General features: G+C 44.9%; 2 protein-coding genes and 1 long non-coding RNA gene across 3 annotated transcripts; 2 read left to right on the top strand and 1 right to left on the bottom strand.

Moving 5' to 3' along the window:
• The first annotated feature begins 27631 nt into the window (after positions 1-27631).
• On the top strand, positions 27632-31737 carry LOC311239566 (uncharacterized protein). Its single transcript, XM_084327921.1, has 3 exons — positions 27632-27755; positions 28338-28437; positions 28549-31737. Exons 1-3 carry the CDS (start codon positions 27649-27651, stop codon positions 29431-29433), a joined length of 1092 nt encoding a protein of 363 aa, XP_084184047.1. The 5' UTR covers positions 27632-27648; the 3' UTR covers positions 29434-31737.
• A 12871-nt stretch (positions 31738-44608) lies between these two features.
• Positions 44609-45504, bottom strand: LOC311234295. Its single transcript, XR_014620086.1, has 3 exons — positions 45384-45504; positions 44781-44828; positions 44609-44690 (listed from the first exon to the last, which is right to left on the bottom strand). It is a non-coding gene; the product is annotated as an uncharacterized lncRNA (long non-coding RNA).
• Positions 45505-51573: 6069 nt separating this feature from the next.
• On the top strand, positions 51574-70835 carry LOC311229142 (arrestin domain-containing protein 3-like). The gene is made up of 6 exons (XM_084315174.1): positions 51574-51964; positions 53505-53574; positions 54307-54454; positions 58210-58312; positions 67815-68080; positions 69277-70835. Exons 1-6 carry the CDS (start codon positions 51679-51681, stop codon positions 69400-69402), a joined length of 999 nt encoding a protein of 332 aa, XP_084171300.1. The 5' UTR covers positions 51574-51678; the 3' UTR covers positions 69403-70835.
• The last annotated feature ends 1254 nt before the right edge of the window (positions 70836-72089 follow it).

Raw genomic sequence — 72089 nt, 5'->3', positions numbered from 1 at the left:
GCACACACGACAGCGACCAAACCATTTTTTCTTTTAGGAAAATAAAGTTTCTCCAGCAGATTTAGCACAACCTCAGCAATCAAGCTAAGAGTTACATCGCATCCCTACCACACAAAAGACACAAATAGTGCACAAACATGTCTGATAGGAGGATGAAAAAGTCCCCAGGGAACCGGGGGGAAACACAATCCTCTTATTTTACCCTCAATACGGCCAGTTAAAACAGGAAAACCTGTTAATATGTGAACACACTGTTCATTGTCATCACAGGCTGAGAAAAGAACATTCTTTTACTCACTTGTCACCAAGCATAGCTTCATAGGTTAGTTACCTTAGTTGTGAGTACACGGTACATATAAACACCATGATGTTTCTCACACAACAACCAGATCATTACATCCCGATTTGCACGGAGAAGCTAACTGCCAGTGACAAAAACAGCTCACACATAACCCGCGCCGTATCCCAAATGCATTGCAGCAACACTCGTTTTGGGAAAAACATCGTTATTCACAATACATTTAGAAAAGTAAAACCAGAAAACGTGTTATAAGGTCTGGTCAAACCTGTTCCTACCCGGAACGTAGATCAGCGAAGTGCAGTCACAGACACCGTAGGAACACAGCCGCTCCTGTGTTGTTCGAACTGGGCAGCGTCGCCGCTCCAACCCGCACTACAGTCCTTTGTTGATGCAACCTTGCCGTCCTGGCTCAGGGCAGGGTCGACGAAACATCCCCTGTCAAGGATGACGTCGTAGTCAAGAGTGTAAAACATGTTAAAATCAAAGCACGTTCAACAGAATAGCATCAAGCTAACGGCCGCTCCAACCGTTCGGGTGCTACTGCTTCTGCTCGCGAGACGGCGAGCTAACGACGCACGCGATCAGAAGCGAGCTCACGGCGGCGCGCGAGAAGCTAAGCTACCCCGCGCCAGGCCATGGCCTATAGCAGCAAGCTAACGTTACCTAGCGATCACGACATGCTAGCACCGCAGCTAACAGCTGACTGGCTAACAGTAGGCCCAACCTGAGCAGGCCATGCAGCGATCCCAGCAGGCTAACGCAGCAGTTAACGGCTGACTGGCTAACCGTAAGCTAAGCAGCTATCAACTGAACCTGTAAACAATGACATAACACTCACCCAGACAGGCCGCTGTTCTGAACCTCTCCTAATTTTTTAAGAGAAAAGAGAAAACAAGATGTCAACACCGCTTCACAACGGTGATTTTACCAACACCCGACGGAATCAGCACAATACCAACTGGCCTGTGTAGCTGACTTTGAACATGGATCTGCCGCTATCGCACATCCATGCACATATCCCCTCGTGAAGGAATACTCTCATTTGGATATGAAAGATGGGGCCTTAACACGGTGACAGAGAGAATCCACTCGTCCAAAACACACAGGGATCACCAGTGTTAATGGTCGCGGCCCACTAGTTAAAACTATAATGGTCTTCAGACCAAGGCCTTCTGTCGCCTAGGTGGCTGAACAAAGGACCCTAGCCTGGGGCCGGTTTCCATAAACATTGTCAAGTAGCCCCCATAGCACTAACAGACAAGTGGAGCCTGCCAGCAAAAACACTACTCACCCAACCTGGAACGCACCGCTTCTCACAACAGCGGCATGTCCGACAGTTCAGCTGTGGCCTGACAGGTTTCACCCCAACAAACACAGCAAGGAACTGCAGTTGAGAAGCATGCAGCGGCGTGCTCCCAATACGAAAACCGTTGGAGGATTTTTAGAATGATCAACATCTTCCAGACACTCCAGTACGAAGACAATATCGCCGTATTTTCTCGAAAATAGTGAGAGAGAAAATAAAGATATGATGTCAACGTATCTCCTTCCTTGTAAACAAATTTTTCTCCACATCAACTAACAACACGTCAAGTGGGGTACTACCGAGGCACTTCCTTGTGGTGAAAGCGAGAAGGAGGAGAGCAGGTGACCACACACCTGCTTATGAAGGTAAGCTGATGAGGGGTGTGGTCAGACTAATACTGGTATTAAAGGTACATTTGTGGAATTTATTCAGTGCGCGTGCGCGTACGCGAGGGAGTGCAGTAGTGATGCCAAGCAGAGCCCCTAATGAAACAGAACTGTAATTGTAGAACACATGACAGCAAATGTGATGAGGTTTATTATATACACCATTATCATCTTTTTCTCCCTTTCCTCCCTTTTTTCCCCCCTTTAGGTGCTTCTTTTGTTTTTCTTTTCAAAAGGTTTATTGCCTCCCTACTTATATCCATTTCACAGCTTGCCTCACCCGACAGTGAATCATCTGTTTCTGGGATTTCAGATGATGCCGCCAGCTCCATCACCAGTTTCTCTCCTTCAATCTCCAACTCTGTAGGTCAGGGCTATTCAACTAAATTGTTCAGGGGGCCACATTGTCAGAAACCCAAGGGGCCAGGGGCCGGACTGCCACGGCGCCTCCCTGTGCTATGAATATAATATACACTTGACACAACACGCAACCACATTTTCACAACTTTTATTTAAAGGGGAACTATTTTACTATTTCTTTCACTATTTGGGCACTTTTACACAATTCCTGTGGGTTTATGGAACACCTCTGTAATTTTTTTTTTTTAATTCATTGTTTTGTATTTCTAATCAAGTACTCAAAAACAGCATTTTTCTACCTCAAGATCTTAAGCCGTTTTGAGCCTCATGGGCTCCAACCACAGTGGGAACTGTGTGGAAACTCAGCTGATTATCATGCAGCGGTGTCTCTCTGACATCACAAATCAGCACATTTTCAGATGACTCAGTTCAGTGAGGGTGAATATTGTGAGAGGAGAATTGGAAGAATGCGCCAATATGAGAATTAGAGACATAGATCATATTAATATAAGTCCACATAGCTAGGAAACAATGCTAAACACTGAAAAAGGCAATTTATAAGATAGTTCCCCTTTAACTACATTGCAAAAGTAGTATACTTTTCAAAAAAAGTGCTTCATTTATGTGCCACATCTGCAACATCTCCTGCAAAAAGTGCTTCATTTATGACTGTGCAACAACTGCAACATCTCCTGTGCATCTGAACATTCTAACATCAACACTTGAACAAAAAAACACATTTATAGTGCAGCTGAGCTTATTAAAAAGTGCTTAATTTCTGTGCAACAACAGCAAATCACAGCATCTTATTAGCACTTATTGTCGACTCTTAACTCTCAAACATCAGGGGGGTGGGGGGCAGACAGGCCTAGCCTACATACACAAATCTAATGAGAGCGATTGCACTTCTTTGACTGGGCAATGGCAGAGAAAGAGGGTTCATAGGAAGTGAGGGCTACCCGCAAACAGTGATGCAAATGCTCATTTGTCAAGGAGGCATGGTTGCTTGTTTTAATGGCATTCATGTGAGAGAAACTGGATTCACAGGTGTATGTTTAGCCAAACATTGTTAGCACAGATATTGCCAGCGTTTTTATTTTGGGGAATGTCTTGACATGAATACACTTTATCCAAAATGTTGTGGTGGATTCATTCTCAAGTGCCTGCTTCAGAGCAGATGATGCTTGCATGTCAATTATTTCAAGTTGCAGGAGACTTTCATCAATGTGAAGTGATGCAAGGAACTCTTGTCCTTTTGTGGAAATAGCAGCTACATTGGCAAATGGGTTGCTCACAAAATGCATCAATTCTCTGGACATGTCAAATTCATCAAATCGACTTGCAAAGTTTTCCCTCAATTTATCAATGAAATATGTCATTAATTGAGTGATTTTTGGCTCAATTGTGCGTGTTAACGTTGACATGAAAAGAAAAAAGTTAAAAAAAAAGAAAAAAAAAATATTAAAAAAAATATATTTTTTTTATTTTTTTTATTATCATGTAATCTTTGGCGGGCCGGTCAGAATCATCCCGCGGGCCGGATCTGGCCCGCGGGCCGCCAGTTGAATAGCCCTGCTGTAGGTCTCTTCTCTTCACTGCCCCCATGTGCATCAGAGGTATTCCCCTGGTCCGCCCGTGGCTCAGCCCTTTTTTCTCTTTTTTCTTTTCCCTCGAGTCCCTGAGCCACTCCCGAACCAGGTTTCCCCTCCGTGCCCTTCTGCCCCCCCGATACATAGCCATCAAGGCTGTCATTGATCTTGCAGCCGACGCTCCTTCCGCGCATCTCTGCCGCCCGTCCGCCTCTCCCGCTTCTCTTCTGCCCCGCCGGTAAAACAGTCTGCCATTCTGCTGTTCCTCCACTCCCGTCTGAATTCCCCTCGTCACTCCGCCATTCTGCCCGCTGCACCTCCTCATCGCTCTCACCCTGCCCAGTTGTTGTCAGGGTGGAGATCTCAGCGATCGCTCTCTCCAGGATATCGAAGACGTCGAACGCGGTCTCCTCTCCACTCTCCCTCTCCCTCTGCTTCGCCGTCAGCTCCCGACTGTCCCCCGTCCCGTCCAACGACTCCGTCTCACCCTCCTCCTCTCGACCTCCCTCAGTGGTCTGCATTGGCTCCTCCGCATCGCTGTCCTCTTTTTCTCCGTTCTCCTTCTCCTTCTCTCCGTTCTCCTTCTCTCCATTCTCGCTCCGTGCTCCAACCTCATTTCCCCCGACCCGTGATGTCCCGAAGAAGCAACGCCGGCAGAGGACCGCGACCATTGCCTCCGCCGCTGCTGCTGGACTTTCGGCGAAGAAGGCCAGGAGTGGAGGGAGTGCCTCGTCCGCTGCAGCCAGCCGCACCACGCCCGGAGGTAATGGTAGGGATCGTCGTGACCAGGCTCCCCAGAACCCGACCGTTCCTCCGGGCCAGCTCCCCGTAGGGGCAAACTGCACTCTGCACACGCCGCTAGTGACTCCCCTGTTTACCCCTGCCCCCCCCCCCCCCCCCCCCAACATATGATTTTGTTATTAAATAAAAAAGTCCCTCCTGGTGAGGGACTGGTTTTTGTTACAGTTGCTTGGTCCATATTGTGTTGTACCTTGCCCTGCAGGGCTGGGAGGGGGCTGTCGAGGTGGTTCTATTGTACCCCTCTGGCATCCCTGCGTACGTCCCGGTCCGTCGGGCCCAGGTCCGGACTCGTTCTCGTCGACCTGTTGGCCTGGGTTAACCCCTTCTTGAAAACTAAAACACTTGTACTTGTACTGCCTGTATAGCCAGTGTATATGCGCAGTTGTGTTTTCTGAGTTTTTTTCTTGGGGGGGTTAAGGGAACAACCGCCTCCTGTTAAACTAAACATAGGGGGGTGGTTGATTCCCCGGTGTGTTGGTAGCAGAGTCGACTCTCGGGTTTAGGCCGGGCTTGACCCCGTCTGCCTGCGAGTGTGCCCCTGCACTTTTCATGACGTCTGCCAATCGTGTCAGCCTTCTCTACCTCGACCTCTCTAGGGGGTCGGGTTTTGTGGATGCTGCGACATGGTGCACAGCATACCGAACGCCCCTTCCGCCGGGGTGCTGTTCACAGTAGGCCCCTTAGGCGCCTGTCTAGTCCGCAGTGCTCCGGGCACAGGTCAAGTTACGCTCTTGACCTGTTGCCGGGATTGAGGGATCAACCTCTTTGGGGGTTGTCTCCCCGGTGCGCCGACTGGCCCCACAGTGTTGTGGGGGTGTAGCCTCTGTAGAGTGCTTCAGGGCAGCGTGCTATAGGGGGGAAGGGCCTGCTCTTGGATTGGGCCCTGTCCGATACGCTGGCGATGTGGGGGGTGGTGTCACTAGTGACAGTCTGGTGGGGTCTCGATGCTACGGCATCGTTGGCCTCACCAGGCCCCCTTTACGGGGGGTCCTGACCCTCAGGCTGTTCCTGGGGCTGGGTCCTCCTCCACGCTCCGCTGCTATGGCCTTGCCACGGGGTTGGGTTCTTGACCTTGACCCCGTGATGTTAGGGGCTGTAACAGGGTTTTTTTTCTTCCCGTTCGTTCCCTAGTGGCATGTGGGATGCGCGCCTGAGTAGTCGCGGGTCCTTCTGTGTGAAGGTAAGTCCCACGATCTGCTCACCCTGTGCGTTAAGTTGCTAAACCCTCTTCGCACAGTCGGATCCGATTCCCTCCCGTCCCCCTCTAGGGGGGTCCGGGGGCTCGGGTCCTCCCCGGTTATGATGGTTGTGGGGGGCCTCAGCGGGTACATTTGTCGAGCTTCCGCTCTGCTCAGCTCCTGTGTTCCACTAGAGTGCAGAGCGTAAGCTATACGATAATATAACATACGGTTATCCTATAACCATAGTTATATGAGTATAGCGAGCGCTCTGCACTGACTCACTGAGGACCCCGTGGTCTTCGCCTTCGGTGGTGAAAGACTTGGGAAGGAGCTGTTAGTATGGCCACGACCCCGCTTATGTAGAGGAGCGGATGTGGGTGTGGCCAGGCGGATGGGTGTGTACATGTGAAGAAAATTATTCAGTATTAGATTGATAAGGGATGTGGTTCCCCTATAGTGCAGAGCGCTCGCTATACTCATATAACTATGGTTATAGGATAACCGTATGTTTTACCTCTGTACCAGCCATTGTATAAAGAATGTACTGTGATACTGCCACAGTAATACCATAAATCATGATACCGATGATACTTCCATAATTTTTGGTGACAAAAACAAATGGAAATACCATGATACTTTTTGGGAAATATACTATTTAATAGACCTCTTTCTTGCCATCATCCTTCTCTTCATCTTGTTTTCCTTCACCTCCTCTCCCAATCACTCCATCCAGTACGTCTCTTCCTTTCCCATGATCTCCCCCCCCCCCCTATCTAAATTGCAAATGGAAGCAGTTGAGACTGCCAGTGGAGCTTTTCAATGTCATTAGAGCTGACCCTGTGGATTAACTGAGGGAGCTAGGCAGTGTGGAGGAACTACAGATCGATAAAACAGCTTATCCTCTGGGTTATTTTACTTCACTTCGGATTTAGAATTCGGCAAACAAAAACATCTGCTTTTGTGGCTGCATGACAGATGATAGGGTAACATAATAATCTCTTCGTCACTGACAAGAATTTTGATTCCCTTATTGATAAAGCAAATTCTGGACTCGTTCATTTTTCCTATTGGTTTCACTCAATGTCAAAAAATCTAACTTCATTATTTTTAGAAATAAGAACAAAAACATTTCAGACAGAACCAAGATTTGTATCAATAACAATGAACTTGCACAAGTTTCATCTGTGAAGTTCTTAGGTGTCAATATCGATGAGAAACTCTGCTTTAAGAATCATTGTGTTATGGTTTGTAACCGACCCCAATCGCACAACACAAGACAGGTATGAGAGTAAGCCAAGAACGGGCATTTATTGAAAACAAACAGAAAAAAGGCACTGTCCCTTTAAGGGAGAACACCCATACTGGATAACAAGAAAAGGGAAAGGCCCAGTGCCTTTAAGAGGCGAGCTGGCTAAGGGGAAGGCAAGGGAAGGCTAAAGGAAACAGGGCCGGGGCAAGGGACAAGGCAGGAACAGGGAGGAACTAGGAGGAACTGGACACGGAGGACTAGGAGGACTAGAGAGGGGAGAAAGGGACAGAGGCCCGCGGAGGCGGGCTGGGGACAGGGAGGACTGGGAGGACTAGATAGGGAGGACTAGGAGGACTAGAGAGGGGAGAAAGGGACAGAGGCCCGCGGAGGCGGGCTGGGGACAGGGAGGACTGGGAGGACTAGATAGGGAGGACTAGGAGGACTAGGGAAAAACAGGGTAAGGCCTTGGAACAGGGCGAGGGCAGGAGCTGCATACTGGGACAGAGTAAACAGGGTCAGGCCTTGGAAAAAGCAATAATGAGGTTGCTGCTCTGCAGCTTCTCCCGGGATGGTAGTCTGGGGAAGCAGGTGGGAACATCAGAGCCGCTCTGCAGACTTCTCTCGGCAGATCTCCGAGGTGGGTAAACGGGGCCGAGAGGGAGAGAGGAGTGGGTTAGCTCAGAGTACAATGGGGAAAACAGAGCAGGTGCAGGAGAGGTGACTAGTCCCAAAAACAGAGTATCAAGGTGACAGAATCTTCGGTGTATATACACACTGTGAGTAAACGTCCCAAACACAATCCAAGTGAATAAAATCTTCGGTGTGAAAACACACAGTGAGGCGATGTAAAGGCCAAAATATTATCCCAATGAAAAACAATCCAAAAACAGGCTAAAACGCTGGGTGAGTGACTGTCTGATAAAAAGCTGGAAATCTTCAGTGTTTTATAAACACACGAAAAACGGAATAGGATCAAGGACAGTCATAAAAAACTCACCCAGGCGTTGTGCGTAAAGAGCGTTGGAACAGAAACGGGGCGAGAGCGTCGCCACCGGGGAACCGGTTGTCCAAGCGGAGGTCAGAGTGGTGCGCGACTGCTTGGAGTACGCGCCGGTACGAAGGGCGCATCTGGCGCGGAGGTCTGAGTGGTGCGCGACTGCTTGGAGTGCGCGCCGGTACAGAGGACGCATCTGGAGTGCGTCTGCGCAGAAGAGCGTGCCAGGCTTGGAGGTCTGGATGGTCGTCTGGGCGTCTGCTGCGCGGAGGTCTGGATGTGCGTCAGGACGCCTGCTGCACGGAGGTCTGAAGTGGATCACTGGGATACCTCCCGTGGAAGACTAGGGAGCGCAGTCCAGTATCTCCCTCAGGCAACGGCGACAGGAGGCGAAGGCTGGAGCGCATGTCACGCCGGAGATGAAAACAGCATTAACAGACAGAGGACCTCCCGAAGGAGTCTTGATGATAGAGAATATGATACCGAATGTTACGGCATGTTACGGCACGACCCCACAAGGAACAGAGGGGAAGAGCCAGGTACTTAAAGCCCACAGGGGAACTAATTAGAATGCACCACAGGTGCGTGAAGGTAATTGATACTTGAAACTAAAGTGTGTGTTCGGCACAAGACCAATCAAACACACAATGACAGGTAGTCCAAGGTGTGGCCGCTGAGAGCAAACGAGAGTAACGAACGAGAGGGTGGGGGCTAGTGAGAGTGAGTGAGAAGGGAATTCCTTAACAGTAGGCTTAAAGGAACAGAGAGAGTAGGTGAGCAGCGGACAAAACCTCACAGTACCCCCCCCTCAACGGGAGCCACCCGGCGACCCAAAAATACAGACAGAGTGGCAGGGGACAAAACAAGGCAAAAAACAAAAGGTACTGGGCCAAGCCAGCAGGGGAAGCCACAACAAAAGTGGGGCTAGCAAAAGAACAGGGTAGCCGAGGGGTAACTAGGGTAGCAGAGGGGCAAAGTAGGGTAGCTGAGGGGTAACCAGAGGAGCTGAGGGGCAACTAAGAGGAGCACCGGGAAAAGGGCTAGCAGAGGGAAGGTTAGCTGCCAGGGCACTGATAGCTACAGGGCCTATGCTAGCTGTACTGCTACATCAACATAGAGGCTGCGCTAGCTGCCGGAGCTAGGCTAGCAGAGGGAAAGGGTAGCTGCCAGGGCACTGATAGCTACAGGGCCTATGCTAGCTGTACTGCTACATTAACATAGAGGCTGCGCTAGCTGCCGGAGCTAGGCTAGCAGAGGGAAAGGGTAGCTGCCAGGGCACTGATAGCTACAGGGCCTATGCTAGCTGTACTGCTACATTAACATAGAGGCTGCGCTAGCTGCCGGAGCTAGGCTGGCAGACAGGGCTGGACCAGCATGAGAGAACAAGCTAGCTGGAAGGACAGTCCTAGCTGTGGGGAACTGACCTTGCTAGCTGAAGGGGCAGTCCTAGCAGTGGGGAAAAACTGACCTAGCTAGCTGAAGGGGCAGTCCTAGCAGTGGGAGCAAACTGACCTTGCAAGCTGAAGGGGCAGTCCTAGCAGAGGGAGAAAAACTGACACTGCTAGCTGAAAGGGCAGACCTAGCAGTGGGAAAACTGACCCTGCTAGCTGAAAGGGCAGTCCTAGCAGTGGGAAACTGACCCTGCTAGCTGAAAGGGCAGTCCTAGCAGTGGGATAAACTGACCTTGCTAGCTGAAAAGGCAGTCCTAGCAGTGGGAAAAAAACTGACCTTGCTAGCTGAAAGGCCAGTCCTAGCAGTGGGAATACTGACCTTGCTAGCCGAAAGGGCAGTCCTAGCAGTGGGAAAACTGACCTTGCCAGCAGAAAGGGCAGTCCTAGCAGTGGGAGAAAACTGACATTGCTAGCTGAAAGGGCAGTCCTAGCAGTGGGATAAACTACACAAAAAGTGGAGGCCATGCAGAGGGACCGGGTTAGCTGCCTGGGCATGGCTAGCCACAGGGCCTATGCCAGCTGCAAGGGCTGCATTAACATAGAGGCTGTGCTAACAGCCGGGGCTAAGCTAGCAGACTGGGGCCATGCAGAGGGACTGGGTTAGCTGCCAGGGCATGGCTAGCTACAGGGCCTATGCCAGCAGCAAGGGCTGCATTAACATAGAGGCTGTGCTAGCAGCCGGGGCAAAGCTAGCAGACAGGGGCCATGCTGGTAGTAGAGGCCTAACAAGCTGCAGGGGAGCTAACGAGGCTAACAGGGAAGCAAACAGGGGAGTCAACAGGCTAACAGGGGAGCTAAACAGGGCCAACAGGGAAGCTAGAGGGGAACTAGAGGGAACAAGAAAAAAAAAGGCAAACTCAACATACACCGTCTGTGCTGGCTGGGGTCGTCGATTGGGTGGGGTCGTACTGTTATGGTTTGTAACCGACCCCAATCGCACAACACAAGACAGGTATGAGAGTAAGCCAAGAACGGGCATTTATTGAAAACAAACAGAAAAAAGGCACTGTCCCTTTAAGGGAGAACACCCATACTGGATAACAAGAAAAGGGAAAGGCCCAGTGCCTTTAAGAGGCGAGCTGGCTAAGGGGAAGGCAAGGGAAGGCTAAAGGAAACAGGGCCGGGGCAAGGGACAAGGCAGGAACAGGGAGGAACTAGGAGGAACTGGACACGGAGGACTAGGAGGACTAGAGAGGGGAGAAAGGGACAGAGGCCCGCGGAGGCGGGCTGGGGACAGGGAGGACTGGGAGGACTAGATAGGGAGGACTAGGAGGACTAGAGAGGGGAGAAAGGGACAGAGGCCCGCGGAGGCGGGCTGGGGACAGGGAGGACTGGGAGGACTAGATAGGGAGGACTAGGAGGACTAGGGAAAAACAGGGTAAGGCCTTGGAACAGGGCGAGGGCAGGAGCTGCATACTGGGACAGAGTAAACAGGGTCAGGCCTTGGAAAAAGCAATAATGAGGTTGCTGCTCTGCAGCTTCTCCCGGGATGGTAGTCTGGGGAAGCAGGTGGGAACATCAGAGCCGCTCTGCAGACTTCTCTCGGCAGATCTCCGAGGTGGGTAAACGGGGCCGAGAGGGAGAGAGGAGTGGGTTAGCTCAGAGTACAATGGGGAAAACAGAGCAGGTGCAGGAGAGGTGACTAGTCCCAAAAACAGAGTATCAAGGTGACAGAATCTTCGGTGTATATACACACTGTGAGTAAACGTCCCAAACACAATCCAAGTGAATAAAATCTTCGGTGTGAAAACACACAGTGAGGCGATGTAAAGGCCAAAATATTATCCCAATGAAAAACAATCCAAAAACAGGCTAAAACGCTGGGTGAGTGACTGTCTGATAAAAAGCTGGAAATCTTCAGTGTTTTATAAACACACGAAAAACGGAATAGGATCAAGGACAGTCATAAAAAACTCACCCAGGCGTTGTGCGTAAAGAGCGTTGGAACAGAAACGGGGCGAGAGCGTCGCCACCGGGGAACCGGTTGTCCAAGCGGAGGTCAGAGTGGTGCGCGACTGCTTGGAGTACGCGCCGGTACGAAGGGCGCATCTGGCGCGGAGGTCTGAGTGGTGCGCGACTGCTTGGAGTGCGCGCCGGTACAGAGGACGCATCTGGAGTGCGTCTGCGCGGAAGAGCGTGCCAGGCTTGGAGGTCTGGATGGTCGTCTGGGCGTCTGCTGCGCGGAGGTCTGGATGTGCGTCAGGACGCCTGCTGCGCGGAGGTCTGAAGTGGATCACTGGGATACCTCCCGTGGAAGACTAGGGAGCGCAGTCCAGTATCTCCCTCAGGCAACGGCGACAGGAGGCGAAGGCTGGAGCGCATGTCACGCCGGAGATGAAAACAGCATTAACAGACCTCCCGAAGGAGTCTTGATGATAGAGAATATGATACCGAATGTTACGGCATGTTACGGCACGACCCCACGAGGAACAGAGGGGAAGAGCCAGGTACTTAAAGCCCACAGGGGAACTAATTAGAATGCACCACAGGTGCGTGAAGGTAATTGATACTTGAAACTAAAGTGTGTGTTCGGCACAAGACCAATCAAACACACAATGACAGGTAGTCCAAGGTGTGGCCGCTGAGAGCAAACGAGAGTAACGAACGAGAGGGTGGGGGCTAGTGAGAGTGAGTGAGAAGGGAATTCCTTAACAGTAGGCTTAAAGGAACAGAGAGAGTAGGTGAGCAGCGGACAAAACCTCACACATTGTGAAATTGTTTGCAAGAAGGTTTCAAAATCGTTGGGCATTATAAAAAGGGTTAAAAACCAATTAAAAAAGAGCACATTACTAACTTTGTATTACAGTTTAATTTATCCTCACATCTCTTACTGCAATATAATTTGGGCCAACACTTACCATTCCTACTTACAAGCAATCCATAGAGCTCATCCTTTGTCAGAATTGCAACCAACTCTTCTTATTTAGCACCAACCAAACCATTATTTAAACAACTGCAACTACTCACAATGTATGAGGTCAACAAGTACCAAACAGGGGTTCTTATGTACAAAGTGATTGGTCTTCCTTTATCTTTGCCTAAGTTATTTTGAGTTTAATTCTCATTATAATGCACATCTCACAAGAAGAAATAAATACTTACGCATTCCTTTCTGTAGGACCTCTGTTGCCAAATTCTCATTTGTTTATCAAGGTGCAGTGATGTGGAATGATATACAAAATCTAACAGAAACATGTTCCACTTTAAATAGATTTAAAAGCAAGCTTAAAAAAGAACTACAGATGTAGTTCTGTAGTCTGTAGTATCCATGAGTATTTGTGAGTCTCTTTTTCCCCACCATTATAATTGTTGTATAATGCTTTATTGTATCTGTGTGTATGAGAGAGGGATATGCGCTTGTGTGTTTGTTCATAATGTAGGGGGGGGGGGGGGGGGGGATTTTCTGTGTAGTTATCCTATATAGGTTTAAGAGGGGAGGTCGCTTATAAGCCGTTGGGCTTTTTGACCTTTCCTGCACATTTTAACTGTTCTTCTTTTACTTATTTTATTCCAGAATGTATGTTTGTAAGTGCAAATGACAATAAACAAACAAATAAACAAATAATAATCTTGTATGTGTGAGATCATGACACGTTTTCATCTTATTATGCTGTAACTCCCCTGTGGGGTGTTCTATACTTTTCAAAGCAATTGCTTGGGTCAAACAAATATTCATAAATGGTAAGGCAAACATACTGTGCTTCTCAGAAACTAAGCTCGACGATTCTGTAAAAGATCCAGAGATAGAGATTGAGAACTACTCAATAATCAGGAATGATAGGAACAAACATGGAGGTGGTGTCTGTATGTACATACACAAGGACACCAAATTCATCAACAGAAATGACCTGAATCATAAATCAATTGAAACTGTATGGGTGGAAATCCTATTCGAAAGGGCGAAATCCCTACTGGTTGGCACAGTCTACAGGCCGCCAGATCATAGTGGCTTTTATGATACAATGGATGGGTGTTTAGCTGGAGTTGAGGATGTAGACAAAATTCTTATTGGAGACTGGAACACGGATATGCAACGAAAAGATGCACCCGTCTTCAAGGCCTTCAGTAGGTTTTGTGATCTGCATGGCCTCAGCCAGCTAATCACCCAACCCACACGTGTATGTGAATCAACTCAGACTACCATTGACCTCATTCTGACCTCCGACAAGTCCAAGATCTCAAATAAAGGGGTTATAGCATGTGGGTTAAGTGATCATTATATGATATTCTGTACCCGAAAAAAACTAAAACAAAAGGCTGGCTGCCACAAAACAGTCACATCTAGAGACCTCAAAACCTACTCTAGCGAGGCCTTCAACCTTGAACTGGAGAGTCTGGACTGGTCAGATGAACTCAATGGTACACTGGTTGACGAAACATGGCTTGGTTTCAAAACCAAATTCTCAGCAATACTAAACGACATGGCCCCCCTAAGAACCACCAGGGTAAAAAATCGCGCTGAGCCGTAGATGCACTCCGAAATACTGGCCGCTATGAAAACCAGAGACAAAAAATGCTCTGAGTTTCGTAAAAGTCAGTCAAAGCTTACTAAAAGCACGAGCAGTGAACTCCAAGCCCACGTGACTGAACTCAAACTAGAAAGAAACAGACTAAGAAACGACGTAAACTCCATGATCAAAACTGCAAAAAAGAATTTCATCAATGACAAAACTGAGGAAAACAAAAACAAACCACGTGAACTTTGGAAATTACTCAATAATCAACTAGGATGCAGCAAAAAACTTAAAACCAGATTCTCAAACATAAACATAAAAACTGACAACACGCTCATCACAGACAAGCTGGATGTAGCCAATTACTTAAACATTTTCTTCACAAACATAGCCACAACACTGGTAAACAAACTACCCTCCCACTCAGGGCTTTATGGGGTAGAACACATAGTAGCTTACTACAAAAACCTAGGGGTCCGCAAGGACGACTTCAAGCTGGAAATGGTAACAACAGATGAGGTACTCAATAAACTGAGCGCCCTCCAACCTAACAAGGCCACTGGCCATGACAACATCCCCTCCAAATTCCTCAGAGACTCAGCAGCCGCCATCACACCAATCATCACACACATAATAAACCTCTCCATAAAACAGGGACACGTCCCCAAGGACTTCAAAATTGCGAGGGTGACCCCTCTGCACAAAAAGGGCAGCAAATTAGACCCAGGCAACTACCGCCCTGTTTCTATTCTCACCTCCATCTCGAAAGTCATGGAAAAAATAGTCTACGAACAGGTCGAAAAATACCTAGCGGAAAAAAATCTAATCTACGAATTCCAATCTGGCTTCAGAACATCCCACTCCACTGACACATGCCTTCTCTATTTGAATGACCACATCAAACAAGAGGTGGACGCAGGCAAATACTGCGGCATGGTCATGCTGGACCTACAAAAGGCCTTTGACACGGTCAATCACTCCATTCTGATTGACAAGCTAAAAGCAATTGGTTTTGATAGTCTATCAGTGAGCTGGATGCAATCCTACCTTGAGGGGAGGGAACAGATGGTGGAGGTAAACGGTACCCTACCCCCCCCCCTCACAGTGAGCTGTGGTGTTCCACAAGGAAGCATACTAGGACCGCTACTGTTCCTAATTTATGCAAATGACATGTCGTCAGCTTGTGACTGCAACTTGTTCCTGTTTGCGGACGACTCAGCCCTGCTGGTCTCTGACAAGAACAAGTTACAGGTTGAAAAAACCCTCAGCTCGGAACTAGGCAGAATCTGCATATGGCTCGCTGATAACAAACTATCATTACACATGGGCAAAACAGAGTCCATTCTCTTCGGTTCAAATAACAAACTCAGCAAGACCGACGGCTTCTCAGTTACAGTGGGTGACAATATTGTCACAAGGAAAGATGAAATTACCTACCTGGGTTCCATCCTAGAGGCTAATCTCTCCTGTGACAAAATGGCATCCAATGTAATAAAAAAAGTCAACCAACGAACTCGATTCTTGTACCGGATCTCCTCTCTGGTAAACAAGAACACCCTGAAGACTCTGGCAGGAGCACTCATTCAGGGGTACTACGACTATGCTTGCACCTCATGGTACCAAAGCACCTCAAAGGCGCTAAAAACAAAATTACAAACATCTCAAAACAAACTGGTCAGACTACTGCTTGACCTTACTCCTAGAACCCACCTCACCCCTGCCCACTTCGACAACCTAGGATGGCTTAGAGTAGACGACAGAGTACAACAACTTGCAATGGGCCTGGTCTACAAGATACACTACACGACCAAGGTACCCATGTACATGTCAAAATACTTCCCAAAGGTCAGTGAATACCACGATCACAACACCAGAGGGAGCTCCACAAATCATGTTAAACCCAGATTCGGCTCAAATAAGGGACTAAACACGTTTCGCAATTATGCCACATCAATGTGGAACGCCCTACCCAAAGCTGTAAAGGAATGTGGATCACTACCCACTTTCAAAACCTCTCTCAAGGGACACCTACGGGAGACTGCAATTCAACACTGGCCCCTGTAAATATCCTAACCCAACCCCCTCCAATGTACAGTCATTTACCTAGTATGGTTTTGTCAATAGTTCAATGTACAATTGTGTTTGTTTGTACAGTGTCTCCTCCCCCCCCCCTCAATGTACAGTGTTACTTGTTTACAGTGTTGTGCTAGTTACTGAAAAATAGTAACTCAGTTACTTTACTAGTTACTTCATTTCAAAGTAACTTCGTTACTGTACTAGTTACTTACACCCAAAAGTAATGAGTTACTGTGAAAAGTAACTATTTAGTTATTTAAAAAAAAAAAAAAAAAAAAAATTGCTCAAGTCCCATGCCCCATATACTCAAAATCGGTTGATCAACTTGACAGTTTCCATTCACATCACCGAACTCTGCTAAGCAATGTGGTCTAGAGCGTTTCATTATATATTCCCTCCCCGCTGTATGTATATTTCTCTCCCACCCACCCACCCCCTCCTAATGTACAGTCCCCTCCCCATCATATGTATATACTCTGTCAGGATCTAGGGGTAACAGTACTGTATATTGGAATACCGTTTATGTCACAAATGTATCAGTACTAAATACCTATATGTCCCTATGCCATAAATGTCATGTATGTTGTGTATGTCATAAATGTCTATATGAATTGAAAATGGGGGACCCTGATGGAAACAAGACAAACGTCTTTCTCAGGTCTGCATCCCCTTAACAATTGTATGTATTGAGCCGTACTGTATTGTACCCATTCTGCAATCTGTTAAATAAAGTTTTCATTCATTCATTCATTCATCCATTCATTAATTCATTCATAACCATCTTGCAGCGTTGTTATCAAAGCATTGCAACGTTAGAATAGTTAGGATATCAATTGTGCATGAAAGGACTATATTTATATTGTTTGATTAGTATTATGAGATTCCCTGGCAGATTTTGTACAGTCAAAATCCGTTGATCTTGAGTTTCAGTGAACACATTGCACTCACCGTCACCAGTCTGCGGTGGTCGAGATGTAACGTTAGTCCAGTTGACTCCAGCAGCCCTTCAAACATGTTCTTTATCTCGTTTCCATGTTGTATATTAATTATCTCTCCAAGTAGTTGCTAAATGGTTTGTTAGTTCGTTATTATTACTGCGTTCTTATTATGTAGATTCATAGCGAGCGTCCTCTTGTTGTTTACTGTAGAGAGCGCCTATTTCTTTCAGAACGTCAGTGGCCAATCAGAAGTGCGAAACCAGAATGAGGCTACGGAAAGAAATAATAATAATAATAATACTTCGTTTTATATAGCGCCTTTCAGTCTACAGTAAACAAAACAAACGCAGGCGAAATAAGGACGCTCGCTATGAATCTACATAAAAAGAACGCAGTAACGAACTAACAAACCATTCAGTAACGTAAGTAGCGTTACTGAATTTCAAAAGTAATGCGTTAGAGTACTAGTTGCGGCAAAAAGTAACTTCGTTTCTGTAACGCGTTACTTTGTAACGCGTTAGTCCCAACACTGCTTGTTTATACAGTGTGCCCCCCCCCCCCCCCCCCCCCCCCCCCCAATGTAAATTACCCAGTATGGTTGTCAATATCCCAATGTACCCAACCCCCCCCACCCAACCTCCTCCAATGTACAGTTTCTACGTCAAATGTATATACTCCCTTTTCTTGACTCCTTCTGTATCACAAACAGTACTGTATTTGCAAATCTGGTATGTCATAAATGTATAGATGTAGCAGTACTGACTATCTGTATGTCATGTATGTCATATATGTCTATATGAATTGAAAATGGGGGACCCTGATGGAAACAAGACAAACGTCTTTCTCAGGTCTGCATCCCCTTAACAATTGTATGTATTGAGCCGTACTGTATTGTACCCATTCTGCAATCTGTTAAATAAAGTTTTCATTCATTCATTCATACTCTGCGTTTGTGATGGTGTGGTGTGGGGCATCTGGCCTAGCTGGAGGCAAGTTCAACCAATAATTAAAAACGGAAGACAATTTTCAAGTTTAAAAAGAAAAGTATATTTATTTGTGAAGGGAAATGGGGTGGGGGAGTAACGCAACTTAAATCAGGCTCTGGTCCTTCAGGCCTCCTTCCATAGTCTTTAACCTGTTAAGCTGTAGCCCTATTTTCAGAAATTTCACCTAAAGGTACATGCCTAAGTAAATGGAAGAATGCTCCACTTCTACAAGGTCAATTTGCATGTTCTTGGTATCTAGGCACATCTAGGGACCTGGGGGTATGTATTCCCAGTGTCAGAAATATTGTGTCTGTTACTAGGCTTGAGTAAATTGTAATGAAAAAAAGGAGAATATAAATGATGATATTTTTTTGCATCTGTGCCGGTGAATAACACCATGTTACAATTGTGCGCGAACCGAGCTTGCTCACTGAGCTCATTCACCACCTTATTGAGATAAAGTGTACAAAAGATCTAAGCAAATTAATAAAGGGAAGATGATTAAACAGAAGGATTTGTAGATACTGTAATAAATGATAATCGATTAATTATAAATTCATATTTGACCTTGAACTTGACCTTATTATGGCCAAATCATACATCTATGGATGGGGAAAATGCTCCTCTTTCCAATGACAGGGTTAAATCTGGATTTAGTAATTTCCTCACGGTTTTACGATAAAAGAGATATAATTAGCATTTTTCTGATAAATTCTTATTTTTGGTAAATCTTACAAAAAACATCGGTAAAAATGAAAATATACACTTTGACTGCTGTTTTGATTAAAAAAACAAAAAAACAAAACATCCAAGGGCCCACATGTAGGCCCTCATGAGGATGATTCGTGAGGGGCCACTTTGCCGACCTCTAGCGGCTCAGCAGAATTAAAGCCCTATTTGTTGCCTGTCAATTGCCCTTTCAGGTGACAATATCCGTTCAGCGGTTCTCGAGTTACATGCCGATATGTGAGGCGTGCGCCAAAGTACACATTACCACCCCCGAACTCCGGGGGCTCTAGCTCAGTCAATCATTTGGCGATCTCGAAAAATGTTGGACATGGTTGTAGCCAAGTGTGGCTTTCCAATGATACCCCATGATATGATAATTGGGGATCTAATACGGTCTCTATTGATCGATTTATGATTGGGGGACCTTACGGCTTAACATTAAGAACACAGAGCACAACAGTCTGTCAAGTTAAAACCTGTTCCACCCCAGGTGAAAATCCGCATAAAATGTATACCTAGGTAAATGGAATATTGCTCCACTTTTACAAGGGCTATTTGCATATTCTTGGTATCTAGGTACATCTATGGACCTCAGTGAATGTATTCACAGTGTCAGAAATATTGTGTCTATTACTAGGCTTGCTTAAATTGTGATGAAACAAAGGAAAATATGAATTATGATTTTTCTTTGCATCTTTGACAGTGAATAACACCATGATAATAATGACCAAACTTAAAAGACTACCACTGACCTCGTTCAGTACCCTCTTGAGATCATGTGTACAAAAAATCGAAGGAAATTAATAAAGGGAAGATGATAAAACCGAAGGTTCTGTATATACAGTACTGAATTCTCCCATCCGGACCAATGCAATTTGAAATATTATTATAGAATATAGAATATATGCTTACATTACCTTATTATAGCCAATTCGCACATTTATATATATATACATATAGTATCTTTCAAATGCCCGAGTTTAATTTGGATTTAGTATCACCAGGCGTGCATAATAACAGATACTGATATTTACTGTAATCGACTGTACTTTTTTATTTCCCCCACAGTGTAACCGTTTTGAAACTAATTTCAGATCTAATTGTTCCTACATGCTAACAATATAGTGAGGAGAAACTGACTGTGTTTCAATATTTGTCAAAAACGTTACCTTTTGTGGCTTATTATCGCGAATCATAACAATTATTGATATGATTCATTCAGAACTCTGAACTTTGAACCACCATAGTATGTGACAGGAAGTGTAGATCGGAGAAATGTCAACGCTGGCCGACAGCTATGAATGTCCTCTACAAAATGGCAGCAGAAAACTACAATGGTTCAAAATTTCCATTTCCGGTTCCGGCTTGGATAGAAGGGGTTCCCAAACTTTTCAGTCCGGGACCCAGAAAATAAGGCGTCAGAGAGCCGCGGCCCAATGCACATCGTCAGGCTTTTTTTTTTTTTTTTTTTTAGACGACCGATTTTTTAAGCCAAATATCACTTCAAGCCTATTATGTTAGTTCAAGTTAGTTATTCATTTATATGTGCTATTATGAGAGGGCTAACTTGTTGCAAAATAATAATGATAATAATAATAGCCTCATTAAAATACTATTGTTGCTTCGGTTGTTTTTAGCGTTTTATGTGCATAATCTGTTATTTAGTTTGAAATGTTCGTTGAAATAAGTAGATTTTTCGTTTTTGTTTATTTATTAAGTTAATATAAAACCATAATAGTCACATTTTAGAATACAATAGAATAGAATTTTAGAATACAACTAGAAACACTGTCCTGGCCTGCTTCTAAGTTCAGTGGCCTGACAAAAAAAATTAAAATAAAAAATTGATTTATTTTTTTATTTTTTAGGAAATCATCTCGCGGCCCTCCCGTGGCTGCTCACGGCCCACCTTTGGGTCGCGACCCTGACTTTGGGAACCACTGGGATAGACGATCGCATATCGAAAACTTTAAACGATATAAGGACACTTTTAACCTATTGCTAACCTATTGCCAACCTAACGTTTTACATTCTACATGCTTTTGTGACATGTTAGTGATGTTAATACTTGAAAACGGTTGATTTTAAAATCGCAAATTATTTTCATCACTCATAAAAATATGCCTATATGATCATAATGTCAAAAGGGGTCGGTACCGACCCTGTGGGGGGGAACAGGTTGACTGATCCTAAATCCTGCTCTTAGTCATGGCCGAATCCAAGTTTAGGGACGGTTGGGGAATCCCCAAATCGGCCCTAAGATGTCTTAAATGGCCCTAAGAGCAAATTATTTGTCTTAAGTCCGTTGGAGAATGTCCAGCATTTACTACCCGGGGGGGGGGTCTTAAAACCCCTCACGACCCCTGCTTAAAGCCCCATGAGTTGATAATGCTGCTCACCTGTTCCTGTTCCACAGTGTGAGCAGGTAATTAGGGAGGTACCTGCCCTCAACTACCTTCCCCAGTGCCCTGGTTTGGGGAAAGGGTCTCTGACGTAGGCCGTTTCCCTCTCTCAGAGGCACTGGGGTGCCACAGTGGAAACGGGCCAGGTAAATGGAAACCGGAGAGGCTTGTCTCTAACAAGGGATGCATGTTGTACACACCTGCTGCCTCATTATGGGGGGGGGGAGGCTGATGAGTGCTGTTTTACAGATTAAGAATAGAGAATGTTGTGAATGACTGTGGAGATAATTTCAAAAGTGTTTTCAAATGTGGATGTGTTTAACCTCAGACACAGGGAACCAATACCATACCATGATATAAACCGTGATAGTGTTGTGGAGAAAGAGGTCGGCATCCAGCTTGAAGGGATAGTGAATTTATTTTTTTCAGAATGGGGGTTATTTCAGTCCATCCAAAATTATTTTTTTTTGTTTCTGAGACATTGAAAGGAGAAAATGTTAGCATCTATTAGCAATGCTAGTGGAAGTCAATGGTGAATGACTTTTTCGGAGACATGCCTCATTGACTTCCACTAGCATTGTGAACGAATGCTAACATTTTCTACTTCCAATATCTCAAAGAAAGAAGAAGAAGACGAAGAAGAAAATAAACGTGCGCATGTGATTTTTGGCTGCACTGAAAGGACTCCCTGTTTATTACCATACAAATTTGGACTATCCCTTTAAACTCAGACGACACCAAAGCTGGATACAGCTAGATCAAAATACCAAGCACTGGTGTCTGGATGATACACTTTACTATGTGATGTGATCTCAGAGATAAAGCCATAGATGGAAAGATAGATGTGTGTGTGTGTGTGTGTGTGTGTGTGTGTGTGTGTATGTGTGTGCACGCCTGCATGCGTGTGCGAGTGCCATACTCTGTGTGGTTGGTTTACCGAGTTGGCAGGCAAGCCCAAGTCACAGTGAGCTGGACTGAACCTGATAGGTGCCCTTATCAGAGACAGCTAAAGTCAAAGCTATTACAAATGCTGTGTGCATGTGTGTATTGGTGTGTAGGTACATGCGCACACACACACACACACACACACACACACACACACACACACACACACACACACACACACACACACACACACACACACACACACACACACACACACACACACGCACGCACGCACGCACACACACACACACACACACACACACACACACACACACACACACACACACACACACACGCACACACACACACACACACACACACACACACACACACACACACACACACACACACACACACACACACACACACACACACACGCTGCCTGGGATATGTAACCAGGTTGCAGAATGTGCCAAGCACTCACCCACAACAAACAGACTTCCACTTTTACACCAACCAGATCACCTTTCTTCAGGATTAGTACTGTATATTATGTGCACAAAGACGAACTACCTCAGAAACACCTTTCTTCTCGCCTGTTGCTGAAAACCCTGTGTTCACATAGGAATGAAAAGACTCGCTACAGGGGACCCTGAAACCCCCTCACTGTGTGGAATTAAGCCTGTGAAACCAAACCAAAGACCTATTCTTTCAATAACCAGAAGCTGTGTAGTCAGAAAACAGCCAAGGATTATAATGAAACAATGCATTAATTAAAATGGCTAATTATACCCCATTGTAGTTATAGCAATAGAGACCATTCTGTGACTACTTTGCTGGAAGCACAAAGCCGCAGATAGATATCTGTGCCTTTTTGTGTTTTTGGTTTACCCATAATCTAAACGTCCAGCAGAGTTAGCGGCAACCCTTACAAGATCACAGCAGACCACCTGGCTGGTGGGTTGGTGGTCTCGATGGCATGAGAACGCCGGTTTAGATGAGACACGGTCTGGAGAGCCCTCAGGACTAGTGCAGCGTTAAATTCCTTCCACTCTTTTTATGCACAGAGTGGAATCTAATGGACAATTTTAGATGGAGTCGATTAGAGTTTGTTGAACAAAGTGGCATGTTACTGAGGCGTACAGTGGCCTTCTTCTTTTGAGACAAGTCTGCTGTGCAGACTAGAGTATCCTGTTCTAAGTACCTAAGATCTAAGTAAGATCTTGTCAAACAGATGACTAGATAGAGACTCATACTGTATGTAAACACTTAAAAAGAAATTAAGCCATACCAAAAAGTCTCATGAAGATGGTACAAGATGGTGGTCAAACTTCTAAGATGTGACTGTGTGTGTGTGTGTGTGTGTGTGTGTGTGTGTGTGTGTGTGTGTGTGTGTGTGTGTGTGTGTGTGTGTGTGTGTGTGTGTGTGTGTGTGTGTGTGTGTGTGTGTGTGTGTGTGTGTGTGTGTGTGTGTGTGTGTGTGTGTGTGTTCTCTTACGGCTCAGTGATTATCAAGGCGCTGTGTTCTGACAGCTCTGAGAGGAGAGGCAGGCAGTCGTGTACGACCAACCATAGCTGTCCAGGAAAGTCTCATTGTTACAAGAACAAGATACACTCTGTCAACACTATGTCTTAAGACAGTAAGTAACATGCATGGGTTCCATACGTCTACACGCACCCACACACACACACACACACCGAGCACATTTTCTGACAAGTCATTTATTCAATATGCCTCACCGCTCGCCAGTGAAAATCATTCTCATTCTCAGTAAAGACAATGGGGTCCTGGTAGGCCTGTCTCCCTCTACTCAAATAGAGACATGTGAAAAGAAATGCGGTTAATGTAAACCTGTGCCAGGAGGTTTTATGTGCCCACTCCGTCATTTTTAATGGATCATTATCAGCATTTTATGGTTGTAATGTGTATCATAAAGCCATCGAAGGGCAGTTAAAACAATTGTTAAAAAGTAAAATAACCGAATGTCTGAGTGGGTGCCATGCTGTGTAGCGTATTCCAAAAATACATTCATGATTTCACTCAATTAATTTGCACCTGCTGGGTGGGAGGGGGGGTCTAGGTTGTATTGATAATGACAACTCCTATTGCCCCAGTGTTTTAGAGTTTACTACTGTGGCCAGCTTGTTAAACATTACTTCATGGTACAAGGATAACTACTACCATCTAGTGGTGGTGGTCAAGATGGTTTCCAAATGATGTCAAACCCACCCCCTCTAAAAGTTTCTAATACATTATCCTACACACCAAATAAAATGGTTGACACCAACCAATTTCACTGTAACAAACTCATTTGATTATAGAGAATGTTGTGGCTCGGTAACTACAGAAGACAGTAGCGTGAATTGCTGCAGTATAAAATGATTGCATGTAGGAAGGAAGTCACTCCAAGATATTGTCCATTAGAGTCTGTGATCTGTCACCATTAGGACGTGTGCAGGGCCGTGGGCATGCCAAGCGCGTTGCATGACGGTTAGAATGTTGTCCAACTTGCTCTGGAATTCTGACTACGCGCGCGGCGTCTCTACAATTCGTAGCCGCATTTCTGCAGACCCCTCTCTGATTGGTTGAACTCCATTTTTGCAGACCCCTCCCATTTCTGCAGACCCCTCTCTGATTGGTTGAACGAAGCCCCTCTCTGATTGGCCCCCCGCATGAGCCGAGACAAGCTCCTCTAGCCAGGAGTCGAAACTCCGTTAACTCCAGAGAGAGAGGCTGAACGCAATTTATACGCATGGAAGTATTGATTACGCCATAACGAATCATTAAAAAAATATACCGTTAACTGGAATATGTTGTGTGTGCCTTTACACATGTTGGATAGGATTATGTAATTGGTTTGTATAGCTTCGCGTATAACGTTATTTCGCATGACTTCGCGGTTTATTCACATTTCACAACACAGCCAGCGTTCAACTTGTTTACACTCCCCACTTACTGTACAATGTAACATTTAGATTAACCCAGTTGTCTATCTGTATGTCATATGTTACGATGAATTGAAAATGGGGGACCCTGATGTAAACAAGACGAAAGTCTTTCTCTGGGGTCTGCATTCCCTTAACAATTGTATGTATTGAGCTGTACTGTGTACTGTACCCATTCTGCAATCTGTTAATAAAGTTTTCAATCAATTCAATCAATCAATAACTAGACAGTTACAATATACAATATAATATGTCTGCTACATCTAGACATTTATGACATACCAGATTTACAAATACAGTACTGTTTGTGATACAAAAAAGACATTTTCAATTCATCGTCTTGTTTACATCAGGGTCCCCCATGTTCAATTCATGATAACATATATGACATACAGGTAGACAGATAGACAGTACTGCTACATTTAGACATTTATGACATACCAGATTTTGAACTTGTGGTAGGCCTAGACATTTTCAATTCATCGTCTTGTTTACATCAGGGTCCCCCATGTTCAATTCATGATAACATATATGACATACAGGTAGACAGATGGACAGTACTGCTACATCTAGACATTTATGACATACCAGATTTACAAATACAGTACTGTTTGTGATACAAAAAGAGTCCAGAAAAGAAAGGCTATACATTCAAAATCTGGTATGTCATAAATGTCTAAATGTAGCAGTACTGTCTATCTGTCTACCTGTATGTCATATATGTTATCATGAATTGAACATGGGGGACCCTGATGTAAACAAGACGATGAATTGAAAATGTCTTTTTTGTATCACAAACAGTACTGTATTTGTAAATCTGGTATGTCATAAATGTCTAGATGTAGCAGACATATTATATTGTATATTGTAACTGTCTAGTTATTGATTGATTGAATTGATTGAAAACTTTATTAACAGATTGCAGAATGGGTACAGTACACAGTACAGCTCAATACATACAATTGTTAAGGGAATGCAGACCCCAGAGAAAGACTTTCGTCTTGTTTACATCAGGGTCCCCCATTTTCAATTCATCGTAACATATGACATACAGATAGACAACTGGGTTAATCTAAATGTTACATTGTACAGTAAGTGGGGAGTGTAAACAAGTTGAACGCTGGCTGTGTTGTGAAATGTGAATAAACCGTGAAGTCACGCGAAATAACGTTATACGCGAAGCTATACAAACCAATTACATAATCCTATCCAACATGTGTAAAGGCACACACAACATATTCCAGTTAACGGTATATTTTTTTAATGATTCGTTATGGCGTAATCAACACTTCCATGCGTATAAATTGCGTTCAGCACCTCTCTCTCTCTCTCTCTCTCTCTCTCTCTCTCTCTCTCTCTCTCTCTCTCTCTCTCTCTCTCTCTCTCTCTTCAATGTGGAACGCCCTACCCAAAGCTGTAAAGGAATGTGGATCACTACCCACTTTCAAAACCTCTCTCAAGGGACACCTACGGGAGACTGCAATTCAACACTGGCCCCTGTAAATATCCTAACCCAATCATTCCAACCCCCTCCAATGTACAGTCATTTACCTAGTATGGTTTTGTCAATAGTTCAATGTACAATTGTGTTTGTTTGTACAGTGTCTCCTCCCCCCCCCCTCAATGTACAGTGTTACTTGTTTATACAGTATGCCCCCCGCCCCCCCCCCCCCCCCCAACCACCTCCAATGTAAATTACCCAGTATGGTTGTCAATATCCCAATGTACCCAACCCCCCCCACCCAACCTCCAATGTACAGTTTCTACGTCAAATGTATATACTCCCTTTTCTTGACTCCTTCTGTATCACAAACAGTACTGTATTTGCAAATCTGGTATGTCATAAATGTATAGATGTAGCAGTACTGACTATCTGTATGTCATGTATGTCATATATGTCTATATGAATTGAAAATGGGGGACCCTGATGGAAACAAGACAAACGTCTTTCTCAGGTCTGCATCCCCTTAACAATTGTATGTATTGAGCCGTACTGTATTGTACCCATTCTGCAATCTGTTAAATAAAGTTTTCATTCATTCATTCACTCTCTCTCTCTCTCTCGAGTTAACGGAGTTTCGACTCCTGGCTAGAGGAGCTTGTCTCGGCTCATGCGGGGGGCCAATCAGAGAGGGGCTTCGTTCAACCAATCAGAGAGGGGTCTGCAGAAATGGGAGGGGTCTGCAAAAATGGAGTTCAACCAATCAGAGAGGGGTCTGCAGAAATGCGGCTACGAATTGTAGAGACGCGTCTCGCCTCATGCGGGGGGCCAATCAGAGAGGGGCTTCGCTCAACCAATCAGAGAGGGGTCTGCAGAAATGGGAGGGGTCTGCAAAAATGGAGTTCAACCAATCAGAGAGGGGTCTGCAGAAATGCGGCTACGAATTGTAGAGACGCGACTGCGCGAGCCGCGGAAATCTCACGGGAGCGAGGGGCACTCGCAGTTATATTAGGCTTGAGGCTTGTTCAAGATGGATTTCGGTTTGCCTCGACTAGTAGACGAGAGTAGCCGAGTGAAGCCGGGGGAGGAGTTAAGAGGGCGGACACTTCCTGCACGAGAGTTCGAGACCGTTCTGCTCGCCCAGTCGTAATGACACGACAACACGTCGCACGCATGTTCTTTGTTGCTGACGAGTTCGATGCCATTGAAGTCCGACAACTCTTGGAGGACCATGGACACGATGTGTATGATGATGTACATGAAGGACGTCGTCCGTGGAGGTAATCCATCATTATGAATTGAAAATAGGGAACCCCGATGTAAACAAGACGAAAGTCTTTCTCTGGTCTGCATCCCCTCAACAATTGTGTGTATTGAGCCGTACTGTATTGTACCCATCCTGCAATCAATAAGGTTTTCATTCATTCATTCATCTGCTGTAGCAGTACAAGTGTTATTTCAGTGATTTTGCAATTGAATAAAAGCGTTTAATCTAGTGTTGTGGTTGTACAAAGCATTTCCAGTAATAGGTAGATTCTACATCATGTAATACCACACCCCTCTTAAGAAATGGGGGCCAATCTTGCTCCACTTGATCAAGTGTAATACATATTAACTCCTACACATTTGCCCCCCTCCTAATATTGTTTTCCCTATCGACAAGTACAATCACGACACATTTCCTAAATGCACTTCACAGATCAATCAAATGGTGCATGCCATATACTTGTAAATACATTTCCAACAAGGTCCAAGCAAGGCTACTTAAAATGTCGCCAGTCCATTGTTGCCATTTGTATTAGCCTACACTGAGATAGTAGTAGTTAAAGTAAACATTATGCTGAAGTTGCCTTCTGTTCCAGATCGGTTCCCAAGATCAACTATTTCGTCGAAGAGGTGGTCCCACGCTATACCCCTTCAGACTTCAGAAGTCACTTCAGACTCTCCCGTGGGCACGTGGAGGTATGTATACAATCAGCAGACATTCTATGTTGGCTATTACAGTATTAAAGCCCATGCTGCTACACCATTGAATGGAAATCACTCCCCTTTGCTCTTTCCTCAACCATTCAGGAGCTGATGACTGCCATTGGCCCTGTGTACAACAACACACTGCACACAAAGTTGCCACTGAATCGCAGTGTGCTGGCATGTCTGTGGACTCTGTCGAATCAAGAGTCCTATAGGGGTGTTGCAGATCGATTCAACACCACAAAATCCACAGTGTGCAAACACCTGCACGACTTCTGTGCACTAGTGAATGCACACATGTCCCATCACATTTCCTGGCCCACAGGGGAAGCGCTACATTCCTCGGAGCTAGGATTCAGGGCAGCAGGATTCCCCAACACGGTCTGTGCCGTGGATGGCTGCCACATCCCCATGGTGAGGCCACACTGCGAGAACCCAGTGGTGTACCTGAATAGGAAAGGGTTCTATTCAGTCATACTCACTGGGTACTGTGACAGCCATCGGCGGTTCTGTCACGTTAGTGTGGGCGACCCTGGTAGCTGGCATGATGCGAGAGCATTTCGGGTGTCGGAGGTTGGCCGGCTGCTAGAAGCAGATCCCCAGTCCCTGGTGCCGGAGGGGATGCACATCATTGGGGACTCTGCGTACCCACTAATGCCCCAGCTCATGAAGCCCTACAGGGACAACGGGCATTTGACTGCTAGGCAGAGGCGGTATAACAAGAGGTTGAATACTGCTCGTGTGGTGATCGAGCATTCCTTCGGCATCCTCAAGAACAAGTTCAGGAGGCTTAGATGCTTGCATATGAGGGATACAGGACACATCAGCGCAGCAGTCTTTGCCTGTTGCATCCTGCACAATATATGCATAGAGCCCACTGACCAAGTTGAAGAGGATGTTGAGGTAGAAGCCGATCACGAGCCACCAGCAGTAGACCAGGACAGAGGTGCAAATCATCGTAGGGATCTAATCTGTCTCAGTTTGTAAACATCACCTCTGCCAATGACACACACTTGATTGTTCATTTAGCCCCCCCACCCTCCCCCTTTCTTTTTAGCCCCCCACCCTCCCCTTTTCTTTTTAGCCCCCCACCCTCCCCTTTTTTGTGAGCTGGTGGGCCATATCCCACAGGGTGATGTGATGCACATATTGAGTATTTGTCAACAGGCATGGATTACATGCATTGACTCTGTACAGTGTATTTCATCATCAAGACTCCTGCTGTGCCTCCGTGTGGCAGCTCATGGAAACTGGGAGATTTAAAAGCCAGGCTAAACCAGCAGGGGATCTCGGAGCATCAGTGGTCCCCAGAGGTACTGAGTCACGTCAAGGGGATGAATATGGCCAACCAACCACTGCCCCATTTGTTGTGAGACAACATTGTTAGTGCTAGAAACCTTGAATACATTCTGTTTAGAATTCCCTGGCTAGCAGGGAATAAAAGAAATGCTTTGACACAGACACTACAACTATAACGGTTTGTACTGAACCCAATATGCAGACATTTGATACAATCTGCTTTTTCAGATAGCAAGCCAGAGGTATGGGAAATCATTTAAAAGCAAATAAATGACTCATTCAAATGTTTGTGTTAATAACACCTTTATTGTGTTCCTCCATTGATGTAATTTGCAGCTACAACCCCACGAGCGCTCACTCCATGCCCCCCAGTGGCCATTCCACCTTCAGCCAACACTCCATGCCCCCCAGTGGCCATTCCACCTTCAGCCAACACTCCATGCCCCCCGGTGGCCATTCCACCTTCAGCCAACACTCCATGCCCTCTAGTAGCCAGGCCACCTTCAGTGCTCACCCAGTACCCTCCAGTGGCCCTGCAGGGGAAGGACAAGAGAGAGAGAGAGAGAGCACATCCAGGCAGGAACTGTGACAACCAAAACATTGCAAAAAAAGAAAATGAAACTCAAAAGTGGCATGCATGCATGAAATGTTAGTTATCTGGTGACTGTGATTGAAAAAAGAAACTCAAAAGTGGCATGCATGGATGAAGTGTTAGTTATCTGGTGACTGTGATTGAAAAAAGAAACTCAAAAGTGGCATGCATGGATGAAGTGTTAGTTACCTGGTGACTGTGGTGCCCGTGACAACAAGAGTGCTATAAGTGTCCTCTGCTGGCTGACCATTTCCTGGAGTGTATTAGTGAGTTGGGTGACACCGTGGTTGAGACTAGTTAAAAGTGTGTTATTGGTTTGGGCGAGAAGTAAGTGTTGTGTCTCAAATGCTCTCCTCCTTCTCTCCTTTGTCCTTCTCCGTCGGTCCTGATCGGGCATCGCCATGGACTCCAACGCCACCGTCCGCCTCTCCGCATGAGAATCGTACGTCTCAGCGAAACGCGGACGATTGATGCGCAGGACTTCCCTCCGACTTGCCGATCTGGGCAGGGCCGTGGTTCTGGGCAGGGCCGTGGAGGGACCAGGCTGCTCCTCGGGGACCTCTGGAGCACCAGGACCGGGCTGCTCCTCGGGGACCTCTGGAGCACCAGGACCGGGCTGCTCCTCGGGGACCTCTGGAGCACCAGGACCAGGCTGCTCCTCAGGGAAGCTGGGGAGTTGCTCAGAGGATGTGGCACTGGCACTCGAACCCCTCCTCATGGGGAATAGAGGGCTTGACACGATGGTGCCTGGTGGTGCCTTCCCGACCCCACAGGACCCAAATAAGTCATCCATTATCTGTGGAAGAGCACAGTTGTTAAGAAAAAGCTCCAACTGGAAAAGAAGCTACAACTGGAAATGCATTAACAAACTGCACATACTGTATAGTATTCCCAGGTTATGCTCCCCCCTCCTGTAGAGTGACTCCGGTCCTTAGCCCTCTTGTAGGTGATGAGCATGTTGCCCAGTTTCTTCCTCAGCTTCTCTATGGTCATGTTGTAGCCACGGCCCTTGAAGTCCTCCTCCAGCTTCTTGTAGAACGCTATCTTGTTCCGGTAGTAGAGGTGTTGGTGGGTCCTAGTCAGCTCCAGGAGCAGCATGATAGTGTTGCGTGTGAAGTCTGTAAAGACACAAGTGTTGACAAACAGATTCCCTTTGCTCTATTTAGGTTGTAATTTTGGTTAATGTACCTGGTTTGTACAGACCTGACTGTCGTGGAGATGCAGGTGTGAGGTGTGGAATGGCCACTGGAGGGCACTGGGTGGGGGCTGAGGGTGGCCTGGCCACTGGGTGGGGGCTGAGGGTGGCCTGGCCACTGGAGGGTACTGGGTGGAGGCTGAGGGTGGCCTGGCTACTGGAGGGTACTGGGTGGAGGCTGAGGGTGGCCTGGCTACTGGAGGGTACTGGGTGGAGGCTGAGGGTGGCCTGGCTACTGGAGGGTACTGGGTGGAGGCTGAGGGTGGCCTGGCTACTGGAGGGTACTGGGTGGAGGCTGAGGGTGGCCTGGCTACTGGAGGGTACTGGGTGGAGGCTGAGGGTGGCCTGGCTACTGGAGGGTACTGGGTGGAGGCTGAGGGTGGCCTGGCTACTGGAGGGTACTGGGTGGGGGCTGAGGGTGGCCTGGCTACTGGGGGGGTGTGGAGTGAGCACTGAAGGTGGCCTGGCTACTGGGGGGTGTGGAGTGAGCGCTCGTGGGGTTGCAGCTGCCAATGAAGCTGATTACATGAATGGAGAAACACAATAAAAGTTATTGATATAAACATTTGAATGAGTCATTTATTTGCTTTTGAATGATTTCCCATACCTCTGACTTCAGCCATCGTCTGAGCTGCATATCTTTGATCTGAAAAAGCAGATGTGTCAAATAACAAAGTCCCTTCCTACAGTAATAATTGTTACATGACATTTGATTTACACTTTACTTGTTTACTCAAGTTTCAAGTTTCTTTAATAGTTGTCATACAGAAGTACAGAATACTTTCATACAAAATGCTTCTTACTGTTACGCTCCAGAGACTGTGCTAGACAAGATAGAGTATCAAATAACATGGTATAGCATATAATTTAGGGGAAGAAGTACTCACCATTCACTAGTTTCTCTGCCATGGCTGGGGTAACCACGAGGTTAAGCGATCCGAGGGAGTCCTTGAGTATCACAGTCTTTTCCATTTTTGTCCAAGAGGAAAGTTATCTCATTTGGTAGCTTTATATAGGTAAGCCCTAATGAGGTACCACACCTGCTTGATTGGATGTTCCTGAGTGGCACATGTGTATTAAATGATTGGGATTGAGTGGTTCTAAGGAGCCGGCACACATGTTGAGGTAACTATTCCGAATGGCCAATGTACATGTGGCCTGTCTATATCCATGCACCACTAATCCCACTTTAATGATCAGTTCAGTTAAATTCAGATATTTATTGTGGCACAATGGGAAACTTAGCTTGCAGCAAGGCACAATAAAGGTCAATACAGTGGACAGGAATGAGTGTCAGTTCATGTAATAATGGGGAGGAAATAATTAATAATTCTATTTATAAAGCACTTTTCATTGTGAAACAATCTCGGAGTGCTAATACAGAATGTAATGCATACAGAGGTAGATGTAAGATGATAATATGTATAATACTATGTCTCTGGTTCATTTATTTATTACTGTGGACATGGAATGTGTTATGTTTAGACCGGAACTGTACTGTAGTGTACCCATTCTGCAATCGGTTAATGAAGCTTTCAATCAATCAATCAATCAAACGTCTCATGACTCCCTGGCTGTCACGTGGCTTTTTCTTTGGCTTTTCTGAGCCAATAGGCGCTTTGCGCGACCGTAGCAAGTCGCTACCCAGCCGGGAGCAGCCGGCTGAGAGGTACTGTGGCGCCTCGCTCTAAAGGCTGCTTGTGGCTCGCTCCCGCGGGAGTTCCGCGCCTCGCCTCGCCAGATTTTCAGAGCAAATCGGACAACATTCTAACCGTCATGCAACGCGCTTGGCGAGGCAGTAGTCAAACCTGCGCAGATCTGCGTCCGCCTATCCCATCTTGAACAAGCCTTTGTTCAAGATGGATTTCGGTTTGCCTCGACTAGTAGACGAGAGTAGCCGAGTGAAGCCGGGGGAGGAGTTAAGAGGGCGGACACTGCCGATTTCACGAGAGCCTCTCGCCTAGTCTCGCATGCCAGATACGCTTTCACGTCACCACACACACATTACACACCTGTCCAGCTCATTATAATGCATGGCCGTTTGCAAAATTAGATCAGATTCAAATGTACAGCACACACCATATACTGCTATAGTGGAATATACTATTCATATACCATAATGTATACCATCTTGTTGCCGCTCCTGGCCGCACGCACACACAACACACTGCTGAATAATTCTGTTTTGCATCAATATATATTTATATGTATACTGTGTATATTGAGGCAAAACAGAATTATATATACAGTATTGAGGCAAAACAGACGACGCATGTGTGTATGTGTGTGTGTGTGTGTGTGTGTGTGTGTGTGTCTGACAGCTTGAAGTTTATCATGATGATATGATGATAACGCATAACATAATAAAGTTTTCAATCAATCAAACGTCTCATAACTCCCTGGCTGTCACATGGCTGGTGACTGACAACTTTTCTGAGCCAATAGGCGCTTTGCGCGACCGTAGCAAGTCGCTTCCCAGCCGGGAGCAGCCGGCTGACGCCCCGAACTCACTGCTCACGTGCGGCTCCCTCGTGAGATCGCGCGCCTGGTCAGGCACACTGGACCTACGACTTGAGCGTGCGGAAGCGCACCGAGGAAGGCATATTTACATTGGGACAGCTGTAAATGCCTAGTCTATATGCAAAGTCAGTCATTTTAGAATGATGATCAGTGTGACTGTACTGCACCGGCTCAGGCATAGAGGATGCCCAGGCCCCCGTCCAATTGTTTCAGTGCGCCGGGCCTGTGCTTGGAGACAGCCTACTGAAAGCCGCCCCCGGCGCCGCTACCGGACCTTTGCAGGACCTGATCGCCCAGCTCAGTCCGGACTATGTTCCTCTCCTACGAGTCGTTGCTCAACCTCGGCCTCTTGCCTGTGAACTTCCCGTCGGACGACGTTACAGGGGGGCCCAGGGACGGGCGTAGCCCTGACACGGCTGACACGCCAGACCGACCATTGTCCGTCAATGCTATTAGGTCAACCAACGGCGGCTGCGTAGGGCCAGGTGACCCCCAGGACGCACAGTGCTCATGCCCCCAGCGCACGGTCCCCCCCGCGCGCCCCGCGGCACTGCCGTTCCCCTGTACGCCAGAAAACAACAGCCGGATGAAAGGTTGGCTACTCGGGAGATATGCCTCATCGACGTTCAACACCTGCCCTCATCGGGCATTGCCATGCATGGAAGGACCGCCTATCGAGATGCACGTGGATCCCGCAGCTACACCCAAGGCATGCCACACCGCGGCCAACGTGCCTCTACACTGGCAGCGGAGGGTCCACGATGACCTCCTGCGGGACGAGGCCCTTGGGGTCATTGAACGTGTGCCATACGGCGAGCCTGTCACGTGGTGCCATCGTATGGTAGTCACTCGGAAGCACGACGGTTCCCCCCGTAGAACCGTGGACCTCTCCCCCCTCAACAAGTTCTGCCAACGTGAAACCTTCGCCACGGAGTCCCCGTTCCACCTCGCACGTCGTGTCCCGAAGGGCACCTGGAAGACCGTCACTGACGCCTGGAACGGCTACCACAGCGTCCCCCTGCGTGAGTCGGATCGCCACCTCACTACCTTCATCACGCCCTTCGGCCGTTGGCGCTACACCAGGGCACCGCAAGGCTTCCTGTCGTCAGGGGATGGCTACAACCGCCGGTTCGACGCCGTCCTCTCGGACTATGAGCGCAAGGAACGCTGTGTGGATGACGTCATCCACTATGACACTGACCTGGAGCAACACTGGTGAAGGACCATCGACTTCCTCACGCGTGTCGGCCGGTCGGGCATCGTGTTGAACCCGGATAAGCTTCAATTCGCGGAGAGGTGCGTCGATTTCGCTGGCTTCAGGGTGGCGGAGTCTACCATCGAACCACTCCCGAAATACTTGGACGCCATCCGGGACTTCCCTACACCGGGCTCCACGACGGATATCAGGAGCTGGTTCGGCCTTGTTAACCAGGTGGCTAACTATGCCCAGCTGCGTGACACGATGGCTCCATTCAAGCCATTCCTCAGCCCACGTTGTGTGTTCCGATGGTCCCCCGCTCTGGAGGAGGCCTTCCAGACGTCCAAGCAGGCCATAATTGGGGCCATCCGTGAGGGCGTGGAGATCTACGACATGCAGAAGCGTACCTGCCTCCGCCCTGACTGGTCCAAGCTCGGCATTGGCTACTTCCTGCTCCAGCAACACTGTCACTGTGCCTCGGGCATACCGGACTGCTGCTCAGGAGGATGGAGGATCACCCTCGCGGGGTCGCGTTTCCTGTCCCCTGCGGAGCAGCGTTATGCGGCTGTCGAAGGAGAGGCCCTGGCCGTGGCCTGGGGTCTGGAACAGACGCGGTACTTCACGCAGGGGTCCGACAACCTCGTCGTGGTCACCGACCACAAGCCGCTGGTGAAGATCTTTGGCGACCGCACGCTGGATGAGATTACGAACTCGCGTCTATTTAGACTCAAGCAGCGCACCCTCCCGTGGCGCTTTGACATTGTGCATCTGCCTGGCAAGAGCAACTATGCCGCTGACGCCACTTCAAGGCACCCTTCCCCCTCTGGCTCGACGAACGGCATATCACTGTGGCTGCCGAGCGAGCATGACGCCGTGGAGTCAGCACTCATGGCCTCCATCCGTGACGATGCACGAGAGCTCGGTGCCGTCTCTTGGCCCCTCCTCGCACGGGAGACAGCGGCTGACGAGGGCCTTGGCCACCTCCTCCGCCTCATCGAGCAGGAGGGTGGGATTGACGTCAACGACCCCGCCCTGGCGAGCCTGTCATCAGTCTGTGAGTCCGTCTACGCACAGGACGGCGTTCTGCTCTATCAGGACCGCGTCGTGGTTCCCCCATCCCTCCGTGAGAGAGTCCTTCGGCATCTCCACGCCGCCCACCAGGGGACTTCAGCGATGGGGCAGCATGCCCGAGCGATAGTCTACTGGCCCGGGATGTCAGGGGACATTCAAGCCACCAGGGACGGGTGTGCAGACTGCAACCGCAATGCTCCGTCACAGGCGGCTACACCCCCCCTGCCATCATCACCCCCATCCACTCCGTTCGAGGCGGTGTTCGCGGACTTCTTCGACTATGGGGGCCGCCACTACCTAGTTGTCGGGGACCGGCTCTCGGGCTGGGTGGAGGTCCTGAGCTCTACGGCTGGTACTGCCCTGGCAGGCTCAGCAGGCCTGGTCCAACACCTCCGTTCGTTCTTCGCCACCTTCGGCGTACCGGAGGAGCTCTCAAGCGACGGCGGTCCGGAATTCAAGGCGAGCCACACTGAGGACTTCCTCCGCCTATGGCACGTCAAGCACCGCGTGTCCTCCGTCAGCTTTCCGCAGTCGAACGGGAGGGCAGAAGTGGCGGTGAAGGCTGCTAAGCGCCTCCTGATGTCCAACACCGGCCCGTCGGGCAGCTTTGATCAGGACCGCTTCCTGCGCGCGATGCTGCAGTTGAGAAACACACCTGACCCCGACTGCAACCTCTCGCCAGCGCAGATCATCTTCGGCCGCCCCCTTCGGGGCTCGCTCTCCTTCGTGAACCGCCTCGAGAAGTTCTCGAACCCGCATATCCGCCTGCTGTGGCGCGAGGCATGGGCGGCAAAGGAGGACGCCCTTCGGACCCGTATGTCCCGTACCACCGAGTCTCTGGGGACTCACTCAAGACCGCTCCGCCCGTTGGCACTCGGCGAGAGAGTATTCCTCCAGAACCAGCAGGGCCCGAGCCCTCACAAATGGGACAGGTCGGGTGTGGTGGTGGAGTCACTGGGCCACGACCAGTATCGGGTCAGGGTCGACGGTTCAGGACGTCTGACATTGCGCAACCGGCGTTTCCTCCGCGCCTACACACCGGCCACACCCTGCGCCCATCAGCAGTCGGCTGCGCCGTCGCCGCCACCTGCTGCCCTGGGACGCCTGCCCCCACCCGTTGTGCCCACCCTGGCCCCCACGTTTGAGCTCGTGCACTGTTTTAAGTATTTGCATACCAGAAACGCCCCGATTAACCATATACGGTAATGGAATACACCCATGAAATGTGGAAAAATGGACTAAGCCGAGGGAAGCGTGTCATGAGACAGGCTGACAGACGTGTACACTTACGGTGATGTCGGATATGATATCTATTAACCATTGCTGCCTGGGCAGCGCAAACACTAATAAATACCACGCTGGAATATCACTGCCTTTTCCCGTGTTGTTTGATTAATACCCAGGGATTAAAGTTCTCCTCAATTTTATTCCAAATCGCGATGGATCTCCCGTCAATTTTCTACCTGCTGCATATGATTTCTAGAGGCATACTACAATCTATTTTGATGTCAGTATTGGGTAGCCTACATAAACAATAATACGAGAGCATATACAAGAACAATGAATCTCACTGCATGTATGATGTAGCCTGCCTTTCAATACATGAACTTGAATTCCATCATGTTTGTGTGCGGGACTCACAAGGCTGTTGTCACAATGGGTGGTACCGGTACAATAATAATAACAGTCCACACAATATCACGATCCATGCCATAGCCTATGTTCTATTAGGACATGATCTGTGACGACAAATGTTCTAGAATGTTTGATTAAGATATCATACTCTGACAGCATGCCTATGATCAACAAAAACGCGAACTTGAATCCCATCATATACATAGTCTGTCCACTATCTGGTGTCATTGCAATGCGTTTTCTATTCTTTCTTATACAGTAAAAAGGGGGAAGAACACTATATTCATATGACTTGTATTCTGCTTACAGCTTCGAAATTCCACTTGTTTCGTTTAACGTAAAGCCTTTTAAATATAATCAAAACGTTCCCGTGTTTCTGTGGTCTGTGCGCAAAATAATAACGAGTTGAGCTTTATGATTTATGATGAATTGAAAATGGGGGACCCTGATGTAAACAAGACGAAAGTCTTTCTCTGGTCTGCAACCCCTTAACAATTGTATGTACTGAGCTGTACTGTACTGTACCCATTCTGCAATCTGTTAATAAACTTTTCAATCAATCAATCAATCAATCAAGCTACGCGGAGCGCAGTCAGTCAGTAGCCTACACCCCGTATATTCCGATAACGCTATATAAACCATGCTGCATTCATTCTGAGAGAAAGATCTATTATTCCAAATGCTATTTATAGGGTTTTGACCATAATTAAACTACTGTTGCTATTTTACAATGAACTATAATGAATCACGGGGGTCATACAGAACACGCGCCAGTGTCTTTATTTCCGCCTTGAAACTAATGCAGAACTGAGGAGTGCTTATGCGTAGTAACGATATTCTACCACTGGGCGTCAGCTAAGTGTGCTCTGACCTGTGCGTACACGTAAGCACGGAGTCAAGTTCAAGTTGAAATTGATGAATCCCACTCTTTGCTTAGAAATTATCGTACGCACAGGGTAAGCACAAATCTGTGCGTAGAACACGTTGATGAATGAGGGCCCTGGAGTATGCCAGCTGACGAGAACAAACGTGAGTTTGGTCAAAGTCTTCTTCTTCTTCTTCTAAATGGTGTTTTACGGCGGACGGCCACCAAAATTGGGGCATTTACCGCCACCTACCGACCCGGAAATCGGGCCAGTCTTCCATTCTCCCCTCTTCTTTTTCTTCTTCAATGGTTTAATGTCAGATCGCGACCACAAAAGGTGCATACCGCCACCTACTGTACAATCCATTCAACCCCCTAACACACAAAACAAAACAAAAAACCCAGCCCTAACATCACCACCCTATCCAAACCTAATCTATGAGTCACTCATTGCCTCCTGTGGGCTGCCTCTGGCCTTCCTGAACACTCACCACCCCCTTCCCTAACTCTCTTACTTGATCACTCACAACAACCTTCTTCCCTAACTTCCCTAACGCCTTTACTACGTCCCCCATCGTCAACCCCTTCATACCCATGTCTAGTACTGCTGCTTCAACTACTAACTCTAACCTCTCTGTCCTACTGCTAACCCTCACTATCGTATTCACTACTCTCGCCACAAAGGCCACAACACTCAATTTATCCTCCCATACCCTCTCTCTATCCTCCTGCCCTACCCTTTCTGCCACATGCCCTTCTCCAAACCCCTGCACCCTATCTTGACTTCCCTGTCCTACCTTACTAGCCGCCTCTGCATACGACAACTTACCCTCCCTTCTCACTCTCTGAACCTCAACCTCACTCTTCATCACCTCACAACCCCTAAACGCTACACTATGCTCCCCACCACAACTACAACACTTCAGCTTCACTCCCTCTCCACACTTCCCATATTCATGCTCCCCGCCACACCTAGCACACCTCTGTCCCTTCTTACATGAAACTGCTATATGGCCAACACCTAAGAGGACTCTGAACAAATTCCCTAACCCTAAACATCCTATACCCTACAAACACTACACTAGGAACAACCTTACCCTCAAACTTAATCACTACCGTCTCCGTCTCTATCCTATCTGCTCCCCTCTTCATCCTTTCTGCACTCTTAACTATGCCATTACGCCCGTCCCTCCCTAATTCTTCCACCAGCTGCTCTATGCTAACCTCGACCGGTACCCCAGCTATCACCCCCTTATATCCTCCCTCCCTCTTCTCCCCTACTCTCACTACCTCACTTATACCCACTCCACCAATGCTCCTCATCTTCCTAGCCCTCTCCACCTGCCCTACACTTACACACCCTAAGGCCAGATTCCCATCTCCCAAACCTCTAGCATACTTTACCTCTCCTAACTGCTTACCTACGAGTTTGGGCAACTCGAACAACCCTAATTTACTCACTCCCCCCACCCCCTCAAACCTAATCACTACATGAATCACTTCCGCAACAACCATGTCTCTACCTCACCATCTGATCCACTCGAGCTATCCCCCCTACCCTTCTTCCTCTTCACCCCCTTCCCCCCACTATCCCTGCCCCTCTTCTATACCTTACTCCACCCTACTCCCCCGCTCTCACCCCCCGCACCACACTCCATACTGTCATCTCCCATCGCCAAACTCACTCCCTCAGGGAGCAGCAAGGCGGACATACCCATCGGCTCATTCCCTTCATATCCGTCAAACGTGACCCTGCAGTCTTCACCCTTGATCCAGGAAACAAACCCCAGATACACCTTGTCATCCCCGGGGTACACAGCACGACAGCGGGAGCCCACCCTCCATGTTAGAGCCGCCTCCATGTCTCCATATCCCATCAAACAGTTCTCTCGACAAGTAAACTTAAGTCTCTCTCACTTTCGACACCACCGCTCCGGCACACCAGGACCAGACTCCATACATTCAATCTGCAAAACGCTTCCCTCCTGGCGGAGCGACTCTACTTCCCCTTCCGTCATCCTCACGCCACCGACTCGGAACAAGCCTCCCACCATCTCCTCCGAAATCCTCAACCTCCTCTGCTCCGACCACATCCAGCCGCCATCCAACACAGCCGCTCCTCCTTCCGCCATCTCAGCCATCAAAACAATTCATCTGAGAAACGACGAGCAGAAACGTTAGCTGCTAGTTTTAACCATAGATATCTATGGTTTTAACAGCGACGCGTGGCCATCTTAGATGCCGTAACTCGCTCCGTTCGCCCCGTAAACCCCTCCACTTGGTTTTTTGTGTGTCGCAAAACAGAGAGTCCTTTGGTCAAAGTCTCACAGGACTTTCCTTTTCAAGGCTAAAGTAGCAGTATCTGGCCAAAGAACTCCTGGGTCCTAGTGTACCTCAGGTTACATATGTATATATTGAACACTTTTTGTCTACGTACTTGACTTCTATTTTATACTTACTATACTTTATACTTATCTATTTTTATCTAGCACAATCTCTGGAACAAAACAGAAAGAAGCATTTTATATAAAAGTATTCTGTACTTCTGTATGACAACTAATAAAGAAACTTGAACTTGAAACTTGAACTTGATGGCCGCTGGTATGAAGTACTGTCCGAGGCGGTTAGTACCAGTCTTCTCCTCAGAGTGCAGTGATGCTCTACTACATCATTGTAAAGCCATTGACCCCTCATGATTATGGTGTACAAATGACCTTCACTTCTTACCAGATAATTGACCAGATTGTTGGGGGAGGTACAGTATGTGCTTCTTTGATCTCATTCATCTTTTATAATAATCTTAATGGTTTATTCGGTATATGATTGATCAGTAAACACAATGGGTTTGATAAGCGTTTTTTGAGTTTCTTATTGTTTTGATAAGGAACCCACAGAAATGCAAAGATTTGATTCGAATCCAGGTACTTTCTGTGTGGAGTTTGCATGTTCTCCCTGTGTCTTTGTGGGTTTCCTCTGGGTGCTTGTTTCCTCCCACCATCAAAGATATGTACACTCCTGTCAGTGCCCCAGACCAAGGCACTGGCAAAGATCTGGAGTGGAAGTGAACCCTGGGCAACAACTGCACCCCATAAAACACCATCTTGTTACTGAAACGTTGACACCAGATGTCAAGGGCCTATGAAACAAAAAAGGAGTAAATCCTCCAGAGAAAGGAATTGCTTAGAAGTAAAAAGGTGGGTGCTAAAACGTTTCCCCCTCTTGTATCCGCTATCCTCTACTAATTTGATCTGATTCCGACCGCAACGGACTGTGGTGTTTTACAGTTCAGGTAGATCTGGTACAGTAACTCTGACTGTGGGGTTTTACAGTTCAAACATACACAGCCTCCATCAGAGGAGAGGATAACGGCTCTGTCGGGGCAGCTGACCATTATCTCCTCCATCACACACAGGTGATCAGACACACATAACACACAGGTTCAAGTTGAAGAAGTTTAATTTGTCACATGTACTGAATAATACAGGTACTTACATAATACACTTGCACTTTAAACTATTGATATGTACCAGCTACACACGACTCCAAAGAGAACAGTAAAACAATATTTAAACGTGGCGCACTGCGCTGCAGTGCAACACGGACGTCCCGGGTTCGACTCCCAGACCCGGCGACCTTTGCCGCATGTCTTTCCCCTATGTCTTCTCCCAACCTTCCTCTCTGTCGGGCCTGTCCGAAATAAAGCAGTAAAATGCCAAAAAAACAAATATAAAAATAAATTAATTAATAAAAAAAACATGCTGAAACATTACAAATAATTTTTCAAGCTGCAAAGGTGAGGGGGAAACTTGAAACAAGTCACCTACCTGACATACAGTACCACCAATGCTTACTTTGAACTTAGTCTCATCGAACAACTTATTTAGATGGCATTCGTCCAGAGGCCAAAATTCACATGTCTGCAAAAACCAGAATGGACTGCTCAACCTCATGCATGATGGGAAACGACTTGTTCTGGTTTGCGCAAAGCGCCCATTGGCTCAGAAAGGTTGTCACCACCCACAAGGAAGTTATGAGACGTCTATCTTATCCATCATTATTCCAATATAAACTTCAGGAACTGTCAGACAGACACCAAATTATTTTTATCAGAGTACTGAACACTTTACACATTCCTCATAAATGCTGTCTTAATAAACGTCTCTGCAATGGAGATTATATCGAAATAACAGTATCAACCCCCCTGAACAAAATATAATGAGAAAGTTATTTGAAGAAGTTCTTGGTACACAAACTCCTGTATCTAATAATAATAATAATAATAATAATAATAATAATAATAATAATAATAATAATAATAATAATAATAAATGAAGACTTGATTCACATCAATTTGTAGTGAGTGTTATAGTATTTCGACCTGTTCTCATATACCCCCCACATAAGATCCAAAGGATACATAGCTGAACAAACATTATCACTGCTCTCGCAATTATAATTAGCCAAAACTATAATATAGGCCTATATCTCGTTGCACACATCTTACATGATAAAGTGTCTGCTGAATAATTCTGTTTTGCCTCAATATATATATATATACAATTCTGTTTTGCCTCAATATACAGTATATCTCAGTGACGGTGTGGTACGGAAACACCACCGTCCATATATGCCACACACATCAGGCGGAAAAGGGGGAAGGTGATCGGTGACCCCTCTCACCCTGCTTACTACCTCTTTAACCCCCTTCCCTCTGGTAGAAGACTCCAAAGTATCAGGTGTAGGACATCTCGTTTTAAGAATAGCACATATCCCGAGGTTGTCCGTCACCTGAACTCAAGTCCTAATGCACAGGCACTTTGTTTTGATTGATTGATTGAAAAATGTTAACAGATTGCAGAATGGGTACAGTACAGTACAGCTCAATACACACAATTGTTAAGGGGATGCAGACCAGAGAAAGACTTTCGTCTTGTTTACATCAGGGTCCCCCATTTTCAATTCATAGACATTTATGACATGCACAACATACAGATATACAGATATAAAAATCGAATCTAATCATCTAATCATGACATTTATGACACACCTGACATACAGATATACAGTACTGTTACATTAAGTGACATACAAGTTATGCAAATATACAGTACTGTTAAACATAGATGATATCCTAACCGTAAATATATAGATACGAGGGGGAGGGACATTTACGGGGGCCAGTTTCGAATTGCAGCCTCCCGTAGGTGCTCTTTGAGAGCGGGTTTCAAGGTGGGTAGGGTGCGAAACGTGTTGTCCCTTGTTTGAGCCGAATCTGGGTTGCACATGATTTGTGGAACTCCCCCTGGTGTTGTGGTCGTGGTATTCACTGATCTACAAATCCCAATCAACCATGTTGAAATGGCAATAAAATGTTCTATCTATCTATCTATCTATCTATCTATCTATCTATCTATCTATCTATCTATCTATCTATCTATCTATCTATCTATCTATCTATCTATCTATCTATCTAGATTATATAGATAAAAAAAAATCTAATGATTGCGGAGGAGGAGGCTCTTGTAGGGGATTCGGTAGTTGATGGGGAGCCAGTGGAGTAATTCCTTATAAACAGATTAAGTTTATAAGACACGCATTACTAATTTCACTTACACATAGCACAAAGTGGTTTTCGGTCCAGGCTGGAAAGACTATTGCATGTTTCATCTTCATGTCAGCCTAATATTTATGAAACATGAGTTTGCCATTAGAGTAGGGATGTGCCATTATGCTTATTCAATTTACTAACTGAATAATTATATTTATTTCATCAATTAATTACACTTACCGGAAATGAAGCTAACGGGTTGATACTTCGGTCCTTCCAGGTAGGAACAACATACATGTCTTCTATATAAATGTCCATGTCCTGATGAGGAAAAAACAAACATGATTATTAATAGTCTGCCTTCAGTACCAAAAGTTACTTTTAAATGTGTAATTAAAAAAGAGGTCATACACGTTTCAGAGCCAGTTCACCAATGAGCTTCAGGCATGCATTTCCAATCTGCAAGAAATCACAATTAAGACATGTCGTGGAATATATTATCATGTCATTATGGATCTGTGTTGTTTTATCATGTCATACAGCTTGACTCTCGGTATGACCGGGTTGACTGGTTGATGTGTGTATGTCTCTTTAAGAAGACTCCAGGGACTGACATCTCCCCAGTCATAACAGAGTTGTTGTTTGCTTCCAGTTACTGAGAAACCATTTTGTTTGCCTTCGTCATCATATCTGATATAATATGTTACGTCTGACAACTGTGTATTTGGCATATGTCTGAACAGAACTCTTGGTCATTTTATGGCCAGAGGCTACTGTGTAAACATGTGTCTTTGACTGTAAACTGAACTTTCATTGTGGCCACGCTGAAATAACCTTTCTATTATTTGTTAATAAACCTTTCTATTATTATTATTAATAATGACTCAGAATGATTTGTAAACGGCTCATCGTTTAAATCCTTAGAGATTTCCCATTACAGACATTATAGTGAACATGACTGAAACTCTCCCTTCGGTAATAAATGTTAATCTGTTAGACCATGTGACTACTCACAGTTGAATCCATATAGCTGTTCAACCCAAGGCTCCAAAACTCATCCCGTGTCAAACAAGTTTGTCCTTCCTTCACAATTATTTCTTCCGAAGGCCTCTTTCGGTCCAGGACATAACTGAGCTGAAGATAATAACCATTGTTGTGATACAGATGAGTAGTTTTACATAGAAAGTAATTATTTGTAGAAATTTGCCTACCAGTTGTTGTTGGATAGGGTTTCGGGACTTCGCCCAGGGTTGGTCTAGTGAGTACTCATTGTCCACTGGAATCTCAAGTTCTACAGGGATGGACATACACAAAAATATAAGAGAAATAGTAACAATGTTTAATAAAACTAATAGTGTAGAGGTAAGAATTACTGTAGGTAGGCATAGGGATGGGAATCGAAAACCGGTTCCCGTTGGGAACCGGTTCCTAATTGGTCGATGCCTGGAACCGTGTGGCTCCCGTGACTTCCGATTCCCTTATCGCTGCCAGGTTTTTCCTACAGTTGCGCAATAAAGTTAGCGTTAGCATGTAGCCATGGCAGACTCTATTTCATTCCTTAAGGGCTCGAAATTGCCTGGGTTTTGGTAATTGCTCCCGAAATGCTCCCGCTGTTTGGCTACTTCTATGTGCAGTGAAAACTACTTGAATGCTTTAGAACCTAGTCATTGATTTAGTTCAGGGTGAGCTCAAATTAGCCGCGGAGCTAACGCTAGCTAACGTGAGCTAACGCTATTTAATCAAGCTCACAAAGAGAGATAAACAGCTGACAGCGGATAGTACAGGTACAAATACAATAAAACAGCAGGTGGGGGCTGTTGTGTAAACCGTGTACTCTTTAGTTCACATATAATAAGAGACGGAGTGTTTGTTTACTAGTCTCTGTAAGCCAGGAAGTACCATGGTGCAACATACAAATGTGTCCGTGTAGCAACACAAGCCAATACCTTATAGGACAGGGGCCCGGGGAGGGAGCTCTGTGTGTGTGTGTGTGTGTGTGTGTGTGTGTGTGTGTGTGTGTGTGTGTGTGTGTGTGTGTGTGTGTGTGTGTGTGTGTGTGTGTGTGTGTGTGTGTGTGTGTGTGTGTGTGTGTGTGTGTGTGTGTGTGTGTGTGTGTGTGTGTGTGTGTGTGTGTGTGTGTGTGTGTGTGTGTGTGTGTGTGTGTGTGTGTGAGAGAGACAGAAGTCAGAGGAATAACGACCTGTTATTCAATAGATTAAATTAGTTTAAGAATAAAGAAATAAATACATTTTAAGAGAATCTCAAATACATTATTTTATTTAAGTGTAGGCTATAGTTAATGTTTTATTTTTTACAGTTTTTGTATTTTTCTGACATGGGGGCTCAACAATAAATGACAATCAGAAATGTCAAGTTGCATGTTGTTATTCTAACCAGCTTAGACCCCTACGCTCTGCATCTTCTGGCCGCCTCAGACCTACTCCTATCCAAGCTCCGGGAGGGTCATCAAAGAGAAGTCGCCTATTCTCAGTCCTTGCCCCACAATGGTGGAATGAACTACCCACCCCAGTTAGGACAGCCGAATCACGTCCAATCTTTCGCCGTCGACTAAAGACGCACTTCTTCAACCATTATCTGAATAAAAAAATATATATCTAACCCTAACTAACCGTACTGTCATGCACTTGTCCTAATAAACTAATCTACACTGTAGCACTCAACACTTTGATGAACATAGTTGCTCAGCTGATAGAGTTGTGCCCTTCCTGCTGGCTTGTCGTACAGAACTTGTAAGTCGCTTTGGATAAAAGCGTCAGCTAAATGACTAAATGTAAATGTAGTTCTGTTGCATTTCCAATTTATTTATTTAAATTATAAATTGATCAGGTATCGATAAGGGAATCGATAAAGAATCGAATCGATAAGCAGAATCGATAATGGCATCGTATCGATAAAATCCTATCAATTCCCATCCCTAGGTAGGCATAGGTTTTTATAGGCCTGCTTCTGCTGCAGAAGCCAGGTTCTATGGTGTAATAGTTAGCACTCTTGACTTGGAGCAATTAAGAGTTCACTATTTAAGGTGGTGGGTGGCAGTTTAATATGATTATTGGACAAATCATGCATGGTTTCAGTCAAGGCGGCTAAACTTGAATTTAAGACATTTTAAGACTTTCTAAGGACCCATGCATGCAATTCCACTTACTTGTCATTGCTGGGGGCAGACCTGAACCCGCTTCAGGGAGCACACCTTGAGCTGCTTCCAGTGATAGATCAAGGACTGCTTCCTGTGACACTGTAAGCGGATGACAAACACAGCTTACCAAGGAACAGTGAAGTTCACTATTTAAGGCGGTGGGTGGCAGTTTAATAAGATTATTGGACAAATCATGCGTGGTTTCAGTCAATAGGTGGCTAAACTTGAATTTAAGACATTTTAAGACTTTCTAAGGACCCAGGCATGCAATTCCACTTACTTGTCATTGCTGGGGGCAGACCTGAACCCGCTTCAGGGAGCACACCTTGAGCTGCTTCCAGTGATAGATCAAGGACTGCTTCCTGTGACACTGTAAGCAGATGACAAACACAGCTTAGTAAGGAACAGTGAACTTGATGAATGAAGACATTTATACATTATTTCCTAGATCAATTAAAAACAGGATTAATGCATTAAATATCTTTAATGCAAGTGCAAGTAGAAAATGTACCCAATACAGCCTGGTGGTAGCTGTTTATTGCCACCGCTGTCCCAAATAATTTTTTGATGTTGTCCATTCGCTTCTTGTTTTTGTTGTTGTTGAAGTGTTCTATGATGTTTCTCATCAGGAACAGATGGGTCGATGGTAGTTGCTGCGTTAAAAAGTAATTGTTCTTTCACATTTGTGCAATTTTGTGTATTTTGGTTACAAATGTTGCCTGGCAGTAGAGGCAGTGGTAATGATAGTCTGGGCTGCCTGGTCTGCAGTCCAATCCACATCTGGGCAGGGGCTTGCATGATAATATATGGTGCGAACCGTGCGAAGCATTTTTTTTCTCTTATAATTGTTGCCTGGTCATCAAAGAGAAGTCGCCTATTCTCAGTCCTTGCCCCACAATGGTGGAATGAACTACCCACCCCAGTTAGGACAGCCGAAACTCGTCCAATCTTTCGCCGTCGACTAAAGACGCACTTCTTCAACCATTCTGAATAAAAAAAATAAAATAAAAAAATATATAACCCTAACTAACCTTACTGTCATGCACTTGTCCTAATAAACTAACCTACACTGTAGCACTCAACACTTTATGAACATTGTTACTCAGCTGATAGAGTTGTGCCCTTCCTGATGGCTTGTCGTACAGAACTTGTAAGTCGCTTTGGATAAAAGCGTCAGCTAAATGACTAAATGTAAATGTATTCCCCCTCAAATGTATATACTCTATTATTACTAGATCTGGTATGTCAACACTTTATGAACATTGTTACTCAGCTGATAGAGTTGTGCCCTTCCTGATGGCTTGTCGTACAGAACTTGTAAGTCGCTTTGGATAAAAGCGTCAGCTAAATGACTAAATGTAAATGTATTCCCCCTCAAATGTATATACTCTATTATTACTAGATCTGGTATGTCATAAATGTCTAGATGTAACATTACTGTCTATGTACCTATGTAAACGAGACGAAAGTTAAGTTGAAAATGGGGGATCTATGTAAACGAGACGAAAGTGAAGTTGAAAATGGGGGACCCTGATGTAAACGAGATGAAAGTTAAGTTGTGTATGTGTCGTAAACGAGAGAGGGAGCGAGCGAGAGAGCCCCCCCCCCTCATGCAGGAGTGCAAATACTTGACAGTCCGTCCAGGCCACTAATACTTGTCTACGCCACGAAGCCCCGCCTCAAACCCGTCCACGCCTGGCTCTGCGAGTAGGGGGTATCTGCAGAGCCGCAGAGCCAGGCTGGACGGGTTTAAGTGGTCTGGACAAGTATAAGTGGTCTGGACAAGTAGTTGCGAATGGGGGGGGGGGGGGGGGGGGGGGGGTTCGTCTCGTTTACATAGGTACATTATACATAGACAGTAATGTTACATCTAGACATGTAATAATAGAGTCAGTGTGTCAACAGTTGGAGGATGTGTGTTTAGTTGTCACTTTGTTCCCTCAAAGATGCTGCTGCCAGCAGCTGGAGAACTAATGGCTGCACGACTATTAGGAATGTCTGACTGCTAACTGTGTCTGACTCTTAACCACCAAAACCTGCAGCACCTATAATGTATATCATGCCAGTTATTCAGACCCTCGCCTGAATAATACTGTTTATTTTTCTCATATTTTTTATATTCAGATGACATTTTATTGCCTGTATTTATGTCTTTCTACTATTACCCTGTCCATACTTGTACCCCCCCCCCCCCCCCATGACACCTACATTTCTCCTTTAACTCACCTGCATGTACATGGGTGGACACACACACACACACACACACTCCAGGGTGTTCTCTGACTATAGCTGTTAGTCATCCCGCCTAAATGGTTTAGTCTCTGACCACCTAAAGGACAACTTCTTAATTTTCAGGATTTGTAATCATACTAAATATGTTGTCATCTACGCCGGACGCGTATCGCTGGAAAGAAACTCCGGAGACTGTCTCATGCTTTCCTCCGACGCATGTGCGGCCAGCCTGGCAGCGCAGATTCTCACTGGGAGAGTAACGTGTGGAAGGTCGCACTACCTCTCTCATTGTACTGTACTTGTCTAATAGCCCTTCAAGAGCAACGGGTACAGGGTCGATATGACCCTGATGTAAACGAGACACTAATCTCTCTACCCCGCGCTCGGTTGCTAACTTGCTATTGTTTTTTTACAGTCTGCCGTGAACATGGGAAATAATTGCGACAGCTCTGCTGTACACTGGGAACCTTGGTTGCTATGCCCACACAAAACCGCAAAACTTCACCCTGGACTCCGGTTTTCAAAGACCGGGGTTGCAGTGTAGCAAATCCCCGGTTGTGTGTGGCCGAACAGTGCAACTGCGCACATACAATCATGGTTATATTAAATCCAGCGCTCGTGTGGACTGGGCAACTTGCCTGCCATTACGTTTCGTTCTGAAAAGCGAAACTGACCCTGAAAACGAAACGAAAATGGCCCTGTGTGTAACTGCAGCCGTCTCTGTGCTAACAGTCACGTTTTCAGTACGAGAAGACAAGACAAAACTTCTTTCTCTGGTCTGCATCCCCTTAACAATTGTGTGTATTGAGCCGTACTGTATTGTACCCATTCTGCAATCTTGTTGCAATAAAGTTTTCATTCACACTCAAAATCTGTGTTCATTTTTTATTTTGCATACTAATGTTCTGTGTCTTGAGTCGTACTTGTATTGAAAAACTGATTTTATGTCTGAGGAGAAGACCGGTACTCATCATCTTCGTCTCCACAAAAAGAAAAATTACATGTGAAGTATGTTGTGTGCCAGGTTCAAACAGTGCTGTATATGTACAGTTTATTCCTACTCCTATCCAAGCTCCGGGAGGGTCATCAAAGAGAAGTCGGGTCATCAAAGAGAAGTCTCCTATTCTTAGTCCTTGCCCCACAATGGTGGAATAACAAAAAGAAAAATGACATGTGAAGTATGTTGTGTGCCAGGTTCAAACAGTGCTGTATATGTACAGTTTATTCCTACTCCTATCCAAGCTCCGGGAGGGTCATCAAAGAGAAGTCGGGTCATCAAAGAGAAGTCGCCTATTCTTAGTCCTTGCCCCACAATGGTGGAATTGTCCTAATAAACTAACCTACACTGTAGCACTCAACACTTTATGAACATTGTTACTGAGACGAAAGTTAAGTTTACTCTATTATTACTAGATCTGGTATGTCTAGATGTAACACTGTATGGGTACAAGTTTACTCTATTATTACATGTCTAGATGTAACATTACTGTCTATGTATAATGTACCTATGTAAACGAGACGAACCCCCCCCCCCCCCCCCATTCGCAACTACTTGTCCAGACCACTTATACTTGTCCAGACCACTTATACCCGTCCAGCCTGGCTCTGCGGCTCTGCAGATACCCCCTATTGGGCTCTGCGGCTCTGCAGATACCCCCTACTCCCCCTTGTGAACGTGGAAGGGTTAAAAGACACGCCCGCATATCCAGCGCTTGCGCAGTCTACTGAAAACACGTTTTCTTGCATGTACACACTCACGAGTCACAACACCGACACATTGTTGCTTGTTTATCGGCTCTGGCATGCAATTAATATTTGGCGCATTTGTCGCTGCGACCGAACTTGTTGGCGGAATCGACAGTATCGACTTGACTGATCAGAATTCGCGGATTGTTTTGGAGCGTGTTTTCTCATTTAACGATGTTTCACTTTCAACAACAGACATTCAGGAATTTCAATATCAATTTCCACACGATAAATGAGAGAATTGCCTTTTCAAGTGGTGATCTCATAACAGGTCAAATTTCATTCGATCTTACAAAGAAAACGAAGATTAATTCTATAGAAATGACACTAAAGGGAATGGCAAATGTTAGCTGGTCTGTCTCTGGCGGAGGATCTAAACGGAATCGACGGAGACGGAGACAAGTTAGTGCAAAAATTAAATTCTTCAACTTCAAAAGTTTTATCATACAAGGAAACAACGGTAGGTCATGCATTCGATTGCAAGGTTTTGGTATGGATATTGCAAGCAATCACCACCCAGGAATGCAGTGACACAAGTTATAGACACAAGCTACACTCTTCATGGGACCAAGTAAGGTTTCGTCGATAATCCAATTTACAGTTACCCGCACCCCACCCAGCCACCTCCAATGTACAGTTTCCCGCACCTCACCCACCCACCTCCAATGTACAGTTTCCCCACCTCACCTACCCACAACCCACCTACCCAACCTCCTCCAATGTGCAGTTTCTTCGTCAAACGTATATTCTCTTTTTTACTCTTTTTGTATCACACTGTATTTGTAAATCTGGTATGTCATACATGTATAGATGTAGCAGTACTGTCTGCCTGTCTCTGTATGTCATATGTTATGATTAATTGAAAATGGGGGACCCTGATGTAAACAAGACGAAAGTCTTGCTCTGGTCTGCATCCCCTTAACAATTGTGTGTATTGAGCTGTACTGTATTGTACCCATTCTGCAATCTGTTAATAAAGTTTTCAGTCAATCAATTACTAACAGGAGCACTCATTCAAGAGTACTACGACTAGACTATGCTTGCACGGTTGCACCTCATGGTACCAAAGCACCTCAAAGGCACAAAACAAGACTACAAACATCACAAAACAAACTGGTCAGACTACTGCTTGACCTAACTCCTAAAACCCACCTCACCCCGGCCCACTTTGACATCCTAGGATGGCTTAGAGTAGACGACAGACTACAGCAGCTTGCAATGGGCCTGGTCTACAAGATACACTACACCACTAAGATACCCATGTACATGTCGAAATACTTCCCAAAGGTCAGTGAATTCCACGACCACAACACCAGAGGGAGTTCCACAAATCATGTTCAACCCAGATTCGGCTCAAACAAGGGACCATTATGAATTGAAAATGGGGGACCCTGATGTAAACGAGACGAACGTCTCTCTGGTCAGCATCCCCTTAACAATTGTGTGTATTGAGCCGTACTGTACTGTCTGTACCCATTCTGCAATCTGTTAAATAAAGTTTTCACACGTTTTACAATTATGCCACAACAATGTGGAACGCCCTACCCACAGCCGTAAAATAATGTGAATCCCTACCCACCTTCAAAACCGCCCTCAAAGAGCACCTTTGAGGTGCAATTCGAAACTGGCCCTCGTAAATGTCCAAACCACCCAACCCCCTCCTAATGTACAGTTTCTTCCTCCTCGAATGTATATATTTTCTATTAGGATCTCTGTTAAACAGTACTGTATATTTGTATATCTTGTATGTCATAAATGTAACAGTACTGTATATCTGCATGTCGTGTATGTCATAAATGTCATGATGTATATCTGTATGTCATAAATGTCATTATGAATTGAAAATGGGGGACCTGATGTAAACAAGACGAAAGTCTTTCTCTGGTCTGCATCCCCTTAACAATTGTGTGTATTGAGCCGTACTGTATTATTGTACCCATTCTGCAATCTGTTAATACAATTTTCAATCAATCAATCAATCACTCTTTTATTCTCTCCAGCAATTGATGGTTCCACAAAACTTGAGCCTGGCACCCATGTGTACCCGTTTACATGCCAAGTCCCTGATGGGTGCGTATCCTGTTCAGCTAGGCCTAAATTATCCCTGAAAAAATTGTATTGCACAAAAATGTAATGAAAAATCTGCCCTGATGTATGAACATGGAAAAGTTTCCCCCAAAGCTAAAACATTGTTTATGATGTCATCAAGAGACATAGCCTACTACTGTTTAAGGGAGCTGTGAGAATGGGAGACCAACTTGACTTTGACTCTTGATTTCTGATCTTTTGGGATGTTATGTATCAATTCAACGTTCTAAAATCACAAGGCTATAAATGTTTTTTAATATTATTTACTTGCATTTATATAGCGCTTTTCTAGACACTCAATGTAGGGTGGAAATGGCCTCCTTCACCACCACTGGTAGCACCCAAAATTGGGCTACGCAGGCTCAATGGCTACCATACACTGGCACCCGGCACACATCACACTACACAATGGCTGAACGACTCAGGAGACAGGGATTGATATCGGCCAATTAAGGGGAAATAACACTCTAAAGGGACCCATGTTTATTTCCTGTTGCAATGGTTACTAACTCAATAGATGACAGGAGACAAACGTGGGTCCAAACTGTTCCCTAGCAACAGAATTCCACTGAATTGTGAATTCAGTTTGAAGGTGGATTTTCATTGAAAACCTACGTACATACTGGTATTAGCTATAGCACTGTTCTATGCTGATTGTTGCAAGATTTCACCCAACCTCTTGTTCTTAATCTCCAAATCCAATGATTCATACAGAGACTTCCCATCATCCTTCCGTGGGGCTCATGGTCAAATAGTCTACACATTAACAGTGGGCATCGACAGGCCTTGGCATCTCGCCAAAGACTTTGTGACAGACTTGAACTTTGTAAACCACATCGACGCCAACCGCCGCGACCTTATGGTAAGTGTCCTCCCATTGACCATATTCACACGGCAGCCATTTTGCTCCTATGGACCTATAGGATCAGTGCTCTCATAAGTGAAATGTTTTTTTTTGTCAAAATGACGACAATACCTAAGGTCTTTGGCACTCGTTTCAGGGAGCCAGCACTTGGTGTTAGGGGTGCACGATATTGATTTTTTTGACCCCGATACCGATAACTTTCTGCTCCTCAAGACCGATACCGATAACCGATATTTATTGTATTATAATTTTTTTTTAAATGTATATTCCTGTAGTTTTGACCTAACCAGATGTATCATGACATGAGCGTTACTACTATGAACAAAACAAAGCCAAGACAACAGTTTGACTGATAAAGTGACCATATTTATTTTTCCAAATAAATATAATTTGAATCAGAAAATTCACAATCCGTCAATAACTTATAATACATCCAACCTAACAAGTCACCTGCAACATCACCACTGTTGCAACTCCTGATGAATTTAAAATGGGGGACCCTGATGTAAACAAGACAAAAGTCTTTCTTTGGTCTGCATCCCCTTAACAATTGTGTGTATTGAGCTGTACTGTATTGTACCCTTTCTGCAATCTGTTAATAAAGTTTTCAATCAATCAATCAAACCACTACGATGGTGTGTTAACACTTTGCCGCCCAACCACGAGTTAACTCGTGTTTCGATTCCACCCGTTGAGGACCAGAGCCACGAGTTAACTCGTGGCAAGTTGTTATTGTTTTATTCCATATTAATAACGGTATTAACATCGCCGATCGACTTGCAGGACCTACCCGCATATTTGATTTTCGAAACATGCAATACCGGCCAGATCCAGCCAGATTTTTTTTTACTGTCTGTGGGCGTTTCATATGAGCCTCGATCCCACCGAACATACTCCACACTCCGAACGCAGATTTCAGCCTGGAATAATGGGATTTATGATTAGCCAATGGACATATCGATCTACCAGATTCCGATGACTAATGACGAAATGCTGCCGGCGATCACATGGCCTGACGTAGGGCTGGGCGATATGGCCAAAAACGTTATCGCGATAAAATTATAAAATTATTTTCATATAACTCGATATAGATAATTATCGTCGATACAATGTCTGTCAAGTTTAATTAACTTCTTATGCCCGGCGCCGATGGACGGGCTATTAATAGACTTGTTTTGCTGCTGCGAATGTCTCGAGTTGATGTCGTCATCAGTCCGCGCACGTTAGCAGTTAGCCAGAGCAAGCGGTGTATCCAATGTACTAAATATGACCCTAAAATACTCCGTTCCTCCCCAATACATTGCAACGACGTCCACTGCATACCCCACACTACTCTAACCGTTACCTCAGAATTCACGCCACACACCCACTCGGCACGTAAACTATAAAATAGCGCCGTGCAAGCTAATTATCCTAGCCAGCCTTGTTTCCAATACTAACTATTACCCTAAAATACTCTGTTCCGCCCCAATACATTGCAACGACGTCCACCGTATACCCCACACTACTATAACCGTGGCCTCAGAATTCACGCCACACACCCACTCGGCACGTAAACTATAAAATAGTTTCGTGCAAGCTAATTATCCTAGCCAGCCTTGTTTACTACTTGAGTCCTACCTCCGGGTCTCCTTCCGGGTCTCCTTCCGCTGTCGGCCATCTCCTTCACTGATTGGTTGTTAGTGCGTGTGCTCATATCCAAGCTTGGAAAATCGATATATCGAAACTTTGCGACCACGTTTCATGTTTATTCCGAGGAAATAATTTATCGCGATAGTTATCGTTATCGTTTTATCGCCCAGCCCTAGCCTGACGGTAGGATACTATTCACCCAAATTACAGCTGGATTGGACATTGTTTTAAAACGCAACGTGATCGATCAATGAAAATAGCTATTTGAACACACACTGTATTGCTAATCAATAATATTAATCGGCGTCCCCCGCCGCCCCCATTTCATCCATAGATGCTCTGTAATAGTCCGGATGCTACGCAGTTTGTTTTATTTCATTCGTATATATACAGCAGAAATGGCGTTTGATATAACGTGACTAGCCTTTAGCCTATTATCTAGCTCCCCAGAAAAAAGACGAGGCGAAAACCGCGATAAACCTTATATTCACGGCGCTATAAAATGACAACCAACCGATGGATTTTTATTTTCTTTAAGCCATTATGAAGGCACGGTTTATGCACTCAAGTGACAATGAGAATGGACAGATAGCAATACTATAAAGTATATAGCTGTTAGAAAGTACATCAGTTTGTTGACAACGCTCGGTCCTCTGGACTATAAATCGCCTCAGGACTTTGGTCGTCAATGTGTTAAAAGCCTGCGACGACGCGCGAGCAGCTAAAGCTACTGTGAATCCAAAGCCAGCTACAAAGGAACCCGCAGCGCTTGTACCTATTGACGAGGCGTTTGCTAAATTAAAGAAGTTTGACAGAAATGACCCAAGGGCTCAAACCGCTAGCTTTTAAGCAGTGCTTGGTGGTGCAAATTAACCTGGCTACTACGGAGCAATAAGTGACTGCGTATTCAACCGAGGGTTGCATCACAGTCATGAAAGGGGCTAGATTTGCAGCAGCTTTAGCTGCACGTGCGTCGCCGTAGGCTGTTAACACACCATCGTAGCAGGTGACTTGTTAGGTTGGATGTATTATAAGTTGTTGCCCTTTTCCCTCCTCGTGGAACTTCTGCATTGCATTTGTTACAAATAGCAAGCAAACTTTTTTCCTCTGAAACTATTCCCACACTACTGACGCCATCTTTGTTTACATCCGCGCTGCTTCGAAACGTACGTGGCTACGTCACAGCCAAGAAAGGGAGCGCTGGATTTGTGTAAAACACCCTCTTCCTAAACCACACGCTATCAGTCGTACCACAGTACTGGCAAAACGGGAGGAGCCTACAGTAAAAACAAACGCCCTTCATCCCAATTTACCAAAAATATATGTTATATTATCGGAGCCATCAATAACGTTATCGGGTTTATCGGGATGACGTCATAATTGCTGATATCGGCCCGATAATTATCGTGCATCCCTACTTGGTGTTGTTGTCAAAATATGTAATTTGCTCAACTGAGTTTCCGTAGTAGTTCAGCATAAACTCTGTGCAAGGCAAAGTAGAGACATCTGCAGACACGCTAGACATACCTTAGTTTAGTGACACATCACACATCCACTGAAAAAAGGCAAAGTGTTTTCCTCTGCCCACACCAAACACAGGAAGTGGGAGAGTAGGATAGTGGTGGAGTCATCACACACACGGTTTACTGCCTCATCAGAAAACACACACACACACACACGCACATGCACACACACACACACACACACTACTATGGACCAACCTGTCCTGTAGCATCATGTACATTGTTACTTAACTTGTATATTCTTGTACTGAACTTTTAAATCTTTTTTAACTTGGAAGTTTTCTTGTTTCACTGCGCCATATCACCAAGCCAAATTCCTGTGTACATTGTACATTTGATGGACACATTTATTCTGATTCTGACGACGAGTGCAATTGTAACCTGTGTTTTGGCCTCACACAGCTCGTCTCTTTGTGTCTCGAACACGGGCCTAGAGATAATAATGGTAATAGTTGATGATATTGACAGTCAAAGGAAGCTGATAACTAAGGTTAAATTAAAATATCACATCATGCTGTTCACTGCCTACTGCCCCTTTGCCTAATAGTTCAACTACAATTGTCTCTTTGTCTCTCTGTTGGTGTTGTTGCTGTGTAGGCCTCTCTTGCAGGCTCAAACAGTATGACCCTGTGTTGTCTGTGGTGTGCCTCAGGTCCCATCTCAATGACCGTCCGCCTGGAAAGGAGTGGCTTTGTACCTGGTATTGTAAATCATACAACTTTGTGTGTGTGTGTGTGTGTGCGTGTGCGTGTGCGTGCGTGCATTTTCAACCTGGTGCCAAAACCCCGTACACTGGGATTCGATACCATTAACACATTGACCGCCGGGGGTTGTGCCCATCTCATACCCCTCTCTGCCACCGTTAAAAGCCTATGGAGATGTTTACCTTCTTTGCAGGGCTATAACTTTTTAAATTGTATTGCTATATTGACATTACTATGGCCCATTCAACATCGATTATCTATCGTTCAGGATGTGGGAACGTTATACTTTTTCATTCATACATTGTTGTGTTAATACCTTCGAGAATATAAGTATGTTTTTAATCTTTTCTGCTGTAATTCCAAAACGCTAGTTATAGGCCCAAACACATGATAGATTATCGATTGCCGTTTCTTTCCCCATACACGCTATATTAAAAAATTCAAAGGTATATGATCGGTATACATTATGCGTGGAGGAAAGGGGGGGGGGGTCGTTTATAATTCCTTGATCATCAGTAACGGCTTTATGTAGTATAGGTGATATATTGATCAGATGGTTTGCAGTGAATTATTTTTTTATTAGCGACCTGAATTCATATTTCATCAACCGAGTCTACCATTGGGAAACCAGCCCCATCAGGAGCTCAGATGTGAAAAAAGCGCCCCCTACCGTCTCCCAGATGGAAATGCACCTTTTTGGAATGGACTCAATGAAAATGGATGAGAAATTTCTTTTCCGGAATCCACATTTTACTTCTCACGCATGTAACCGGAGATGATCCCAGTCATTGTGGAGCCTCAGAACAGCGTGTAATATGTGTTTTACAGTATGTGCGTTGGATCAATAAAAGGATCGATTTTTGGAATGGCGATCAGGAATTGGAATAATCTTTTTGGATACCATCTGATCTCAGGTAAGGAATCTATTTTACCAGTCTTAGGATAATCAGACCTGTTTTCACTGAGATATAAGCTTTTCCCCTATGTGTCATATGGCTGTTTGGCTGTGCGAGCGATCAGGAAATATATCAGATCAGATATCAGATTGCGGCCCCAGCGTGCATACGTACACATATACTATCAATAATCTAGCGTTTATTTGAAAACGATTCATAAATAGGCTGAAAAATTAGAACGTTTTTTGTGTATTCTAGAATATTCAGTTTATTATGGAATATTTTTATTTTCCTTGAAAACGAGGGCTTTTCAAGATGCTATAAAACGGAAATTAACCGATAAAAAAACAATCCGCTTCGACAATGCTGACTGGAAAATGAGTCATTGATAAGCGACGGGCAGATTAGACACATAGCCATAATTTAAAACATAGATTAGGCGATATTAACGCTAACATTGAAGTGGATGGTGGGCATTCAAGCACTAAATCGTGCGCCCCCTGCTGGGCACTGAAAGTGTTAACTCTTTCAGTGCCACGCCTGGTTTTCCATTTTACCGCTTGAATGCCACCATCCGCGCCAATGTTAACGTTAATATCGCCTAATCTATGTTTTAAATTATGGCTATGTGTCTAATCTGCCCATCGCATTATCAAAGACTATTTTCCAGACAGTGCTGTGAAGGCAGATTGTTTTTTTATCGCGTCGTTGCCGTTTCAGAGCAGTTAGAAAAGCCCCCGTTTTGATATAAAAAACAGCTCATTCTGGAGCATTCTATGAAAATCGTCTTTTAGTGGAATATTCCACAACGTTGATATTCGTCGGCCTTTTTATGAATCGTTTTCAAATAAACGCTAGATGATCAATATTATACGTGCACGCACGCACATTACGGCCGCGCGCGGATAATCGCCTCGTTGATTTCCTCTCGGAGTTTTACATTGAAACCAAAAGAAGACATTTCACAAAACAGCTTATAACTTCATCAAACTTACTCTGATTATCCTACCACTGATAACATAGAGTCCTTACCTGACATCAGATGGTATCCAACTGGTATATTCCAATTCCTGATCACCATTCGAAAAAATCGATACGTGTATGGATCCAACGCGACACAGTGGATCTCCATGATCCGCGGGGATCTGAGGCTCCAGAATGAACTCTAGTAACCCCTGCTGGATCAGTGAACTGGAAAATGTGGAGTACCGGATTTTTTTCCCCATTCATTTTCATTGAGTCCATTCCAAAATCACTTATGTCATCTGGGAGACGACAGGGGGCGCTTTTTTCCACAGTGATCACCGGCGCAGCTCGGCAATACTCGGGTAGGCTCGGGTGATGCAATAATTTTTCAGATCGCAAAAAAAAAAAAAAATTAAAAATTCCGAGAAATCTCGTGAGTGGCTAGCAACCACCTATAAAAAAACACGAGAAATCTCGTGAGTGGCACTGAAAGAGTTAAAGGTTCATGCTTTTCCCCATCTCTGGCTGACATCACCATTGTTTTTTTAACTTATATTTTTATTTGCATTTTTGATTTACAAACATCTCAGACAATACAATTAAACAGACAGAAACAATAAAGAAAAAATTATAACATCCAAAAGAATAGTGATGCACCGATGTGAAAATGGTGGCCGATACCGATAACCGACATTAATATTGCTGTTCTGGCCGGCACCGACATCCACCGATGTCGACATCTCTGCACAGAAAACACTTTTTTATGATAATCAAACAAAGAGCTACTTTCCAAAACGCATACGTTTTTTTTTTTTACTTTTGTACCTTATTTTCAGAAATTACTGATATTTTGAAACAATTTAAGGCCAAAACATGTAAAAAGAGAAAATAATATTACATTTTAATTAAAAAAAAAAAAAAAAGGAAAAAATTATATCGGCCCATATCGGCCCTATCTTGATATTTCAACGGTCAATTCTATCTTTACCTTGTTTATTTATATTTCAATTTATTTTATAGTTCCCTTGTACCCGTCTAACAGGTACCCATACTTCTACACCAAACAATTAAATGTCTACCATTACATCTTTTCTCTTCAAAGAGCAACTAATAACATTTACAGTATCATTCATTGCAATATATACCCTTCAGAAAGACAAAAGGGAGCTTCAATAATAGCCTATATCATCAACCTACTATGTAATCTGTTCTAAGTATTGCCTAAACCCAGCCCAGCATTTATCAAAGAGACGTGGTTTTTTCTTAAGATTGAACATTATTTTCTCTGATGCCATGTACGAAGAGATTTCACTAAGCCACATAGACATGGGGGGGGGATTCAGCACTTTTCCACAGCATGGCAATACACTTGTTCCCTGCAATCATGGCCAATTTAATGATCCGCACCTTGCCTCTCTTATCTGGAGAAATGTCAGACATGTCTCCTAATAATGCTAATTTAGGTGTACATGGGATCTCAAGGCCTGTGACCTCTTCGAGAGTCTCCCAAATTGAGCCCCAGTAAGGTCTCAGTTTGTTACATTCCCAGAACATGTGGAGCAGGCTACCTGTTTCCGTTGAGCACCTAGGGCAAAGGTCAGAGATAGCCTCATTCATCCTGTGAAGTCTTTCCGGCGTAAAATAGGTTCTATGGAGAATGTTAAATTGCATAAGTTTATGTCGAGTGTTATATGAAAAAGATAGTGCAGACTCACATAGTGATTCCCATTCATCTTCATCAAAGGTACAGTCCAGGTCCCGCTCCCATTTGTTCTTGGCATTTAGGGGTATAATTTCTGTACTGGTCAGGATTCTATCATATGTTAATGATAGGATGCCTCTAGTGTGAATAACTCCTTTTAGAACATCATCTATGAGGAGGGGATTTGGAAGAGTGGCATTTCCTCCCTGACCTGTACCTATGAAGTGTCTGACCTGTAGGTATTTAAAGAAATTAGTAGTTGGAAGGTGGAAGGCGGCACGTAACTGTTCAAAGGACATGAGTATATTATTATCAAATAGGTCCCCAAAAGTTTTAATTCCCTGAGTGTACCACTTCTTGGTGATGCCATCTCTAAGTGATTCTGGCAAAGCTGGATTGTTGTGGAAGGGAGTCTTCCTGTGAAATGCAATAAAGCTACCAAGATGTGTCTGAATCTCAAACCATGTTCTTGCTGTGTGTTTAATAAATGGGTTATCTGAACAGTTCTTCAGGGTGTGGTACTTCCTGATAAAAGGAATTCCGGCCAGCGGTACGTCCATCATATGGCATTGTTCTATTTGTCTCCAGGCAGGGGAATTAGTCGACTCATTCTGCCAAATCCACAGAGCCCTTGTCTGTGCAGCCCAGTAATAGCGTTGGAAGTCCGGGAGTTTCAGTCCACCACACTGGGGGGAATTATATAGGGTTTTAATTTTAATTCTAGGGACCTTCCTTCTCCATATGAATGCAGATATTATCCTTTGTAATTTCTTGAAGAAGTTCTTATGTATAGATATAGGGAGGGTTTGAAAAAGATAGAGGAATTTAGGTAGGATGTTCATCTTAATGCAGTTCACACGTCCGATTAGCGAGAGAGGCAGCTGCATCCATCTATCTAGGTCCTTCTCCACCTTTTTAAGTAGTGGGTCATGATTTAGTAAGAAAATTGTATCTATTTGGTTCGGGATTTTTAGACCCAAATATGTTACAAATTGTGAGTTCCACTGGAAGGGGAAATTGGACCTTGGCATTTTTTCGGCTAGTGAGTTAAGTGGCATGGCCACGCTTTTTTGTGCATTAATCTTGTAGCCTGAGATTACATTATACTTTGACAGTGTTTCCATAAGGGCAGGCATGGATGAGTCGAGATTGGTTAGAAACAGGACTATGTCGTCCGCGTATAAAGAGATGACATGGCTCTCAGGACCCACCTTGATCCCACTAATAGCTTTATGTGACCTTATTGCTATTGCCAGGGGTTCGATTACCAGCGCAAAAAGTGTCGGGGAAAGAGGGCAACCCTGCCTAGTACCGCGCCTTAGAGGGAAAGAAGGTGAAATCTCTGAGTTGGTCTGTATCCTGGCTGTAGGGTTAAGGTACAGCATATGGATCATTCTTAGCATATTTGGGCCAAAGTTCATTTTTTGTAGAACAGCGAAGAGAAAGTGCCACTCTACTCGGTCAAATGCCTTCTCCGCGTCCAACGAGATCGCTATGACTGGGTCTTCTATGGATTTGGCACAATGCGTCAAGTTAAGAAATCTTCTCACGTTGTCTATTAATGAGCGATTTTGTATGAAACCGGTCTGGTCCGTATTAATAAGTGAGGAGGTTACTCTCTCAAGTCGAGTGGCTATGATTTTAGTAAATATTTTATATTCGTTGGAAAGGATCGAAATTGGTCTATACGACCCGCATAAGGTAGGGTCCTTCCCTGGTTTTGGCAGGACTATAATAAGAGCTTGCTCAAGGGTATCAGGTAGTTGGTCATTCTCCATAGAGTAGTTGAACATTTCTAGGAGAGGGTCTATCAATTTGCTAATAAATGCCTTGTAGAAGTCTATGGAGAAGCCGTCCGGCCCTGGAGCTTTCCCTGGCGTCAGTTTTGATAAGGCATCTAGTATTTCTTGCTTAATTATCGCCTCGTCAAGGACCCCCCTTGTGCCTTTTGTTATCGTAGGTATGTCTAGGTTGTCCAAGAACTCACACATCTCCTGTCTCTTCTCCCCCTGCGAGGAGTAGAGAGACTTGTAGAAGTCTGAGAAGGCCCGGTTTATGAGCAGTGGGTTCCGGGTCAACTCCCCTTTGTCGCTTACCCTAATGGCCGGAATACACCTAGCGGCATCCTCCCTTCTAATTTGCCACGCTAGTAGTTTCCCTGCCTTGTCACCCTGCTCATAGTAGCGATGTTTCAACCTTGACATAGCGTTTTCTACCTCTCGCGAGGTGATAGTGTTATATTCTGCCTTTTTTGCCGTTATCTGAACCAATAAGGTCTGTGATTGTAATAGGGAGTGTTGATTTTCAAGCGCTTTTATATCAGACTCTAGTGAGCGTAATTTGGTTTGATATTGTTTCTTTTTCCAGGAAGAGTAACTAATAATGTAGCCTCTTATGTAAGCTTTAAGGGTCTCCCAGACTATAGCTGGTGAGGCCGAGCCCCTATTACTCAATAAATACCAGTCCAACTGTTTGTTAATTAATTTGACAAAATCCTCATCGTTATTTAGAAAATTAGGAAACCTCCAGCGTTTGGAGTTTGTATGAGAGTCGCTTAAGGCTATTTTAGTCAAAAGGGGGGCGTGGTCTGAGTGTGTCATGGCTAAGTATTCGCAGGACGAAACAAGATGGAGTTTTGCTGTATGTATAAAGAACGTATCAATCCTAGAGTAGCTGTTGTGCATGTGTGAGTAGAAGCTGTATTCCCTTTGAGATGCATGCCCCTCCCGCCATGTATCCAACAAATTAAGATCGACATCACCATTGTGATACATGATGGTTAGGCCTTTGTGTTTTCCTCAGTGATGGATTCTCTTTTGTCGGTCATCAGCGTTTTGTACTTGCTGAAGCTTCTCTCTGTATAATTATTTTGTAAGTTTAAATATCAACCACCGTTTTAAAGTCTTAGTGAAGATTGATTTATATGAAAACCGATGTATGTATAATTTAGCTAGCTCGCCAACGTTACTGTGATTAAAGCAAACTTTATATATATTAAATTTTTTATTTTTTTTATTACATTTTTTTCAGGGGGGCTGGGAGGTTGGCTGGGAGGCCCGCCCCACCAAGGCAATGGTAGCGGAAACACTATACAAGAACCACATCAGTTATTTCCTTAAAGTGACCTTTATTTTCCTCGTTCCTTTAAAGGAAAACTCCAACATTTTGGGAAATTAGCTTATTTGCCATCTACCCTGGAGTTAGACAAGAAGATACATACATTTTTCTTCTCTGTGCATGCAGTAGGAGTAGGAAGACGTTGGGAACTAGGCTAATGGAGGAACCTACTTCCAGTGACTGACGCTAAGCTAGGCTAACGGTGCACGTCTTTCTACTCCTACTGCATGCACAGAGAAGAAAAAGGTATGTATCTTAACACTCCCAACTCCGCGCCGGTGCATGAGGAAGGATAATAACGATAATCTAGCGTTGATTTCAGGAAGATTCGATAATCAGGCGAACAATTACAACGTGATAACTGGATTTCACTAAAGGGCTATTATCGCGTCTTTTCCTGGGATTACTAAGAATCACCCAAACTATACTCATATTCAAAACGGTATAAAACGGAAATGTATGGATGAAAAAACAATCAGTTTTTTGCATGTTGACCAGAAGCAACTCACTGATAATCGACGGTGTTATTAGATCCATAGCTATAATATTTAATATATTTTAAGCACTCGCAAGTTTCGCAGTCTCCCCATTGCCTTACAGCGATTTCTACCCAGAAGTTACAGCGACCCCTGGCGCTGAATGAGTTAAATTAAAAACAGTTGGATAATAATAATAATAATATAATAATGCAGGACTTTAGAGAAGTCTTTATTTGGCATGCAAACGACACACACATGCGATGGGCGGCACACACACACACAGGAACACACACACATGCAATTCTTTGTGTCGCCGATGTGATTGAGTCTCTGCACTTGACCCATCCCGTCGTCCTTCCCCCCCAAGGACAGCCGGGATCAGATAGGGCGTCGGCGAGGTACCGAGCCCCGGGGACCAATCCAAGTGCTCCTGCCGGTCTTCGACAGCGTTAACGATCTGTTTTTGTGCATGTTTTTCCATTGGGTTTCGCTTATCGGGGGGAGGGGGGGGGGGGACCCTTGCGAGCACGGGGAGAACATGCGAACTCCACACAGAAAGGCCTGGGAGATACCTCACCTGGGTACCTGGCAACACGGAAACCTGATCCCCAAGCGGGAATCGAACTCTGGACCTTCTTGCTGTGAGGCGACAGTGTTAACCACTACACCACCGTGCCGCTACTGTAGATATGTAGATACTGAGGTAGGGAGGTTTGTGATCATGTTCTTCATTTAAAAACAGTTACATACTGAGGCAGGGAGGTTTATGATCATGTTCTTAAATTAAAAACAGTTACATACTGAGGCAGGGAGGTTTATGATCATGTTCTTCAATTAAAAACAGTTACATACTGAGGCAGGGAGGTTTATGATCATGTTCTTAAATTAAAAACAGTTACATACTGAGGCAGGGAGGTTTATGATCATGTTCTTCAATTAAAAACAGCTACATACTGAGGCAGGGAGGTTTATGATCATGTTCTTAAATTAAAAACAGTTACATACTGAGGCAGGGAGGTTTATGATCATGTTCTTCAATTAAAAACAGTTACATACTGAGGCAGGGAGGTTTATGATCATGTTCTTCAATTAAAAACAGTTACATACTGAGGCAGGGAGGTTTATGATCATGTTCTTAAATTAAAAACAGTTACATACTGAGGCAGGGAGGTTTATGATCATGTTCTTCAATTAAAAACAGTTACATACTGAGGTAGGGAGGTTTGTGATCATGTTCTTAAATTAAAAAAACAGCACCGCCGGCACCTGTACTATCACTGTCCCTATCACCATAACAGTGCTCCCTGCTGGACAACAACACCACCACTTGCCGACAACGGCATGACTGGGGCTCGAACCGGCAACCTTTACCTGTGTAGCCACACTGCCAGACAAGAAAAACCAGGTCAGCCATTCTGTCTCTCAGGAACATGGTTATAGTTTTGTTTGTAGCTTTGAAATCCACAACTGAATGTGTCCAAACCCATGACAGGCCTTTGTAAACTTAACAATCAATTGTCCCAACCCCTGGTGGTACTGTGTAGCTCAATGGTTAGAGTATGGTGTTGCTTGAGGGAATGTAAACAGAACCCACGGTGCTGGCTGGAAGTGACAGCTCGACAAGGGTTATTCTACATACGTGTCGGAAAATGTTGCTTATGAAATATCTTGTAGCTGATATGGCTGTCTAAGAGATATTGTTATGTTTTGAAAACACAGTAACTGTCAGGAATTCCTCATCCTCTCAATGAAATGTCAGTGCAGTTTAAAGTTGAAATCCACAGATTTAAGCGATGACTCCTCTTATTTATGTGGTTGAAATCCACAATGAACGGACTGTGCGAGAGAGCGAGAAACTTCAGCTCAAACTACCAGCTGGGTTACTGGAGCTATATCTACTGACTTAAGGATAATGGTCATCTGTGATCTTCTGATCATGAGTCTGGAGCTTTACCCATGTAGCCATGCTGCCGGACAGTGTTGCAACCCTGCTCTCCACCTGGGTCGTTGTCTAAACCCATTTTACGTGTCCCTGACGAAGACGGACAGGAGCACTTGGATTGGTCCCCACACTGCAGCCCAAGTCTTCTCCCGGCTGCCCTGGGGGGGGCAACGGGATGGGTCAAGCGCAGAGAGACATTTCATTGGCGACTCAATGCATGTATGTGTGTTCCTGTGTGTCGCCCATCTCGCATGTGTGTGTTAATCTACATGACAAATAGAGACTTCTTGACTTCTTCTCTTACACAGACAGCTGGCTATTCCCAGGCAACTATGTTGGTGTAGAAGGAGTATCAATCAAGTAGTTCACATGCGCACTTTCTCGTCACTTTTGTAGGGGAGACCGTTACAATCACGTGCGAGTTCAGCAACGCTTCGTCTCGCACAGCCACTCCGAAGGCGAGCCTCTCTCAGAAACAGATGTTTTACCTCAAGGATAAGGTCAGGCAGAAGATGCACACGAGCGTGTTGACCTCGGTGACGGGGAAGCCCCTCGGTCCTCACACCCCTGACGTGGACAGCGAGATGACGCTCACCATCCCACCCGCCACCGCGCTCACCATCTCCAACTGCAGCCTCATAGAAGTGGACTATGTCATTCAGGTGTGTATCGATCCCAGCGGGATGCTTAGATGATGAGAGGTCAAGACTGCGATCAGATTGGACGCCGATGTACATACTGTAGAGAATCTAAAGTGCACCTGGCACAACAAGGGATACCTGATACTGATTACCGTTTGCTACCTCAGCGTCCAATGTTCTCACAGCCTAAAAGTGCACTCAGACATGTTTTCATTCACAAGCTGATTGACTGAGCTCTTGATAACAAGGACTAACATTGGACAACTGGTCAATTATGAGTATTTATTTAGTGATACAGGTATAAAGACACTACGGTAGTAAGTCATACTGGTCAGTGGTTTAACTAGTAAGAGTAAGTAAGGGATATATATATATATAGATAATATATGGTATGTACAGCATTATTGTACATGCTATCATACAGAGTTATATGGGTAGACTATAGGTAGGTAGTTATGGTTTCAGTGTAAGGCAGTTGTAAATCAAATCAAATCTATTTGTAAGGCCCGACAACACACGTTAATGTCCCCATGGGCTGGACACATCTTCTTTAAACAAGTCAAGAAGAAACATCACAATAAGTCAAGAACAAAACAAGAACACCATAAGGTCCAACCAATTTAAAATAAATGCAAAATAAATGAATGCAACACTCCCAGACATACCCCACGCGAAGGTAAGGAAAAACTCACTAAAACTTAGCAATAGGAAAAAATGCACCACAGGCAATGTGGAGGAGAGAAACCTTAGAAGGGCCATTCAAGGGGGGGTCTCCCTTCTTAGATGTCGGTGATATAGTGTTTCAGACGGACAGTTGGTAAGCATGCACTCATGTGTGTAGTGAAACACAGATGAGTGCATGCAATTGTAGACGGTGAAGGCAGTAGGCAGGTATAAATTGAGTATAGGCAACAGAGTACAGAGTTTGCACAGTATGGGTAACAGAGCTTAGAGTATAGGCAAAAGAGTATATGGTGTGGGGGGTGGGCCTGTCATCGTGGTTCAGAGTTCAGAGTATAATGGTGTGGGGGGTGGGGCTGTCATCATGGTACAGAGTTCAGTGAGATGACAGCTGAGGGGAAGAAGCTGTTCCTGAGTCTGCTTGACTTGGAATGAGATTCCTATAGCACCTTCCAGAGGGAAGGAGGGCAAACAGTGATTGGGATATGGTGTTGTCTAACGTCCTCTTTTCTGTCTCTTTCTCTTCTTCCCCATAGGTCACCCTGAGCGTGAGAGCTGCTTCTGACCTCACGGTGCTCTTTCCCATTACGCTGTGTGATATCCCTGCGTACACTGCCCCACCACCTTATCTGTGGGCTTCTGGGGAAGCTGACCACTCATGATTTGCCATTAGCTTTTTACTTTGTATTTTAACGTGAATTTTCGTTTTTGGAATGAGGTCCTTGTAGACTCTGCCATGTACAATTACGGTACGTAGAATAAGCCATTTAATGGTTGAGTGAGTCAACACGGTCCTCCATTGCCGACCTGTAAATGTGAGGACTGTGTAGACTCCACCATAAATAAATGATGTGCTTATTCCACATACTTGACAGATCCCAAGCTCCACCCATGCTTGATTACTGTTACGTCAGTCAGATGTCACTGGGAACGTTTTATAAAAGTTAGCAAATAGAGTTTCAAGAATCTGTGAATGGGTGAATTCATAATCTCACACATCTAAATTTAACTAAAGAACTAAATTGATCCTGGCAACGTTGCATGATGCCATCAATCTCTGGACCTAAAGGTTTGTAAATTGAGTTTCTCCCAACAACATTATGAATTGGGACTAATGATATAAGCTACATGGTTGGGGACTAGCCATATGGCATATACAGTACAGGAATGGTCTACCGGCTACAGGCTTTGAGTAAGGCTTGTTACCAAGTTAACATGACCTAAGTTACCACTAGCTACCCCTGTGGTAAAAGTAACATCAGTTTCACAGTGTTATTGTGGATATCAAAAATGGTTTTGTTGATAGTTTAGCAAAAGCTAATGTTAGGTTCCTTGGAGATAGCTAGTGTTTGTTTTCATCAGGTCTTCCCATAGACCAGTCTTCCACATATCTAATGCTGGCATTTGAGCTAATATATATATCTAATCCCCAGGCACATCTCCTGCGTGTTCTCCATAGAAAATAATGCCTCAGTGTTTGAGTGCTTCTAGAGTTTGTCAAACTATAGCAGTTTATACTATACTATAGTATAGTCGAGCTATAGCAGGTAGAAACGGTTGCCAAGGTATGATTTGAGGGTCAAGAACAGAAGGCAGTGATTGGGATCAGTTATTTGTACATTACATGGTTGAGTCTCCTCACTCAAAACGATTTAAACTTTTACAGAGTACATCTTTAAAGGTGCTATAGATAACATTTTTATGTGGACTTAAAAAAATGACTTACATGGTTACTTGGTGGCTTGCCCGCTCATCAACTTTGTCTTTTTCAAAATTAGGTTGAACCTAAAATATGATTCTGACAACTAGTATAAACTAGTTTTTTATAAACTAGTTTGACAGTTTGATCTGAATGTAGTTTGTTGGTACAGCGTATGATAATACAATAATTCTGAATGTAATGTGGCTGAATGTTATCTATAGCACCTTAACACATTGAGTGCCAATGACGAGATTAGTCGTTTTAACTCGCCATGCGTTGAGTGCCAAGGCACGAGAAAACTCGTTTTTTAATCGTTATTTCTTTTATTAGCAATATCCATTCATTTTTCATCCATCCAGCCTGACGTTATCATTGGGAATGGGTCTGAGCTCGAAAAGGGCAAATACCGCCGCCTATCGTCTACCGGATGGTATTGCACATCATTGGATTGGATTGGGTGGGCATGTGCATCAGAAAAAAAGTCCGGTCCGGGGTTTTCCCTTCTCTGGCAAGCAGTATCTGTTACCACATTCACTGGGGAGGCTGGGAGCAGCTTTCGATTATGTGTTTTGGACTATAACATTGGATCAATAAACGCGATCAATATTTGGAATGGCGATCAGGAATTGGATTCATCCTTTTGCAGAACATCTGATGTGAGGTAAGGACTCTATTTGACCAGTTTTGGGTTAATCAGATGTTTTTTTCACAGCGATCACAACGTGTGTGTGTGTGTAACGTTAGCGCTAAGCACGGCATGGATAATCGATTTTTCAGCCCGCTTCTCTAACGTGCATAAGTACACATATACTATCAATAGGGATGCTCGATATTGGCTTTTTTACCGATACCGATATACCGATATTGTCCAACTCTTAATTTCCGATACCGATATCAACCGATACCGATATATGCAGGGTCCCCCCCTCCCCCCAAAAAAGGTAATTAACATTACATATCTCTTGTTGTGGAATTAACACAACATTATGCATACTTTTGACAATAAATAAAATCAGAATTTGTTCTTACTTGCTTGCCTGGGTAAATAAAGGTTATTGAAATGTAAAAAAAAATATTATAATTTGAAAACCGATACCGATATTTTCCGATATCACATTTTAATGCCGATATCGGCCAATAATATCGGTAGGCCGATAATATCGGACATCCCTAACTATCAATAATCTAGCGTTTATTTGAAAACGATTCATAAATCAGCCGAAAAATGACAACGTGTTTTGTGTATTCCACTAAAGAGCTATTATCGCGGAATTTCTCTGGAATTACTAGAACTCTCCAAAACTATACTCGTATTCAAAGCGGTATAAAACGGAAATGTACCAATGAAAAAACAATCCGTTTGATACATGTTGACTGCAAGCAAGTCATTGATAAGCAAGGGGTGTTTTAGACCCATAGCCATAATTTAAGATATAGTTTAAGCCTTCGCAAATTTCCCCGACCTCCCATTGACTTCCTTATTGGCACGGTAGCCCTATTATGGTCAAAGGGGCGTGGCTCTGAATGTGTTAAAGGAAGCAAGCAGTGCAATCATTACCTCAAACTGGAGTATTGTAGTTACCTTTGTGGAAGTATGCCAAAGTTTTTAAATGTCACCCAGTGGTTGCCTTTTCATTATTTTGCGTA

This window comes from Notolepis coatsorum (assembly GCF_963971535.1).
Source record: "Notolepis coatsorum genome assembly, chromosome: 1".
Taxonomy (NCBI): domain Eukaryota; kingdom Metazoa; phylum Chordata; class Actinopteri; order Aulopiformes; family Paralepididae; genus Notolepis; species Notolepis coatsorum.
This window is presented reverse-complemented; position numbering and strand designations above follow the sequence as displayed.

What these genes read in the sequence shown, in the direction of transcription:
- LOC311229142 (XM_084315174.1), top strand. Translation starts at nt 51,679, where the DNA reads ATGTTTCACTTTCAACAACAGACATTCAGGAATTTCAATATCAATTTC. An exon ending in TATCATACAAGGAAACAACG is followed by an intron (nt 51,965 to 53,504) that starts GTAGGTCATGCA and finishes TATTCTCTCCAG; the next exon opens with CAATTGATGGTTCCACAAAA. An exon ending in AAGTGGACTATGTCATTCAG is followed by an intron (nt 68,081 to 69,276) that starts GTGTGTATCGAT and finishes TCTTCCCCATAG; the next exon opens with GTCACCCTGAGCGTGAGAGC.
- LOC311239566 (XM_084327921.1), top strand. Translation starts at nt 27,649, where the DNA reads ATGTTCTTTGTTGCTGACGAGTTCGATGCCATTGAAGTCCGACAACTC. An exon ending in GAAGGACGTCGTCCGTGGAG is followed by an intron (nt 27,756 to 28,337) that starts GTAATCCATCAT and finishes CTTCTGTTCCAG; the next exon opens with ATCGGTTCCCAAGATCAACT. An exon ending in TCTCCCGTGGGCACGTGGAG is followed by an intron (nt 28,438 to 28,548) that starts GTATGTATACAA and finishes TCAACCATTCAG; the next exon opens with GAGCTGATGACTGCCATTGG.